At 53.6% G+C, this 68,908-nt stretch overlaps 2 protein-coding genes across 5 annotated transcripts; both read left to right on the top strand.

Annotated features, from left to right (window-relative positions):
• Positions 1 to 6,504: 6,504 nt before the first annotated feature.
• PNPLA3 (patatin like domain 3, 1-acylglycerol-3-phosphate O-acyltransferase) lies at positions 6,505 to 22,063 on the top strand. 2 transcript variants are annotated; one of them, XM_080809918.1, is made up of 9 exons: positions 6,505 to 6,815; positions 9,409 to 9,641; positions 10,576 to 10,641; positions 13,273 to 13,482; positions 14,315 to 14,375; positions 17,614 to 17,829; positions 18,915 to 19,047; positions 20,137 to 20,241; positions 21,177 to 22,063. In XM_080809918.1, the coding sequence occupies exons 1-9, from the start codon at positions 6,629 to 6,631 to the stop codon at positions 21,265 to 21,267; spliced, it is 1,302 nt and encodes a 433-aa protein (XP_080666044.1). In that variant the 5' UTR covers positions 6,505 to 6,628; the 3' UTR covers positions 21,268 to 22,063. The 2 variants fall into 2 exon arrangements, with proteins under 2 accessions (XP_080666044.1, XP_080666043.1); XM_080809917.1 differs by having other exon boundaries at positions 17,614 to 17,928.
• A 3,928-nt stretch (positions 22,064 to 25,991) lies between these two features.
• Positions 25,992 to 62,613, top strand: SAMM50 (SAMM50 sorting and assembly machinery component). 3 transcript variants are annotated; one of them, XM_080812288.1, is made up of 16 exons: positions 26,069 to 26,172; positions 30,837 to 30,947; positions 34,798 to 34,843; positions 35,646 to 35,747; positions 38,006 to 38,093; positions 40,054 to 40,160; positions 40,866 to 40,996; positions 41,434 to 41,521; positions 43,666 to 43,794; positions 44,263 to 44,334; positions 45,221 to 45,307; positions 47,921 to 47,991; positions 50,890 to 50,957; positions 55,239 to 55,385; positions 56,085 to 56,226; positions 62,459 to 62,613. In XM_080812288.1, exons 5-16 carry the CDS (start codon positions 38,009 to 38,011, stop codon positions 62,502 to 62,504), a joined length of 1,173 nt encoding a protein of 390 aa, XP_080668414.1. In that variant the 5' UTR covers positions 26,069 to 26,172; positions 30,837 to 30,947; positions 34,798 to 34,843; positions 35,646 to 35,747; positions 38,006 to 38,008; the 3' UTR covers positions 62,505 to 62,613. The 3 variants fall into 3 exon arrangements, with proteins under 3 accessions (XP_080668412.1, XP_080668414.1, XP_080668413.1); XM_080812286.1 differs by lacking the exon at positions 34,798 to 34,843 and having other exon boundaries at positions 25,992 to 26,172; XM_080812287.1 differs by lacking the exon at positions 34,798 to 34,843 and having other exon boundaries at positions 26,133 to 26,260.
• Positions 62,614 to 68,908: the final 6,295 nt, after the last annotated feature.

Raw genomic sequence — 68,908 nt, 5'->3', positions numbered from 1 at the left:
CATGCCAGCACTCGCTCCTCCCTGTCCCCCTGCTCCGGCCAGAGAAGGTGGGAGGTGGGGCTCACCCATCATCTCATCTGTGGGGTGGTCGCCAGTGCTGCGTGGAATCCCGCGGCACGGTTGGCCTTTGACGGCTCCCAGGGCTCCTGAACGGCAGCCCCCTTGGAGGAGGGTTACCTGTCTGAACTCATCACCGATTTGGGCAAACACCGACACACCCGTCTCGGGCCTCGCCCCTTAGCAGGTGACTTGGGCTCCTTCATGAGAAACCAAGCTCTGAGTCCGGGACTCCCTCTGCTTGGCTCTCTCTGGCGCCCAGGACACTGCAGCCCAGCCCTGCCCGCCCCCCCCCCCACACACTCTCTGCCCTGCTGAGCTCCCTTCCTACTCCGAGCTCATTAGCAGCCCCTCCCATTCTCAGCCATCCTCCTGCTGGCCCCCCCAGGAAGCCGGGTTCTCTCTCGGATGGCAACCTCCTTGCTCCTCGCCTCTGCTTCCAGACCATCCGTCCTCCTGGTCCTTCAAACCCCCGGTGCTTTGAGCCCCATGGCCACTTCAGCGACCATATCCGAGCCTGAGCTGCCTGCGCCCGTGGATGGCCTCGTGCCCTGGCTCACTGCTTTCTCTCCACCCCGTGAGCTCCCTAGATGGCCTTGTCTTCCACCCCACACTCCCATCCACCCACAGTCATGCCCTCATGTCATCGCCTCCACCAGCTGCTCCGCACCCGGGACCCCATTCTCCTCCTCCCAAGCCAGGACCCCTGCCTGCTCCCCTGCAGGGTGCTTTCCCCACTCAGTGGTGCTTCTGCCCCACCGAGAGCCCCAGACCACTGACCCTGCAGCTCTGCCCATGCCCACAGCCCTGTTCAGACTCTCACGTCCCTCCTTCCGTGAGGGACGTGAGAGTCTGCTTACATTCCGTGGTTCACCTCCTGAAAGATACACTGAGGCGGATTTAAAATTGTAAGAGTGTATTAGAGCTAAATTGATTTGAATGAGGCAGTGCCAAACATGGAGTGGTTAGGAGTGCTTCCCAGCTGGAGGTAGGGACAAGACTTTCTAGAGAGGACGGAAGCAAAGCAAGGGCTTTACTCAAATTGATGGCAGCACGGGTGGTTGGCTTATTCCGGAAAGCTCTGTGGGTCGTCCTTAAGGTTTGATTTCTTAACCTTGAGGCATCACAGGTGTGACTGCTGACTTTGGTGCCACCTCAGTCTGATGGCCTCTGCATTTGATTAACTGAACACACCATTGTACCCTTTTTCTTGCAAATACCTTCAATCCCCGCCCTTTCTCCCTCCATCACGCCACCGTAAAAATCCTAGCCCTCTCCAGGTGTTCTGTACTTTCACAAGAGTGGGTGGCAGCGGTTCGCTAAACGGATCCAATCCCATGGCTCACTCCATTTATGACCCCGGGACTCACGCGCTCGTACCCACGCAGCCCTACCCCCTTTGGAGGAAACTTTCTGTTCCAACCCATATGCGCCTTCCTCACAACCCACTGTCACCCAGTGACCTCATCTTTGCAGAGAACACATGCAATCCCATGTCCCGTTGACCAACCCACTGGGCCACAGTCATGCCCAATGGTTGACTGCTTCCCAGCCCCGTCCAGAGTCAATTGCCCCTGGGAACCTCCCTCCTCCCACTAGGTCCTCTTCCCCAAGAGCTGTCCAGCAGCTCTACCCATCCCCAGCCAGTTTTTGTCCTGTGTGCACAGCCCAAGCTGCCCTTCCCTGTTCTTCCCTGGGCGTCCGTGACACCTGCTTTCTAGGCTCTGCCCTTCCCCCCACTTCAGCCCCTCCCCCAGTGTGGATCTTCCCTGTTTCTCTGTTTACTCCTCCCGTGTGGTCTTCTTTTGTGCCTTGGCTTTAACTACCACTTCTACCCCCACCACCCAGAAATCGTGTGTTCTGGTTTCTCCCTGAGCTCCAGGTCTATGAGTCTCACTGTTGACCTGCCCTTGGTTGTCTAGCCTGCCGGTCCAGTTCAGCGTGGCCGAGGCAGGATCCCCATCCGCCTATCTGAATTCGCTTCAATGCACCAGTCAAGTCCACTTTCTCTGCCTCCCAAGTAGTCCCCCAGTCCACCCACCCCTCCGTGGCCAGCTGCTGGCCCTGGCTCCTGCAAGTGCCCCCAAGCGGCTGCCTGCTTCCTGTTCCTGTTCCCCCTGCTCTGGGGCTCCTGTCCTGCCTGGGGCCAGCCACCTGTTTCCACGAGCAACAGTGAAGCCCAAGACCCCTTCTCCGAGGAAGGTTTTTCAACACATGAAATGAAATTTAAAGAATTACAGAGGAAACTGCTTATTTTCAAGAGCAGTTATCAGAACGTCTTAATTGTGATATACGAACGGATGTACTTCTTTGTACATTTAATAAGATCGCACACAGGGGTTGGTGCTTTTCAGATACCGTGATTTCAAAGGAATAAGCAGAAATATTATCTGGAGCTCTGCAACTGTAAGTTGGTATAAAAAGATCTGTGATTTTGGGCGCCTGGGTGGCTCAGTGGGTTGAGCCTCTGCCTTCGGCTCAGGTCATGATCTCAGGGTCCTGGGATCGAGTCCCACATCGGGTTCTCTGCTCGGCAGGGAGCCTGCTTCCCCCTCTCTCTCTGCTTGCCTCTCTGCCTACTTGTGATCTCTGTCTGTCAAATAAATAAATAAAATCTTTAAAAAAAAAAAAGATCTGTGATTTCTATTAGGAACAGAGTCACAGGGGATTCTAATAATGCTACCGTGGTTTCTGTCTACCCGTGGGGTTTTAGACTCCGGGCGGGTCTTCCTGATTGTGAATAGGACAATCACCACCCTGCCTAAACTCGCAGTTTCCCATTACTGCAAGAATAGAATGGAGACTCCTTAGTGGGCTGTCCCAAGCCCTTCGCCCAGTGCCCCCCTTCCGCCTCCCCTTCTCTCGCAACCTGTCAGCCTTGGAGACCTTTTGCTTGGTCTCAAACTTACTAGCAGCTGGTTAGCACTAGTGAGGTGATCTGCCCATTCTCCGCCTTCCACTCTCCTTAGAAGGGTGACCTTGCCCAAAACAATGCATTCTTTGCAAATTATTTCTTTTCCCTACTCCCTTCTGCCTTTGAAGTTCTCCCACCTCTCCCCAAGACATGCTGTTTCTGTAGGAGTGAGCCCACCGTAGTGTTCTGACTCTAAGACTCCTCCCTTGCATCTTTGCAGTGTCTCCTGGGATCACTCTGGACTGGAATCCTGGTTTCTGGGTCAGCTTCGGGAGGAACCCATCTAGCGACGATGCTGGTCAGTAGAAACGTAACCCGGGGTGTGTGGCAGGGAGTGTCCATCTGACTTCTCCAAGGCTCGGTGACGGGACCCTCAATGTTACCCACATCCTATTAGTTCTTTAAAGTTCTGGATGGGGACGGTTTGTGAGAGAAGCCTAGAAATGCATTAATATAAGTTTGCGACACAGGAGCCTTCATAAAGAAATGAAGACCCAAAGAAAGAGTTCAACTTGAATGTTTTTATGCTCAGTTTAACGAAGAGTGGAAAGTTGGGGGAAATATGGGAGAACAAAAGATAGGTGGTAAGTGTAGTGAACTCGGGTGGAAACTTAGGAAAGCCCATTGGTTCAGATTCCTCTGTCCCTGAATCTTTGGCGAGAAGCATGCTCCTCTCCTCTGGGCACAGGGAAGGCACCTCTCATGTGAGGGTCTCTGACCCACCTCAGGGGAGGGACAGAGTCCTTCCTGTACCTGCCATTCCTCAAATTCCTTCAGCTTAATATGCTCAATATGCCAAGATACCATATTTTGGGGTAGTGTGTCTTAAACCCCGTCCATACATAAATTGGGGAACTATTCAGCCTTAAAAGGAAAGGGATTCTGGGACTTGCTCCAACATGGTTGGACCTTGAGGGCATGGGACTGGTGAAACAAACCAGTCACAAATGGACAAATACTGCACGATCACTTCTCTGAGGTCCCCAGAGTAGTCAAACCCATAGAGATGGAAAACAAAATGGCGAGTGCCGGGGCCGCGGGGGAGTGGAAGAGGGAATGTTTCATGGGGAGGGAGTCTGTGTTCTATGAGATGAAGAAGTTCTAAATGGATAGTGGCGATGGCTACACACACTGTGAATGCACTCAGTGCCACCGAACTGTACATTTAAAAATTAATGAAATGGTGAATTTTATGTTCCATGTATTTTACTACGGAGAAGACGGAGGAGGAAAAGGAGAAGGAGGAGGAGGAGGGGGTAGGGGGAGGAGGAGGAGGAGGAGGAGGAGGAGGAGGAGGAGGGAGAGGGGGAGGAGGATGGGGAGGAGGGAGAGGAGGGGGGAGGAGGAGGGGAAGAGGAGGAAGCGGGGGCAGAAAAAGAGTGACTTATAGCCAGAGCTGGGAGACTGAGCCCAGGGTGGGGGCTGAGTGGGGACAGGAGGCTGACACAGGACTGGTCAGAGTAGCCTAGCTTGGCCTCCAGTGGTTAGAAAATGTCAAGCGTGAGTATGGAGGCAGGAGGTTCAGAAGCAAGCCAGGGGCATCGAGGGGAGGATGATGAAAGGATCAGGACTCTGGGGTTGGTGGAGGAGCCAAAGCCTCCCTCAGGCTAAGTCTCCAGATTGGTAATGGGGTGAAGGAGGCCTGCCCTCATGTTACCCAGCTTTGCAGGGAGGCGTCGGGTGGACTGAGCAAACACAGCCCAGAACAGGCAACTCTGAGCTTCGGGTTCTATGAGGGAAAGAAACTCTGGAGCCCACGGAACGTACCTGCTCCCCTTCGTGGAAGTCAGGTGACATACAGACGGCCCTCGTTATTCATGTGGTTATATCACTGAGAGTTATGCTTATCACGCTCAAAGAGTGACCTCTGCATCGTTGTTCCTATAGGAAACACGGGGTGAGGCTCCTGTGTGCTTCCCGTCATAGCACTTTTGTCAACAGATCAATACATAACCTTGAGTTACATGTGATTTCTGTTTAGAAACATTTACTCAGTATATCCCGGGGACTCGTTGACATTGAACTCACAGCCACCAGTTCTATAACTTGGGCCTGGGTAATGAGTATCTAAGACTGATATTTTCTCTGTAAGGCAGGACATAGCCCTCTTGCCCTTGGGAACACCAGAGAGTTCTTCGGGACTATGTGTGGGGCCATTTTATTTTATTTCTTTTTTTAAAAAGATTTTATTTATTTCTTTGACAGAGAGAGCACAAGCAGGCAGAGTGGCAGACAAAGGGAGCGGGAGACGCAGGCTCGCCGCAGAGCAGGGAGCCAGATGAGGAACTGGATCCCAGGACCCTGGGACCATGACCTGGGCCAAAGGCAGATGCCTAACAGATTGAGCCACCGACGCCCCATCAGGCGATTGTAAATAGCCATGTCACCAACAAACAGCACAATACTGTGGGATCAATCAGCAGATCACAGAAAGACACTTGTTGACAGCAGGGGCACTGAAACAAGAAGACGGGGCATCCATCACCTCTTCTGACCCCGGCTGGATTTGAGCCTATCGGGCAGTTCTCCAGCCCCTTCCCAGTTCCCCATTCGTCCCTGTCCCTGTGGGTACAGGCTCAACAGCAGCAGGGGATACCTTGGACTTGGGAAAGCTTTGTGGGAGGAGAGGTCAGGCCCAGGTGACATTTTGACTCCTGACTGCAACTGTTTTCAGATGAGGACCCTGAGGCCCAGAAAGGGGGAGGCGTGATTCCAAAGTCTACACTCCCTGCACTCCCCGCGGGCCTTTGTGGAGGAGGGAGGGGGTTTCTCTGTGCCCATCAACAGGAAGTAGGATGGCCCAAGAGACCCAGATTTCTGGCTCTGTAACTCTGGGCAGACACCCAACCTCCTTGCTCAGGCTGCTGTGGAAATGCTCTGTGCCATTCACGTGGGCCAAGGGACAACTTAGGCACCTCACCTTCCTAAGAGCACCAGCAATGATTTAAGCCCCAGCCTGCCGGATTCCCGCGTTCCTGCACCCAACGGGGGGAATACCCCCCCCCCCCGTTATTCCCAATTTTTACTTGTGAGTGAAACTTTGAAATGGAAACTTCATGTCACTCTCTTTACCACTTGCCACAGATTGAAACCATCTTAGTAAAAACTGCAGGAAAATCAGCCAAAGCCATTCAATTCTATTTAGATGCTGGTGCCTGCTTAAGGTTTGCTGTCCCGAATGAAAAGGGAAAGGATAGTGTCCAAGGATGTTAAGGACCTAAGAGGGCCACCTTCACTTTCTCCCTGATTCAAGGGATGACAAGAAACGGAAAAGGAGCCCTCGGTCTCCAGAACATCCATTGCCACTGGGGGACGCACAACTGCTCTCCGACCCCCATCTGGGGTTGAGGCCCTCTTCTCCCCTCTGCCACGGCCCCAGACCCCTCCCAGCACCCCAGCGGCGACAGAGGTGGGGTGAGTGAGCGCCCTGCCACCCCTCTCCGCCCCCACTGGCGCCCGGAGGCTCGGCGGCAGGCCCGAGGGGGCGGGGCTGGCGGGTGACGTCACGCAAGGACTGTCTGAGCTGCGGCGCCGAGGCCGGGCGGAGAGCGCGCTCCGAAACGGAGCAGTGCGGGGCGGTCCCCAGACCCGTGAGCGCGGGAGCGCGTCCGACTCCCACCGCAGGCTCCGAACCGAGACCCCCGCCGCGCCGCCGCTATGTACGACCCCGAGCGCGGATGGAGCCTGTCCTTCTCGGGATGCGGCTTCCTGGGCTTCTACCACATCGGGGCGACCCGCTGCCTGAGCGAGCGCGCTCCGCACCTCGTCCGGGACGCGCGCATGCTGTTCGGCGCCTCGGCCGGGGCGCTGCACGGAGTCGCTTTGCTCTCCGGGATCTCGCTGGGTACGTACGTCCGGGGGCCGCCGCCGGGGCTCTGCCGGGTGGAGCTGGGATGGGACACGGACGCCGCGGGGCACGCCCTGGGGTGGGGGAGCGCCCATCCCCAGACGGATGCTACCTCCGCCGGGTCCTCCTGCTCGGCGCGGGGGGGGGGGGGGGTTCTCTGTCGCCAGCCCGGGAAGCGGGTGCGCCTGGCCTTGGCTCTTCCGGGCGTGGGAACCCTAAGCGCATCTGCCCTACCGTGGCGCTGGGGCTTACAGGAAGCCCCTCGCCCCTCGCCCCGGAACTGAGAGTGAGCTCAAACGGAGCATCGCGGAGGAGGGGGCAGGATGGGGGCGGGTGGGGAGGAGGTAAGGTTGGACCTGGTCCCTGCGGTCCCTGCCATCGGGTCACAAGGCGCTGGACGTTTTGCTCTGGGTTGGACCCGGAGGGGGGCATTTGGCTGTGTCCCCGGGCAGGCGCCGTCTTCCCCCTGGAGACTACAGGGATTGGAGACAAGCCTGGCCCCTCCTGGGGGTAGGGCGGGGTGTGCTGGGTAGCGTTTCAGGAGGGGGAAACACTTCGGAGTCCTCCTGGGTAGGTTTACTGGTTTGGAGTGGAAGGGTCATGGGGGAGGTGGGGGGATGCTGTGTGGGGAGGGGGGGCTTGGAGGCAGTACTAGACCTTTCCTACGTGCTAGGGTGGATCCCTGAACATCCCCCATACCATCCTTCCCCCGCAGGTCAGTGCCCTCGAAATGAGGTCCTGTGCATTTGAATCTCGTGCTAATTAAACATCTATGTGTATAGGTGGTGGTGGGAGGACAAGATGTGGGCTTGTGCCCAGCTGGGCCAAACTAGGGTGGGGCCTGGGGTTCTGAGCCCCGCGACGGGGCCTGGGGTTCTGAGCCCCGCGACAGGACCTGGGACAAGTGGCAGCTGGAGCTGTTGCACCCAAAGACCCCCAGACGGGAACAGGGTGCCCCTCCTCTGTCGCCCTCCAGCTTCCTCGGCCATCTACTCTTCTCTCTTCCCTGGGGACAGTGGCGTTGGACTTGGCCAACAGGGAGTGACTTTGTTCCTGCGTGGCCAGGAGTCCCTGCCAGTAGGTGCAGCCCTGCCATTGGATAGGCTCCGTGAGCAGACCCTGGGCTGACCAGGAGGTGGGGATTAGGAGAGAGGCCCTGGCTGGCTTTGACAGGAGGGGAGCAAAGGGCAGGAGTGTGGCCTCAGGGAGGGTTAGACCGGCCACATGGCCAGTCCGCACACTCTGGGCTTTGGCAGTGATAAAAGACAGCCCTTGTATGTCAAGGTAATCTGTACTGACTGCAGGACAGAGGGGGTTCCTAACTGGCAGAGGACAGGTGCAGCCTGGGTCTGTACCCTGTGGACAGGGGGAGGCTTGGGGACCACCAGGTCTTCGGAAAGTGGGGTCTAGAGGTTTTGGCAGGAGCCGCTCCTCCAATTCCAGGAGCCCTGCTTTAAATTCCTGCCTCATTTGGGGACCACTGAGGAGCATTTCCTAGGGCCACAACTTGGAAAGAATTCCTGCAAGTCCTTCCAAGCCAAGTACTTGGTGGGAGAGCCTGGCAGAACGTGTCAGCTGTGTGCAACTTTGCCCCTTCTGCCTGGGCTCAGTGGGGCCACATGTGTAGGGAGAGGCGAGCTGAGGTCAGAGGTCGGCCAGGACAGGCAGGCTTATGTGTGTCCTTCCGCATCTCTTGATCTGCGGCGGGCTTGGTCTTGGGCTGAGACTGGTGGCCTTGTATGTCAGGGCAGTGCAGATCAGCCGGAGGGGGTCCAGACCCAGGGGGTGAGGCTTGACGGGGCATGAATGTGACCAATGCCCGTGAGACGGTGGTAATTCTGGTGTCAGAGGCTTAAGGGTAAGTCTAGTTCTTCATGAGGAGCCTTCTCTGGCTTGAGGGTATTACAGATGGTAGCTTATCTAATCCCTTGTGTCCCCAAAGTTAAAAATGCACAGTCTGAGATGGTGAGGGTCAGTGAAGTGACTTTCCAGGGTCGCGTGGCCAGGAAGAGATGCACTTGCCCTTGGGCCCCAGCCTGCACTGATTCTCTGCTTCCTGCAGAGTTAGGTCCTTTGTGTTAAAGCTCTGAGGCTGGGGTATTTCCGCTTCTGGCTTTGGGGGACGGAGCAGAGGAGAGAGTGCCTCTGGGCCTCGGGAGGCTCGTTCCTGGGGCGGGACCTAGGGCAGCGCTGTTCAGGAGAGATACAGGGTGGCCGTGTGTGTCGTCTAACATTTCCCAGCAGCCACACTGAAAAAAAGGGAAAGACAGAAGGGGAATTCATTTCATTGATCCAAATGCAGCCGGAATATTATCATTTGCACACCTGATCAACGTAAAACACGATTAAAGAAATATTTTATTTGTTTATTTTTTTGTATGAAGCCTTTGAATTCTGACATGCCGTTTACACACCTCACATGGGAATGGCCTCCTTGAAAGGGGCCCATGGCCGCACGTGGCTGCTTTATCAGCGTGGGACGGGAAGCAGGCTGGCCGCTTCCTTGCCACCTGGGGTTCGGGTCTTGCCGCAAAGCACTGCCATCGTCGGGGTGGCACAGTCCTTTGTGTGTTTGTCTCCTGCCCCCCAGACATCATCATGGAGATCCTCATGGACATGGCCCAAAGTGCCAGGAGCCGGAAGATTGGCATCCTCCACCCCGCCTTCAACTTGGGCAGGCGCCTCCGAAATGATCTTCAGACGCACCTCCCAGACGACATCCACAGGCTCATCTCTGGCAAAATGTACATTTCGCTCACCAGGGTGTCCGATGGGGAAAATGTGCTGGTGTCTGATTTTCAGTCCAAAGCGGAAGTTGTGGATGTAAGCAGTTTGCTTATTTGGGCCTTGCCAAGTAAGAAAAGCTATTTCCCTCTGGAAGCAACACAGAGAAGGCTGCCAGAGGCCACCTGCCCCGTTTCTTAAGAGGCAAAAGGCCCTGGCTGCCCAGGGTGCTGGTTGGTTTCCCGCACCACTCTGCGTGCCTCCGGCTGTCGGTGGTCCCTAGCGCGCATACATCCCGGAACGCTCCTAGTTGGTTTCAGATTCAAACACTACCTCCCCGTTCTTCAAGACTTGGCTCGAGATCCCCTCTTCCAGAGACCCAGTCCCGCAGGTGTCCCTCCTCCCACGATGTACATTCCTGGCACAGATAGCATCTGTAGCATCCCAGCAGCCACGGTCAACCTCCATTTAACCTTGTTTCTAAAAGCTTTTTCTGGATAGGCAGCCCTGGTCCATTCCCATAGGAGCAGGTTTTCTCGAAGCAGGCGGGTCTTGCTTCCTGCCCCCCTGCCGCCCGCTGGGATCCGCAACATTAGCAGTTATCTGGAAGCTTCTGAAGCTTCATCGGCTTCCAGGTTCTCAGGCCCCTTCAGCCTGCTGCATCAGCATCCTGGGTGAGCCGTGGACTGTGCGGTTGACCAGCTCTCCGGGCGATGATCTGCGTTTGCGAAGCCCTGGTCTGCTGTCTTCCCCGTCAGTCTGGGATTCTGCGAGGGCCCAGCGCAGCTCTCATGGGGAGAGGGACAGGGAGCTGATATCCCAGCGTCATTAGGCGCGTCCACTTAGGCCTGAAATACAAGCGTGTAGGTTAGTTTGTTGTTCGTTCCGCTCATTTATTAAAGCCCCCCCTTTGCCAAGAGCATCTCTGGCCTGTTGCTCTGTTCATCTGAAGAAGGCTGATGCGGGCCCCCAGGGGATCAGAAGGCAGGCTCTTCGGGCCTGCCTGGGGTTTCACTTCTTTTTGTCTTCGCAGGCCTTGCTCTGTTCCAGCTTCATCCCTTTCTTCAGTGGCATAATCCCTCCTTCCTTCAGAGGCGTGGTGAGTCTGCTTTTAAATTGTCCGCCCAGCTCCTGCCTGCAGGGCCCCAGCCACAGGCGCCCTGGGGCCTGTCCCCAAATGCAGAGCCTTTGCCTCTTGGCCTCTCAGACCGAGGCTCCCCAGCTGGCCCCCTTCTGGGCTGCCTGGGCAGCACGTCCACTTTCAGGTAGAATTAATCGTCTCGCTATCTGGAAGGTAAGCGGTTTCTCTTATCTTCAGCTGAGCGCCCCAGATAGGTCCCTGCTGGTCCGGTTAAACTCTAGAGTGCTTCCGCGTCTGTTCCTTGCTTGCGGGAGAGCTTTATTCTTAGCACTCCAGAGTCTGCGGCCCGCTCTGGCTCTGCCTTTGCCCTTTTTGGGCAAAGGGCTTTGGGCAGAAGCCGCTGACAGGGCTTGGATTTGGTTCCATCCCACAAATATGTGTTGTGACCGATTGCTGAGCCCTGGCAGGGATGGAGAGACACAGGGTGTGCTGTGTTTTCTGAAGGTGCTAGACCAGATGCCCGGCGATGCCAGGCCACTGGCAGCCTCCTTCTAGGGCCATGGTGATCACCCTGGGTGATTCTGCTCCCTCCCCACGCACCGCCTGACCCCAGGACAATGTCTGGAGACAGTCTGGATTGCCATAGTGAGGGAGTGCTCGAGGCCGGGGGTGCACTGACATCCTGCAGTGCGTGGGCTGGCCCACTCCCCAAAGAATGACCCGTTCCTAAACATCCGTGGTGCCAAGCTAAGACATCCTGTCTTGCGAGAGAAGACACGACATCTCAATGTCCCAGGGCAGTGGCGTCCTCACACTGGAGAACAAAGGCAGAGGCTTGTCACACGGAGCTTCCCTTGCGCCTTCCCAAGCTTCCCAGCCCCATAACAGACACATGGTCCCTGCTTCTGGATGTGAAAACAGGCCTGGAGCTGCACAGGGGTCCGCCCGGATGCCCACGGCCTCTGCCTGGCAGACACATCCGGACTGAATCCCCCCTCCGGCACACGTTAGCTGGACCACTTGGGATGCGTTTCTTTCTTTCTTTCTTTTTTTAAAGATTGTATTTATTTATTTGACAGACAGAAATCACAAGTAGGCAGGGAGGCAGGCAGAGAGAGAGGAGGAAGCAGGCTCTCCGCGGAGCAGAGAGCTGGATGTGGGGCTCCATCCCAGGACCCTGGGATCGTGACCTGAGCCAAAGGCAGAGGCTTTAACCCACTGAGCCATCCAGGTGCCCCTGGGATGCGTCTCGTAAGCCTTCTGAGATGAGTTTGCGAAACAAGGGTTCCTCATAGTGCAGTGTGGTCGAGGTGTCGTGAGGCTCGCACGAGCGAGGGCCCTGAGCTGCCCGGCACAGAGCCTGGCACAGGGGAGCTTGCAGGAAGTGGGGGCTGTTTCACCACCAGCAGAGATGTCCCCGCCTTGCCCACCTGGCCCAGGCTGCCTCAGTCCCCCTAGAAGTGGGGGGGGGTCACACATTCAGTACCCTCAGTGAAACCCACAGAGAATCAGAACACCTCCTTCTTGTGATTCCACCCAGCAAACTCAGAGGGTTACAATAGGAAAATCTGGAACGAAAAGGAAAAGTCGACGTGACAAGGCGCATTGGACTTGAGACTACTCTTTGCGTGAGAAACAGTCAGCCTGCTTCCTCTCTTAGTGTTCCCTAAGGTTCCGGACGTTCCGGTCCATGCCCCCTTCTGCCAGTGAGGTTTCTGAGGCTTCCCTACATCTTCCATGGGAATTGTGTGGCTACGATTTTGAAAATACTGCGTATACACGCGTGATCATCTTTTGGTCTCAAGGCAAGACTCTCGGGATTGGCTAAGGCATGGCTGAGCACGGGTGGTTCTTCTCTGGACTGCTTGTAGGTCTCGGGGAGGACGGGCTGTGATATTTGCAGGCCTTTCTCTGTGGGTATCGACAGCTGGGCTGGGACAGCCTCAGATTTGGGAATCATTCCGGACACTGCTTTGAGTGGTGCAAACTTTGTCCATATTGTACCCAAACCTGCCTGTGCCGGCCAAAGGTTGTCAAAGGGGATGGATGCAGGAAAGCTGTTGCTCACAGCTTTGGGATCGGTGGCCGATCCCAAATGCCACTAGGTTGTGGGTTCAGAGGGGGTTTCTGAAGGCTGCCCTGGACCCAGGTTCACTGCCATTTGAGTCTCCAAATCTCTTCAAGACGCTGGTTCTGATTTTCCAAGCAGCAAAGGAGGGGTCTGGAATTGAACACAGAAGAGACCTTCTGTCTCTTGGAAGGCAGGGTCTCTATCGTACCCTGACCGCAGGGCACACAGAATGCCTTTCCTGCAGATTACACGGGCACATCTATAGGTATCTGCCTGGGCTTTAGACTTGGCCAGCACAATATAGGCTGGGCTCCAGCTTCTGTCTGCCTTTTTGCCCAGTACTTTTTGTGCAGTGTACAAACTACACAACAGTACAGAGCACACTTGAGTGGCAGCCCAGAGCCTGGCCTTGCACAGAAATGCTCAGCAAGGCTTTGTTGAAAGTGTAGTTCCGGAACCTTGTCTTCCCACAACATCAGCCTGTGGCTCTGAGAAGCCTCTACCCATAATCTGAAAAAACCAAGAAGACATCAGCCCAGAGCTTCTGACAGTATGTCCTCTTTTCCTCCCCATTAAAGCGATACATGGATGGAGGAGCAAGCGACAATGTCCCCTTCTTTGATGCCAAAACGACCATCACTGTGTCCCCCTTCTATGGGGAGTATGACATCTGCCCTAAAGTCAAGTCCACGAACTTTCTTCACGTGAACATGACCAAGCTCAGTCTGAGGCTCTGCTCCGAGAATGTCTACCTCCTGATTCGAGCCCTGTTCCCTCCGGACCTCAAGGTGAGTTGGGGGCTGTGTGTTCTAGGGGTACAGCTCCTTTTTCCTCCCTGCTTGCCAGGAGACCTCCCATTTGTTCTTTCCGCAAACGGAAACAGATCTCCCTCATCAAATAGAAACTCAGGGAAGGGTTTCCGGCAGCTCAGGGCTGCCCCACTCCGCCCATTGGAGTCTCCTGGGAAGACTTAAACAGCCCTGCAGCACAGATCCCACGTCCAGGGGCTTTGATTTTTGAAATCAAAATGCACCCCCTGGGTGAACCCAGGGGGCAGTGATATTTTCTTTTTTTTTTTTTTTTTTTCCTCGGTTATCCTGATGATTCGTCTTTGCAAGCGTGGTCAAGAACCACACTGCATTTGGTGGTTTAATCTTTCTTGCTTGTTACCATCGGGGGTCTTATCCCCCTAACATAAAGAAAATGTGTGAACCATGTACACTGATGGTTCTCAGGGGAGAAAGAAGGCAGCATGGACGCTGTACCCCAACAGCGTGTGCCCCAGGAGAGAGGGGACACTGTGCATTGCTTTGCATGTGGGGTTTGTATCCAGATGAGTGGAGAAGGCCGCTGTTAATTGTCCCGTGACAGCTCGAACAGGCCCCCCATATTTGGGAGGGTGGAGGCTCATCCAGGGACCAAGGGAGCCCAGAGAAACCAGTGCCTGTCATTCTGGGCTGCCAGCAAAGGCTCCGCGGACGGGGCATCGTTTGAGCCTGGTCCGGTGTGGAAGCGAACTTCTGTCTCCTAGGAGTGTGGAGCCCGTGGGAGCAGCTCCGGGTGGGGAGGGCTCTGCCCTTGGTCTCTGCACTGCATTTACCTTACTTGATTCGTTGCCAGGTGCTTGGTGAGATATGCCTTCGCGGCTACTTAGACGCCTTCAGGTTCTTGGAGGAGAACGGTATGTAAGGTGCGGGCGAGGTGAGGGCAGACAGGGCCTTCCCCCCCCCCAATTTATTTGTTTATTTATTTATTTTTAAATTTATTTATTTATTTTAATAAACATATAATGTATTTTTATCCCCAGGGGTACAGGTCTGTGAATCGCCAGGTTTACACATTTCACAGCACTCATCATAGCACATACTCTCCCCAATGTCCATATCCCCACCACCCTCTCCTGTCCCCCCTCCCCCCAGCAACCCTCAGTCTGTTTTTTGAGATTGAGTCTTTTATGGTTTGTCTCCCTCCCAATCCCATCTTCTTTCATTTTTTCTTTTCCCACCTCCCCCCAACCCCCCCACATTGCATCTCCACTTCCTCATATCAAAGAGATCATATGATAGTTCAGACAAGGCCTTTGAACCAGCTCTGCGCGGGCAGTCAGTCACCGGTGGCTGGGGTTCTGTAGAAAGCCAGTGCTTGGTGTCCTCGCTCAACACCCTCATTTGCCCCGGGAGCTGGGAGATCTTGGCCCCGTTAGACAAATGGGGAGACGGAGGTGAGCCAGGGACCTCCCTCCGTGACCCTGCCCTCTCCCCCCCCGCAGTAACCCCATCTGCACAGTGAAGGCAGTCCTGTTGGTTTTTCTTTTCCCCATAAACTATTTTGAACCTTTAGATACACAAAGGAGGGAGTTAAGCTGGGTTTCTGGCCCTGAGCCCCAGGTGGAGAAATCAGAATCCTTGTCTCCTGCCAGGTGTGAGTCACGTGGGTCTCTGGCCACGCCCCCTGAGCCCCGCTGTCCTTTCCGGAGGGAGCTGGGCTCTTGCCAATCTGAGATATGTTGGGGGCTGTTTGTCTTCAAGGCTAAGAGTTGGGTTCCCTGTTGCTTCTCTGAACTAGTCTTTGGCCAAGACCAAGGAGTGGCCGTTAAAAGGACATGCACGTATTTCTCAACACGGACAGTGTGGATTGGCCTCTTCGGTGTGCCAAGCCATTGGCTGGGTGCTAGGGTACCACGGGGAAGGGGCAGGTGTAGCTTCTGTCCCTCCTGGAGCTTAGCCTGTGGGCCAGGCGGGCCAGGAAGCAAGTGGAAGGACGGTGTGCGCCAGTGCGCTGGCGGGAAGCCACTGGACACTGTGGGATCACAGGGGAGGGGTCTGCATGGCCCCCCCGGGGGAGGGGAGGGCTCCAGGAGGATGTGAATCCGTGTTGCAACTTGGGATGAACAGGAGTGTTCTGGGCGTGGGGGACGGGAGTGAGGGGCGGGCAGGCCACAGAGCGTGCATAAGGTTGGAGGAGGGAAAGAAGGCGCATGTTACTGGAGTGGTGGGGGTAGGGGCCACTGAGAGATGGGTGGCGGGGGGCGGGGGCCAGGCCTGAACCTGGTGGACACAATAGGGGTTCACATCCTGCAGCTATAGGGAGCCACCGAGGGGCACTGAAGCAGGAGTGAGGGGGGTCAGTAGAGGCCTTGGGCTGCAGGCAGAGAGGGTGAGATGCTGGTCTCCAGGGGACCCTTGAGGCAGCTAAAGGGTCAGCGAGGGCCAGGGCAGTGAGGGTGGTGCAAGGGGCCTGAGGGAACAGGCCTCAAGGATGACCAACCAGAGATTCTGGAAGGGCTAGACTCAGGAATGAAGTCTTGGCTTCTGGCTCTCGCAGCTGGGGTAAGGGTGCCCTGCTCCCTGGCTCAGGGCTCTCGGGAAGGGGAGGGAAAGCATTCTTGGGGAAGCCTGGCGTGCTGTGCACGGGTCGAGTGGGTGTGCAGAGTCCCAGGGCCGGCTGGGGGCAGCTGTGCGGGAGGCAGCTAACGGCAGGGCCTCCAGTTCTGGAGAGCAGTCTGGGCTGGGAATGCAATGGAATTTGGAAGGAATCTAGGAATCAGTGAGAGCCGCAGAGCCCTTAGGGGCGCATTCAGGTGACACAGTGACTTTCCTAACTAGAAGCCTTTGGGCAAACCACCTCCCTCCCTGGGCCTCTGTGTCCAGCCTGTAGCAAGGGGAGCGTGGATTAAATGCCCAGGGGATTCCTGGTAGTTTGGAAGATGGGCCTTGGCGGCCTCTGGGTTGGGTTGGAGTCTAAAGATACGGGTGAGTAGATTCTGGGAACAGATTCTTTGAAACATTCCTGAGCGAGGGTACAGTCCTGGCAGATGAGGAGAGTACCCGATGGAAACGGGAAAGATCTACAGGAGCAGAGGCTTTGAAGGCCCCGGGCACGGTGTGGATGCTGGTCCCTCCAGGGGCCCAGGGAGGCAGCCGGAGGCTTGGCCAGGGGCCAGGTCATGAGGGTGGTGTGGAGATCAACCCGAGGAACAAGGCGCAGGCATCGGGGAGCAGCTCCTGGTCTTCCTAACCAGAGGTCGGGAGCAGGAGGGGAGCCAGGGGCAGCGTGGACACCTGGAACAGCCTGTTCCCTTGGCCAGCCCAGTGAGCCAGTTCTCAGAGAGCGGGAACCACTCACTGCTGTCAGCCAGTGAGCCCCAGCACCGAGGGTGGGACCTGCCCAAACTCCCTTACCCAGTGCTGCTTTCAAAGCCACACGGTAGAGGAGCAGCATCTTTAATGTCAGACCTGGGTTCGAATGCTGCGCTTTCACTCACAGGCTGTGTGGCTTTGGGTGAGTCTCTTAACCTCTCTGTGCTTCTGATTTCTCAGCTGAAGTGGAGGAGCAGAGACCAGGGGTGACGGTCCTAATTGTTACCAAGTTCCTAACCAGGGGCCTGAAACACAGGCCTCACCTGTGATTCAGTGATTAGAAATTAGTTGTAATTCTTATCTTTCACCTTCGTAGGTCTGTTTTTTTTTTTTTTTAATTTTATTTATTTGACAGAGAGAAATCAGAGCTAGGCAGAGAGGCAGACAGAGAGAGAGGGAAGCAGGCTCCTGCTGAGCAGAGAGCCCGATGCGGGGCTCGATCCCAGGATCCTGAGACCATGACCTGAGCCGAAGGCAGAGGCCTAAACCACTGAGCCACCCAGGCGCCCCTATCTTTCACCTTCGTAAACGCACCTGCGGCTGTGGCACTCGCACAGCTAGTGAGGGATGGCGCCTCAGCCAAACTCTTGTCTCTCCGGCTTCAAAGCCCCACACTTGTTCCTCTCAGTTACAAAAACCTACACGCCCTCCCTCATTTCTCCCCATGGCCTGCTTAGCCCGTAGCAGGCCTGCATCCCTGTCATTCTGTGGGTGCGTGTGTGAGTAGGGTCCCCTGCTGCCCCTGGTCACCTGCTGGCTGGTTTCCTGTGCCCCCTGTAGGCATCTGCAACAAGCCCCATCTGGGCCTGGATTTACCGTCGGAGGAAGCGAAGGCCCTTACCTTCCCCTGGGGACACGGGAGCCCGGAATCTGGCCCAAGGGTGTCTGCGGAGGGAACGGAGCCCGAGGGAGATGAGCTACTGGACCACCTGCGTCTCAGCATCCTGCCCTGGGACGAGCGCATCCTGGACACCCTATCGCCCAACCTCACTGCAGGTGCCGACCGCGCGGGGGCGGGGGATGATGAGGATGTGGTTTCCTGTGACACAGAGAGACTGAAGGGGCTTCCCCCCCCTCCCCGTGTTGTGGAAGAAGGTAATCCTGTATGTGGGAGCTCAGGCAGGCCTGTTGGGGCCCCCACTCCCGGCACAGGCCCGTGCTCAGTCTCTCTTGCCATGGGGTCATGACCAGAGGAGAGCAGGCTTCCGCTGAGCCTGTTTTGAGTGGACCAGGCACACCAGATGGTGGGGATGGGGGCTGGGGGGCACAGGGGTGGGCCCTTCTTCCAGAACCCCTCTCTTCCTGCTTACCCATCGCAAAGCCTTCTTTCTCGAGGAGCCCCCTTTCCCTGATTTCTCCCTGCCTCCAGACCTGCAGTTTTGAATCTCCACTGAGCGGCGATAGATTTTATCACGTGATCAGTTATTACGTGGACAGGCGTGCACACACCAGCTTCCGAATAGGGCACTTGGAGAGATTCAGAGCCCCGGGGGACCTCACCCCTGGCCCCAGGGCCCTAGCACGTCTGTTGTGGTAATTCACTAGCCAGCACTTGGCGGAGGGTTCTGGGTAGAAGGAGACAAAGTCCAGCGGAAGGTTCAGGGGAAAAAAACTCAAAAATCGATGGGGTGGGGTGCCTGGGTGGCTCAGTGGGTTAAGCCTCTGCCTTCAGCTCAGGTCATGATCTCAGGGTCCTGGGATCGAGCCCCGCATCGGGCTCTCTGCTCGGCAGGGAGCCTGCTTCCCCCTCTCTCTGCCTGCCTCTCCGCCTACTTGTGACCTCTCTCTGCCAAATAAATAAAATCCTTAAAAAAAAAAAATCGATGGGGTATTCGAGAAGTTTGTGTGGCCCTCCAAAAACAGTTGTTATTTAAAAGAGAGCGGTTCATTGAGCACCCCGTGTCCTGTGGGCTAGCCAAGGGCTGTTCTGGGAAAACAACTCATTTGATCTCATTGGTGAGTGCTTCTGAGTCTTCGGATGCCCGGATTGGTGTAGTTCGTGGAAATTTCAAGCAGCCCCTGGGGAAGGTGGTTTGGTTTTTACTCTGGTGGGAGATACACCTCCACATTATATTTTTCAGCACTGAGTAATGCGATTAAAATCCAACGTGGACAAGTGAGCAAGATTTACAATTTCTTACCGGTTAAGGTCATGTCGTATGTGATGCTGCCTTGTACGCTGCCCGTGGAGTCTGCCATCGCCGTGGCCCAGAGGTGCGCCTTTTGTGTGGCTTTGTGCTTTCCTCCCAGGGTTGGGTGGAGGTGGAGAGAATCCACGTAAGGGCCCTTGACCTGTGGCCTGGCTCCGTGTAGAGTACCACAGAGCCCACGGTCCACAAGGAGCATCCTGCGACGTGCCTCACGGTGACCCCTCTCAGGCCGCCTCTTTTCTCCAAGCTCTTGTTTGCCCGTTCTTAGTAGGTGTACACGTTCATTTCGGGATTTTATTCATGGAACATTGGGAGGCACACACTTGAATCCTGGGTATTTGTTTAACCTCTGCTTTCTTTCTTTCTTTTTTTTTTTTTTAAGATTTTATTTATTTATTTGAGAGTGAGAGCATGAGAAGGGGGAGGGTCAGAGGGAGACGCAGACTCCCTGCCGAGCAGGGAACCTGATGCAGTACTCGATCCCGGTACTCCAGGATCATGACCTGAGCTGAAGGCAGTCTCTTAACCAGCTGAGCCACCCAGGCGTCCCCAACCTCTGCTTTCTTTAAATTTATGTTGGTGTTTACGGTCTTTTTAGTGAGTCAGTGGACATGGCCTTTGGTCCATCTTGTAGAGGCCAGACCATCCTTTGGAACGCAGCTCGATTCTCCTGTCCAGACCCCCTCCCCACCCTACTGAATTAGCGGCCTGTTCCCCGACACACCCCTGCCCTGGGGGGAGGCCCCATTAAAACTCAACACATGGATCCATGGGCGCAGGGCCCAGTGCCGCAGGGCTGTGGGGGCTGGGGAGGTGCCACCTTGACTATGAGCTTCTCTGCGTCAGCTTCAGCGGGTACCGTGCCACAGAGAAGCCTGGAAATTTCTCCCCTTTTATTTCCACGCCTATCCCCTGAGGTTCCTGGAGCCCCACGTGACCTAACTTCGCTTTCAGGCTTTTAGGGAGGTTTGCCTTTCATGTCCTGTGCCTAAGCCACTTTCTGGGACTGATCAGATTGGGGTTAGATGTGAGTCTGGCTGTTTAGCTGGATGAAGGGCGTTGTTCTAAGGTACCTGCCTTTGGTTTTTGGTTGTGCATGTGCGTTTCGGCTTGTTCTCATGCACGTCCGTGTATGTGTGTGTCCCTCCTGCAGACTGGTGATGTGGCTTCCAGATATGCCCGAGGACATCCGGTGGCTGCAGTGGCTCACCTGGCGTGTGTGCTCTCGGGTGATGACGCAGCTCTTCCCCCACTCCAGGTCCGTGGCTTTCGGGGGGGTGCCGATTTATGCAAATTCTCATCTGACCTCAGCTTGCTGAATCATGGTGTTGGGGGGCCCTGGGGGTGGAACCCCGCATTCTTCATTGCTAACACGCCCCTGGGATGCTGCTGCTTCTGAATTCAGAAAACGGATTCAGAGTGAAGAAGGGCTTTGTTGCAGCCATAAGGGTTGTTGGGTCTAATCTTGAAAATCATGGCCCTTGGCGGTCTCATCTGTTCCCGTGCGGGTGATCTTCATCTCCTTGCTGGGCTTCTGTGTGGCTTTTGGGATGGCACAGTGCCGGTCACATGGTGGGCACTCAGGAGTTGGGGGCTCAGTGCTATTGGCAGACACAGAAGGGTTCAAACTGGGGCAGTGGAAGGGTCTGGTCTGCAGTGGGCAATGACTCTTGTGGCCATGGGAAGGGGCCCTCATCGCCGGGCCATCGGGAGGCAGGTTCACGAGCTAGAGGGCCACTGCACTGGCTCAGGCAAGGATGAGGAGGGCCCGGTCTCATTAGAACCTGCGGGACGGAGCCGTTCGCAGGCTCTAGGGCCAGAAGGAGGTGCCAGTTGCAAGCCCTGGGGTATGCCTGCATACTGAGGATGTGGGGCAGCTGGTCAGAAGGAGGCGGCCTCGGGATGGTGCTGCAGGCTGGTGAGTGAGTTGGTCTACGTGGGGCCGGTTGATGGGCTCCATTGTGTCTGCAGACATCCAGTGGGAGCAGTCCAGTGGCTGGAGGGCCACCAGCTTAGAATCCCAGGATGGTGACATCAGCCCAGCATGGGAGCGCATTGTGGTTTTGGACACCACCCCCCTGCAGTGACCCACGCGTGCATGGAGGGGCTGGTGGTGACCATCTGTCCTTGCTGAGACTGAAGACCTCGGAGCAGCAGGACAGTGGCTGAGTTAGTATCCTTCACCTGTTTCAGATCGCGGACACCAGCACACGGCCAACAGCCTTCCCTGAGGGACGTGAAGGCGCTGCTCCTCTCCCTGCTGCCCAGCAGGGGCCGGAGCTGAGGCCGCTGAGCAAACTGGTCCCCCTGTCCGGCCTGGCTTTTGGGGGCTGAAGCTGCGAGGGACTCCTCCTTTCCCGCTCACTCTCCTCGTGCAGACGCGTTCCTGAATCAACCGAGGAGACAAATCTAGGACGCTCTTTCGCAGGTGCTTCCCGATTTTCTGCAGCTACACCCACACTGGCATGGATGCGCCCGGGTTTGACACACGGGGTCCTGCCTCGGTGCCGAAATTACGGTTTATTGAAACCAAAGGCAAACTACTGTTTTTAGGAAAAGCTAGGAAGCTACTTTTGGTGTACGTGTTGGTCTAGAGCTTAAGGAAGCCTGATGTTTAAGCATCTGGGTCTGTTAGCTCACTTGGCTGGGAAATGACACCAGGGAGCCCATGGCGGAGGGGGCACCGCCAACCGGCTTGCAGCCTTCCCAGTGCAACGTTCCGGGAGCATCCTGTGTTGTGATGGGCTGGGGGGGTGTGGGGCTGGGGGCTGGAGGGGGGGGAGTACTTATGGCTGGGGGTTGGGCTGCCCTTTGTGCAGTCTTGGGGTTTAGAAGGAAGAGTAACGTGACCCCATTTCCCCAGACAGGAAGTGGTCGGTGTGGCAGGAGGGGGAGGCAGGGTTCCCCAGGGAGGGCACTGACCGTGGTGGGCCAGTAAAAGATGCTCACTTATTTACATTTTGGAACACTTCTTTGACCTAGCCTAAATATTTGATAGAGTTTTCTATAAACTATAGAGAGTCTTATTATCTGTTGCATTGTACATTATGTGAATCAGGGAGGTGTTACTAAGACTTACCAAAAAAAAAAAAAAAAATGCAGTGCACAGCACAGATAGGCATCCTGGGCTCCCAGGCCATTACCAGCACAACAGAAGGGCTTGTGGCCTGTGTCCCTTTTTTCTCAATAGCCCCTGCCCATAGTCCCAGAGCCTTCATGGAGACAAGCAAGAGACAGGCACCTACGTTCTTCCCAGGTGGGATGCTCTGGCAAGCACAGAGTAACGTCACTGCAGGGGAAATGTGCTGTTTTTCTGACTTATGCATTTGAGTGTAACCAAAAGACGACAGTGATAAGCTCGAAATCCTCAACATTGGCAAAACAGGCTACACCTCTCACCTGTACTGAATCAGTACGCTGCGAGTCGAAGAACCAGAAGGTTCCAACGCAGCACTTTCTTACAAAGACAAGACCTTGAAAAGAGGAATGTGGTTCTCGGGGCAGCCTTCACGCGAGCCTGTCCCTTGAGCTGCCATGAGACTGTGGACACCTTGAGGCAGGCTCCTTGTGAGCATACGGAGCCACGGCCCAGCACTCAGATTCCCCCCCTTGCGGCTCCTTGCTGCGTCCTTGTGTCTTGGGGACGTGCGTACAGAGGCTCCCGTTCTGACGGCGCCCCCCTCCGAAGGGAGGCGAGAGGGGCGAGAGGCAGGCTCTCCCAGCTGCTTGAAGCCCCCAGAACAGAGCACTGCCCCTTGCTTGCTGCGCTGGTCGGGGTGGGGGGGAGGCCAGGCCTGACACCCACCAGGCCCCTCAGAGCACTCTGTCACACGTCCCCCTGAGCCCCTGGTTCTCAGGTTCCCCGATGAGCTGTCTTCCTTCAGGAGCGCTGCAGGGCCCCGCGGCAGACAGGAGCACACTTGAGCTGTATTTTCAGTAACCGCTGTATTTCTGTATTTCTATATAGGCTAGTTCCTCTGATTGTTCTAAGGAAGGAATTATGTTAACAGCTGATAGGATTACATGCAGCCTCTTTTCTTGCTATGATTTGAACTGTTCCAGCTTCTCACAGTGAGCATGTTTTATGATTGTTTTAAAAACGTGTGCTAACACAAAGAGGTCTCCACTCCCCACCTGTGCCTTACTGCCACCCTAGCCCCACACCTCTCCTGCTCGGCTGAGGTTTCTGATCAGCACGGAACAACATTCTTTGAGGTCCTACCACCTCACCAAACAAAACTCCTCCTTCTTTATATGGCACACTTACGCTCTGGTGTTACACTCCACGGGAAGAGTCAGGGATGATGATTGTGTGGTCTAGCGAATGCCAGGGAGCAACGGTCTTTATTTGGTGAACAGGTAACAAAACTTGGTGCAGAGCGTGAGCCTCGTTTTGTTTTTAAAAAAAACAACAAAACAAATTGTGGGTGTGTATGTGTATACAGAGGAAAGGTAGAGAACGTATCCCCCAGGACTGATAGTGGTTGTCATTACGCCATTATCTGTAACTACAGTCCATTCGTTGTGCTTGTATGTGGTTTTCAAATTTCTGTGGTCAACCTTTCTTTCCTTGGAAAGTAACTCACAATAAATGTGACTTTGAAATCACTTTCCGTCGTCTCTACATCCTCTCGGGAGCCCTGCTTTGGTTCTCCTTTCCTCACAGACAAGTTCCTTCAAATGTTGCCCTCCTCCCCCAGATTTAGGACCCCACCAGCCAGGTGATCTCCTCGACATGCTCTGTCCTGGACGCTGGACCAAGAGCCCCTCTCCCTAGAGTCCCTCTCCTTCCTCTGGGACACCAGGCTGTCTTGAGTGCTGGGCTCGTCCCCCAGGCTCAGCCTTGCCTCCTGTACTCGGAGTTCACAGCTGCTCCTGGGGTGGGGGGAGGTTTCACTCTGAGGACCCCCAGTCTCTGGCTCAGGTGAGGGGCGAGCCCATCCAGCCACCTCCACCAGGTTACTCCTTGGCATAACCCAGCACCTCAACATAATCCTTCCTGTGTCCAGCTGCCCTGTATCTGTCAACTTCCAAGTCACCTGAGCCAGGACTCAGAGACTCACTGAGCCCCTTCTTCCCACCTGACCCTGCCCCCTCCAGCTGGTCCCCTCCTGCTGTGTCCACTTCCACTAAAGGCCTTTGGAATCTAACCTCTTGTCCCCCAGCCCATTCCCTGGAGCCCACACCCCACGGTGTCCCAAACTAAGAGGTGAGTGACCTCTATGGGCATCTGTGGGAAGTCCCAGGGTCCCTTCCTTATGACCTCTGAGCGTGAGGTTTCATGTCATTAAGGGAGCCAGTGTGGTCACTGAACTGTGTTTCTACTACTCATGGGGCCAGGTCAGCACGGTGTAAGCCAAGTTTTCTCAAAAAGCTGGCGTCCTTGCAGGTCTACTGGGTGATTTGACCAGTTAGGATAGGTTGGGTTATGCTGCATTTAACAAAGACTCCCCCAGAAGATTTATTTCTCATGCTATTTGCCCATCAGTCTTGGCTGGCCCAGCCTGAAACTGTCCCCCCATTTGGAGGGTCACTGATGGGGAGAAGGAGGGTCACAGCGATGGGGAGAAAGGAATACTGTGCTCTAAGGTTGTCATCCAGATACACCTATTTCTTCTGTCTACAACCTGTGGACCAAAGCAAGTCACATGGATGGGGGCAGGGAAATACAACCCTACCTTTTGCCCAGAAGAAGAGCCCCAGAATTACTGGTGAACACCACTGAGGGCCAAAGAGCCTCAAAAGCCAAAACCCAAAGTCTCTTATGACCCAATCAGTTTAGGAAATACGGGGTTCAAGAAAGTGAGCAAGCATAGGTGCTGCAGGACTTCTCAGAGCCTTTATTTTTTTAAAAAAGATTTTATTTATTTATTTGGCAGAGAGAGAGAGAGAGAGAGATATCACAAGTAGGCAGAGAGGCAGGCAGAGGGAGAGGGGGAAGCAGGCTCCCTGCTGAGCAGAGAGCCCGATGTGGGCTCAATCCCAGGACCCTGAGATCATGACCTCACCCGAAGGCAGAGGCTTAACGCGCTGAGCCACCCAGGCGCGCCTTCTCAGAGCCTTTAATATGTTATTGTGCATTTTGACTGTCAGAGATGGTGTTTGAGGATGAAGCTGTGACTGTGTTTCTGATGTCTTCTGTCACCTTGTCACCAGTGCCTTGTACCCAACAGACTCTCAATTATTTGGCACAGGGGCCTTGTTACCATCTGCAGGTCAACCTCACGGCTTATCTTTGAGAAGAGGCTTACCCAAGAGAATACTGAAGGAGAAAATAAGGAAGATCTAGTTTATTCAGCGTTTACGGTGAGCCAGGCACCTTTCCCCATCGCGCCAAATCCTCAGTATCCCACCATGCCTTAGCAACTGCTGTGTTCGCCACCAAAACGAAGCCCCGTGGCCTCTCGTTCTCCGCCCCCAGCCCATCCCTCGGACCACCCTCGCTAGTCCTCACTGGCCGCAGCTCAGTGGAGATGCCACTGATTTACCCACGGCTCACCGAGGGTCCTGCGATGTGTCGGGCGTTGTCACGCTCCCTCTTATTCCAATCCCGTGACGTAGTATGACCCTCGCCTTCCCTTTACCAAGGAGGGGACCACCCTCGGGGCCTTCCGCAACTATGAGGACCGGGCGCTCAGCAGGAGGGTAGCAGGTGCCATCCCGGATCAGTGCTGCCCCTGTCGCTGGGGTAGGCGAGCCTGGGCGCTTCGCGGGGGCGTGGGGCCCGCACAGCACCCGCCCGGCCGGGGCGCCAGGAAGGCTAAGGGAGGGCCCTGAGTGAGGCCTTGGCGAACCCACCAACCCTCGGCTCTCTCCCGGGGGCGACACCGGACGCCGGCTCCCAGCGGGTCCTCAAACTGACTCGCGCGCACCGCGCCAGCAGCTGTGCGGGCGTCACTGGACGCTCTGCGCTTGAGCGGCCTCCAGGCAACGGGGCTTCCCGGCGTCCGTGTGAACATCCGGGTCACGGGTCCTTGAGGACCAATGAGAGGAAGCATCGTGAGCTAAGGGGCGGGGCATCATGGCTGCCCCCAGTGCGCCGCGTCCGGGGTCTGGTGGATGTTACGCTGATTGACAGCTCCGTCACCGCGGGCCCGCCCTCTGCCCTCAGCAGCGGAGCGGTGGTCACCCCGGGAAGCTCTACGAGGCGGCGGCCGGAGAGGGAGCCATGGGGACAGTGCACGCCCGGGTAAGAGGCCCAGCGACCCGGGGGCCGCGTGACCTCTGGACGGACGCCGCGGGGAGACGCTCTCGCGGCTGCGCCCGGGGTTCCCTCGGTAAGGGGGCGCCGAGGGCGGCGAGGCCTGGACGCCTCGTGGTGGGGGCCGCAGAGACTCTGCCAGCGGGTCCCGCAGACCTCCGAGCAGGAGACCGGTACCCAGAGGAGGGGCGTGACTTGCCCAAGGTCACTTGGCGAGGCGGTGGCCCAGAAAGGACTAGCGAACTTTGCGTGGTGACCCGGGGCGGAGTAACAAGTTTTCCTCTTGGAGAGTTGACTTCTCTGGCGTCCGTCGTTTCGGGCGTCTTCTCTCCTTACGGGTCACCTTCTGCAGTCTCCCGCTCAGCCCCTGCTGGGGTCCTGGTGGACCCCTAGAGCACCCAGTATCCTTTGAAGACCCAGACCCATCTAGGAGCCCTCATTTCTCCTGCTTATGGTGCAGAGACAGAAGCTGTCCCTGCTGTAGTTACCCCTTTTAAAGTGGAGGCAGGAAAAACCCTTAACCAGTTTGTTGCGAGAGTTAAGACACAGTAGGTGAAAGTACTTGGGTGCTCGGCGCGTCCCCACTGCTTGCCAAACTGCTCGCCAAATAGCTCGCCTTTATCCTAATCTTAACTGAGAGCCAGAGAATATGTGTGAATATTTGTCCAAGGCCCCATTTGTTAGAGCCTCAGAATGTTCCAAAACTCAGACCTCCTGAGTCCCAGGCCTCCGCATTACTTTTCTACTGCAAAATGGACTGTTTTCACTTGTCCTGCTCAAGAGTTTTCCATACTTTCCGGTGGCTTCCCAAAGAATTTAGCACAGACCCCTCAGCTTGGTGTGGGCGGTTGGACTTCACTCCCCTTCACAGATCGTTCATTCAGATGAAACACAGCAGCTCTTCTGACGCGGTCCTTGGGCTTGTCCGGCAGCTCCTCACTCACCCACCCCCAGGCCCATCGTCAGCCATGGCGATAGTCCCATCTCTTAGAGCTCAGTTCAGGTCACTTCCTACATCAGCCTCCTCCTTATCTGCCCTCGTTTGGATGTGCTGATAACTTCTTGATGTGTTTTCCTCTGGCGCCTGTCTTAGCTCCTTTTAGATTTTTCTCTTGCTGTCTTCCGGTGTTAAGTCTCTAGATGTTAGAGTAGGAGCTGGATCTTACTTGGTTTGCATCCCTTGTAACATCTTCAGCAAAGTAAGCATTTATTCATTTATTTCCGTAACATTTACCAGTGGTCTGCTAGGCGCCCGGCACGGCTGCTAGGGTTACAGAAAAAAAACAAGAACAAAAGTCGTTGTTATTGAGCTCTTTTGGTGCTAAAATCACTGCTTTGATTAATATGTTGGCAAAAAATATTCTTTAATTTGGGGGCCTGGGTGGCTCAGTCATTAAGTGGCTGCCTTCAGCCCAGGTCATGATCCCAGGGCCCTGGGATCGAGCCCCGCCTCAGGCTCCCTGCTTAGCGGGAAGCCTGCTTCTCCTTCTCCCACTCCCCCTGCTTGTATGCCCTTTCTCGCTGTGTCTCTCTGTGTCAAATAAAAAATAAAATTGTTTAAAACAATATTCTTTAATTTGAACTTTACAGCCCACTGGCCAGCATCACTTGAATGCTTTGGCTGGGATTCACAGTAAGAAAACATTTTATGTTTGCCATCTAGTACCCTAACGCATATGGGGAACAAAAATTTTGTGAAACAGGGGCGCCTGGGTGGCTCAGTGGGTTGGGCCTCTGCCTTCGGCTCAGGTCATGATCCCAGGGTTCTGGGATCGAACCCCGCGTCGGACTCTCTGCTCGCCGGGGAGCCTGCTTCCTCCTCTCTCTCTGCCTGCCTCTCTGCCTACTTGTGATCTTTCTCTGTCTCTGCCAAATAAATAAATAAAGTCTTTAAAAATTTTTTTTTTTGTGAAACAGCATTTACCATGAATATCTGTTATGCTTTCTTAAATTTCCTATTTGATTTGAGCCTGTATCACTTTAAAGATGCTGTTCATAACTCGCTAAATTGATTGCATGTTCTATCCCTTCAGTTAGCACTGCCTTGCACAGTACCTGGCATATGGCATTCAAGAAAACTTGCTGGGGGCGCCTGGGTGGCTCAGTCAGTGAAGCGTCTGCCGTCAGCTCAGATCACCATCCCAGGGTCCTGGGATCGAGCCCTAGTCAGGCTCCCTGCTCAGTGGGGAGTCTGCTACTCCCTCTCCCTCTTCTGCCCCTTCCCCCCTTGTGCACCCACGCACGCACTCACTCTCTCACATCTCAAATAAATAAAATCTTTTAAAAAAAAAGAAAAGAAAAGAAAACTTGCCAGCTGGTAAGCTGAGCTGCTGAAAGGATAGAGCTAGATCCAAATATTTATTTTAATTCATTTCATCAAATACTTACCCATGCCTGCTCTGTCTGTTACATTCCAGACACTGGAATGTAAGTTTGTGAGAGTGAGGAGCTTATACGTGCTTGCCACTTGATAGATTCTTAATATTTGGTGAATGAATGCATCTCTATTAGTAAGGCCATTATTTTAGGGCATTAAGCTTCGATGGAACTGTGGAATCATAAAGACATCATCTCTTAAAGTTCGAATTTCTGACTAAAATATACAGGTGGGCATGGCAGATCTTTCCTGAGCCTTATTTCCTGCTGTGAAATTTTAGGAACTGTAATGGAAGTTTTTTTTTGTGTCATGGAATGTAAACCTTGCGCCCAGACAAAGCATATTTACTAAACATTCAGATCAAGTAGAATGAATATGGGCCTATGTTCCTAACCGTAGTATATACTCTGCATACAGAATTAACACAAATTTAATATCCTTTTTTACACTATGTAAACTTAAACACAGGAAGCATATTTGTGAAATGGTGCAGATAAAAAGTTACTTTTTTTGTTAGTATTTTGAGAGAGTATAGTAACGGTTCCGTTTTATAATATTACGCCACAGAAATGAAAAGATGATATGAAACAAATGATAAATTCTTTGCCCAGCATTATTTTCCCCATTTACTTACGTAAATATTTCACGTAGGCCACCGTGAGGCCTTGGTCTGTCTCGAGCACTGCCGTCAGCCCAGGGCTCAGCATGCGGCAGGGTGGACCGCCAGCGTCGGGAGATGTGCCGCTGCGGCAGGGACTGCTTCTGCCTGAAGAAGCCAGGGGTGGCTCCCAGAGACGACACTTCAGGCAGATCATTTCAGGGAGGAGAGGAAGGGGTCTGCACCAACATGCACAGGAGGGTTGGGGGAGTGGTGGAGGTTGAACTTGGAGTCGCAGATGTGGGCCCTAGGGTGAGGTTCCTCGTGTGCCCTGCTAAGGAGTCTGGTTGCATTCTATACCTCTGGGCACACTCGAGGGCCGTCGCAGTCTTTTAGAGCAGGAGTGGGAAAGAGGACACGTCAGATCCAGACAGCCAGCGACATGGAGGAAATATGACGAGTCTGTCGAGTGTATCTGGGGAAAGGGGTAGTGTCCCAGGGTCTCCACTGCCACACATACGGCAGGTGCCAAACATGGCTGCACTTGAATGCACTTATTTGCCGAAAATTGGTGGAGTAAGGAAGCAGCCAGAGGCTGGTTAGGACAGTTTTCCCCAAACTTGCATAACTGTACCTTTGCCTGGTGCCACACTAGGCACTTCTGAATCCATTTCCAGGAATGTCTGCGAATCCCTGTATTTAAGCAGGCATGTACATAACATGTAATATCATACATGTGAGTCATTGTAAGTCCTATCACGTTATCATGTCTTCCGGAAGTACTAGACCACTCACAGCTTGTGGAATCCTTATTCAGAAGTTGCCTTAATGCTTTTGAGATGAGAGGTCAGTTCAGGTTGTAGAAAGTGACTGCTCTCTGGTACATTTTATGAACATAGGCAGTTCCTTTTAATGTGTGACTGAGACTTTCAGGGTACAGAGAAATATGGTTTAGAAATTTGACTTGTCAGTGTCATTATTCTAAAATGTATCCAACTTTGATCAAAAAAATTAGGATACTTTCTAAAACAATAAAGCAATTTTTTTCCTTTCTTTGATGTCTTTTTTTAAAAAAGATTTATGTATTTATGGGGGGGGGGATAAAGAGAGAGTGTGTCTCCATGTGTGGGCCCTCCTGAGCAGGGGGAGGGATAGAGGGAGAGGGAGAGAGAATGTCAAGCAGACCCCCCCTCCCCCCGCTGAGAGCAGAGCCTAACACCCGGCTCACTCTCATGACCTGAGATCATGACCTGAGCCAAAATCAAGAGTCAGATGCTTCATCAGCTGAGCCACCCAGTTGACCCCTTTGATAAATGTCTTTTCGGCACCTTATTTTGTAACTATTTTTTTTCTTCAGATGGGCCTTAGGTGTGCAGGCCCAGAGAGCCATAGCCCCAGAGGCCGCCATTCGTGACAGTCATCATAGGTTCGTGCCTGTCCCTTTCAGTTATGTTTCATCCTTATTTTATTTATTAATAATACACTGGACACCAGGGAGCTCACACCAGTCCAGGACTTGTGTATCAACAATGCTTAGGTCTGTCCTTTGCTTTCCAGCCTCCACTCCACAGAGGGAAACACGGTACTGAGCTTTCTGGATCACCATCTGAAGACAAAATGCAAAGATTTTTGTTTTTTTATAAGTTTTTTCATCTCTGTTTTCTCCCTCCCTTTCAGAGTTTGGAGCCTCTTCCACCTAATGGACCCGATTTTGGCGCATTAGGAGAAGAAGCTGAGTTTGTTGAAGTTGAACCTGAAGCCAAACAGGAGATTCTTGAAAACAAAGATGTGAGTTTCTGCCCAAGGGATTGATGCGGTTCCTGCTGGAGCCATTCAATTTCCCAGAACCCCAGGGAGACGGAAGTATTAACCTGTCCCATTGCCTTCATTTAAAAAGACCTGGTAGCCAGCTACATTTTAGAAAGGCTGGTAACTTTAAAAAAGTAACTTCTGGTTTTAGAGTAATCGTTTATTTTATTTTTTTTTAAGATTTTATTTATTTGACAGAGAGAGAGATCGCAAGTAGGCAGAGAGGCAGACAGAGTGAGGGGGGGGGGGAAGCAGGCCCCCCGCTGAGCAGGGAGCCCGATGCGATGCGGGGCTTGATCCCAGGACCGTGAGATCATGACCCAAGCCGAAGGCAGAGGCTTAACCTACTGAGCCACCCAGGCGCCCCAGAAATCATCTATTTATGTGGGAAGTTTAAACAAATGTATTTTTGTATTTATGTTATAAAAAAAGAAGTATTTCAAGGACATACTCAAGTTGTAATTAAGTTTATACTGTGTCCAGAAGAAAGAGTGAAACTTTTCCTGAACTTTGTTGCCTTTGAAATGTAAATCCAGCAGAAAGAAGTGTAAGTACCTTTTCAGGGACGGTGTAGTTAAGGTCTTCCGCAGTCTTCTGATTACTTTCAGATGCGTTTCCCTAATAGTCCCTGTTATCCCTGCTTTATTTTTCTCTGTTACTCATTACTATCTACTAAGCTCCATTGAGTCAGGAATTTATGTCCTGTTCACTGCTGTGTCCTCAGTGTTTAGAATGATGCCTGGGTGTTAGGTGATCTGTACGTTGTTGAATGAATGAATTAAGTAAGTAAGGTTTTATGACAGTGAGGTAAGAGGCTCTGAGCCTGCATTTATCGTGTTTACTGATACGTGCACAAGCTCCCTAGCAAGATGCACAGTTATTAAATTGGGGGTCACAGCATCGGCCCGGGACCAGTGCTCTGGGCACATGCTGGGAAGGCTACCCGGGGACCTCTGTGGCCTGCTTGGAATTAGGACTGTTGTGATCCTTGGTCATCCAGCTACAGAACCCTTGTAAGTCTCAGGCACAGGAAATACAGACCTGGCAAAGGATAAGTTCAGGTAACCAGAACTTTAAAAAGGCAGGAAAATAAATAAAGTCTGGAATTAAGAAGTGTGGATCATTAAACTTAAAAAAAAATCCTTGAATTAACTTTCAGATGTTTGTCTTCAGCCTTGATGCCTGCTCTCTTGTCCTGTATCATACTTAATAATCCGTGTCCCTGCAAAAGAGTGAACCTGGAGACTTTCCTACACCATACACAAAACATTAACTCAGAATGCATTAAGGACCTAAATGAGTCCCGAAGCTGTTAAAGTCCTAGAGTAGAGCACAGGCAGTAATGTCTCTGAAGTCGGCCGTAACAGCTGTTTTCTAGATAGGTCCCCTGAAGCAGGAGAAACAAACGCAAACTAAACTCTTGGGACTGCATCAAGATAAAAAGCTTCTGCGCAGCAAAGGCAACGGTCAACAAACCTAAAAGGCAGCGTATGGAACGGGAGAGGATATTTGCAAATGACGTATCCAATAACACGTTAGTGTCCAAAATACGTAAAGAAATTACATGACTTAACACAAGAAAACAAAGAATCCAATTAGAAAATGGGCAGAAGACAGGTATAGACAGTTCTCCGAAGAAGACATACAGATGGCCGATGGACGTAAGAAAAGATGCTCCACATCACTGGTCATTAGGGAACTGCAAATCAGAGCCACAGAGCCACAGTGAGCTGTCACCTCACACCTGTCAGAACAGCTAAAATCAAGAACACAAGAAACCATGACCATGGGAGTGCTGATATCTCTTTGACATAGTGTTTTTGTTTCCTTCAGATATGTTCCCAGAAATGAAATTGTGGGTTATATGGTGGTTCTACTTTTAATTTTTTGAGGATCCTCCATAATGTTTTCTATAGTGGCTGCACCAGTTTACATTCCCACCAGTAGTGCACGAGGTCCTCTTTTCTCCATGTCCTTGCCAACACTTGTTGTTTCTTGCTTTTTTGATAATAGACATTCAGACAGGTGTGAAGTGATATGACTTGCATTTTCTTGATGATGAGTGATGATGAGCATCTTTTCATGTGTCTCTTGGCCATTTATATAACTTTGGAAAAATGTCTATCTGGGTCATTTCCCCATTTTAAACATTGGATATTTTTTTTTCTTGCTGTTGAGTTGTATGAGTTCTTGTGCTTTTTTTTTTTTTAATTTTTTATTTCTTTTCAGCATAACAGTATTCATTGTTTTTGCACCACACCCAGTGCTCCATGCAATCCATGCCCTCCCTAATACCCACCACCTGGTTCCTCTGGCCCCCCACCCCTTCAAAACCCTCAGGTTGCTTTTCAGAGTCCATAGTCTCTCATGGTTCACCTCCCCTTCCAATTTCCCTCAACTCCCTTCTCCTCTCCATCTCCCCATGTCCTCCATGTTATTCCTTATGCTCCACAAATAAGTGAAACCATATGATACTTGACTCTCTCTGTTCGACTTATTTCACTCAGCATAATCTCCTCCAGTCCCGTCCATGTTGCTACAAAAGTTGGGTATTCATCCTTTCTGAGAGAGGCATCATACTCCATAGTGTATATGGACCACATCTTCCTTATCCGTTCGTCCGTTGAAGGGCATCTTGGTTCTTTCCACAGTTTGGTGACCGTGGCCATGGCTGCTATGAACATTGGGGTACAGATGGCCCTTCTTTTCACTACATCTGTATCTTTGGAGTAAATACCCAGTAGTGCAATTGCAGGGTCATAGGGAAGCTCTATTTTTAATTTCTTGAGGAATCTCCACACTGTTCTCCAAAGTGGCTGCACCAACTTGCATTCCCACCAACAGTGTAAGAGGGTTCCCCTTTCTCCACATCCTCTCCAATACATGTTGTTTCCTGTCTTGCTAATCTTGGCCATTCGAACTGGTATAAGGTGATATCTCAATGTGGTTTTAATTTGAATCTCCCTGATGGCTAATGATGATGAACATTTTTTCATGTGTCTGATAGCCATTTGTGTGTCTTCATTGGAGAAGTGTCTGTTCATATCTGCCCATTTTTTTATATGATTGTCTGTTTTGTGAGTGTTGAGTTTGAGGAGTTCTTTATAGATCCTGGATATCAACCTTTTGTCTGTACTGTCATTTGCAAATATCTTCTCCCATTCCGTGGGTTGCCTCTTTGTTTTGTTGACTATTTCCTTTGCTGTGCAGAAGCTTTTGATCTTGATGAAGTCCCAAAAGTTCATTTTCGCTTCTGTTTCCTTTGCCTTTGGAGACATATCTTGAAAGAAGTTGCTGTGGCTGATATCGAAGAGGTTACTGCCTGTGTTCTCCTCTAGGATTCTGATGCATTATTTATAATAACCAAGATATGGAAACAGCCTTAAGTGTCCATTGACAAGGGATAAAGAAGTTGTAGTGTAGATAAATACAATGTAATATTATTTGGCCTCAGAAAGAGGGAAATCCTGTCATTTGCAATAGCATGGATAGACCTCAAGAGCCTGCTAAGTGAAATAAGTCAGACAGAGAAAGACGAACACTGTATGATCTCACTTATATTGTGGAATCTAAAAACAACAAACAAACAACTCATAAAAAAAAGATCAGACAGGGATGGTGGGGGTGAGAATTGGATTAAAGTGTTCAAAATGTACAAACTTCCAATTATAAGATAAGTAAGTACGAGGGATGAAACATACAATATGACAACTACAACCTACATGGCTGTATGATATATTTGAAAGTTGTTTAAAAGAGTAGATACTAGGAGTTGTCATCACAAGAAAAAAAAACTTTTTTCTTTTTTTCTTTTTGGTATCTATATGAGATGATGGACGATAACTAAACAATGTGGTGATCATTTCACAATATATGTAAGTCAATCATTATGTTGTATACCTTAAATGTATATAGTGTTATATGTCATTTTATGTCAATAAAACTGGAGGAGGGCAAAAAAAAAAAGAACACAAGAAACAACAGGTGTTGGCGAGGATGTGGAGAAAGGGGAGCCCTCGTGCACTGTGGGCGGGAGTGCAGGCTGGTGCAGCCACTGTGGGACGCAGTGTGGAGGGTCGTCAAAGTTAGAATTGCCCTGTGATCTGGTAGTTCCACTGCTGGTGTTTCTCCAAAGAATATGAAAACCGTAATTGGAAAAGATTGCACCGGGATGTCGCAGCATTATCTGCAGTGGCCAAACTGTGGGAGCCCCCAAGTGTCTGTAGAAAGATGTGGTGTAGATGTGTAATGGAGCGCTCCTCAGTCTTAAAAAAGAACGAAATTGTGCCGTTGGCAGTGACATGGACGGAGCTGAGAGTGGGATGCTGAGTGGAATCAGTCGGAGAAAGACAAACACCATATGATTTCACTCATATGCTGAACTTAAGAAACAAAACACGTGGACAAAGGAAAAAAGACAAAGCGAGAACAGAGAACAAACTGGTGGTCACCACCGGAGAGGCCTTTGTGGGTGGAGGGAGCAGGTGACGGGGCGGAAGGGTACACTTGTCCTGATGAGCGCGGGATAAGGTGCAGAACCGTGGGTTCACTGTGTTGTACACCTGAAACTGAGAACACTGTGTTATCTACCCTGGAATTAAACAAAAAATAAAAACAGAAAGACCAGCACTTAAAACCTAAAAAAAATAGTAATCCATGTCCCTTCGTCACACTTAGGTGGTTGTGCAACACGTTCATTTTGATGGACTTGGAAGAACGAAAGATGATATCATCATATGTGAAATTGGAGATGTTTTTAAGGCAAAAAACCTGATCGAGGCAAGTAGTCTCCCTGCTTGGCATTGTTTGTCGTTCCCTTCCGAAGAACCTACAGATCTCCTGTCCCAGAGCCCTGAGCTCCCACCCCGAGCCTCTCTGCACATGACCTTGCCTCCTACCCCGAAGGGAGCCTCAGTGCCCCCGAGCCGAGCCCCCCACCCCTGCGCCCTGGTGCCTCCGGCAGACCTAACCTGTGTTTGCTTCCGCCCTTCCCTCCAGCCTCTCCTGCCTCGGAGGCTGGTCCCGCCGTGTGTTCTTCACAAACGCCCAAGCACGGACCCAAGTTGGTTGCTTGCTGACTCCCTCCCTGCATGCTCTCTCGTGGGGTGGGTGCTCTGCGGTCACCCATTCCTGCTTCCTGCTCTCTCCTTGGAGCCCTTGCTCCGTTTACCCACCATCTGCATCGTCTCCTTGGTGGGTGCCTTCCGGCCCTCCACACGTGGAGCACGTGGGAGGCAGAGTCCCCGCCAGCCTCCTGGAGGCCGGGTTCAGGTAGCCTCTGTCACTACCCACGTTCCTTGATCTTACACAGTGTTGGGCCATTCTCACTTGAAAGAGAATTGCTAGTTTTTAAAAAAAAGATTAAAGTAATATATAAGCGCAATCTTAGAAAAGCATCTAGCCATCCGGTGTTAGGGCACTGTACTGCAAGGTAGGCTTGTCCCTCCCCCGCCAGCCTCAGTCTCCCTCCCTGGCGGTCCTCGGGCTGGGGCTTCTGCACAGGGTGAGTAGCGCACGTGTAGACACGATAACCCCATTCCCCACATTTTCCTGCATCTTTCGTTTTTTGATGCTATATGGAGATCTGTTCACATTAACACGTTTAAAGTTCTCTCCCACCTGTCCGGTGAAATACTCCGTGTCCTTGTTTTCAGTAGGGCTTTTTCCCCATGAATGAGATCGAGCGCCTTTCCCAGGCTTACTAGCCGTGCGCGTATCTTGTGAATTACCTGTTGGTGTCTCCCATTTCCCACTGGATTGTTAGGCTTTTATTAATTTGTAAGAGCTCCTGGCATAGGACAGAAGTGATCTCCATCACCGACACGGAATACATTTCTCTTGTTCTGTTATCTTTCGAGGTTGTTTACATCTCTCTTTCTCAGCATTTTCTCTCCCCCTGATTTCCACTGACCCCAAGCTCTCCTGGGCTGCCTGCCCTTCTCCCCATGTTCACATTACGCTGCACCGTCAGCTTCTCTCCCGTGACCGTCCTTACATGTTGCTTTTCCATGAGGATCGTCTCCCAGGGGCTCTCACCCACAGCCTTGGTCTCACTACAGCCCGTGCAGTAGGGCCCCTCCGTTTCTACTTCTCGCCAGGCCTCCGGGTTGAGATTTGGCCCCGAATGTGCCCCTGCCTCGTGGGATCTCCTCAGACATCTCCAGCCATGTGTGGCTAGAGACAAACTCATCGTCCCTGGCTTCTCTAATGCTACCCAGAGGTGCTCAGCCCAGAGCGGAACGTTGACTCAGCCTCCTCTCTCTCCTGCCCTCCATCCAGTCAGTGACCGTCCTCGGGCTGCACGTGTGACGTGTGTAGTCTGTCCTGCCCCGACACCATGACCCATGCTCGACAGCTTCCCCCTCAGCTCCCGGGGCTGCTGTCAGCAGCTTCTCCTGCCTCCCTCCGCCGCTTTTGCTTTCTCCATGTTCATGCACACCATCATTGTCTCTGCGGAGGAAATTCTACCCTGGCTGTCCCATGCTAGAAACTCAGAGTGACTCCCCCTTTCCTGCAGGACAAGCTGTAAAACCATGCATATTAGGAGTCCTGCCCCGCTCTGCTCCCTAGCGCCTTTCCTGCCCTGTTCTTCTGCCTGTCCATCCGGCAGGAAAGGACCCCTGGCATCAGAAGGCACGGCTGTCAACGCTGGAGAGAGTAAAAACAGCACAGCCTGGGTTAGGAAATGGGAGCGACACAAAAAGGCACAAACGACACGGTGCCTCCTGCACCAAACACAACCACCGGAACGATGGGTCGTCCCCTCTGTGAGGGCTCCCGCCGGGCGGGGAGCATCTTGACTAGCGTTTTGTTTGTTTCTGTGAAAGATCGTTTTAATGCACCTGCTTCCTGCCCTTGTCCACGGTTTGTGCTTCTGAAGGGGGCTTCGTTGCTTCCTGAGTGCTCGCCCATCCCTCCACGTTTCCGGGCTCTGTGGGGCTTCTCAGCAGCAGCGCTGACCCCCTGGCCCGATCACCCGGCCACCAGCTGCGTTTCTGTCCTAGACGAGGACCTTCTCTTGGCGTGCTCTCTCACAGGTGATGCGGAAATCTCACGAAGCCCGTGAAAAACTGCTTCGCCTGGGAATATTCAGACAAGTGGATGTTTTGATCGATACGTGTCAAGGTACCTGCCATCGTGTGTGGTGTCTCTCTTTACCCCTCCCGTCTGTGCTGCAGGTCACAAAAGCTGAACGTGTGGCCAGACGTGGCGCCTGGAGGGTTACGAAGCAAGGAGGTGTCGATAGTTCGCCAACCCTGGGATGGGGGGCTGGTGACTGGATTTTTTCTTTTTCCAGTGTCAGGCTGAGGGGGGGACAGGTGAACTGTGCAGATGCTATGATCCAAACCAGTGGATGGTGCAGGCACTCTAGGAGGGCTCCGAGGGAGGGAGCCCGGCTTCATCGGGATAGCCCCGCCCCGCCCGGGTCCCCTTGGGCTCTTGGCAGATGGGCTCCAACTGCACGTGTGCTTTCAGCCAGAGGGCGCTCGGCATCAGAATTCTCTTTTCAGTGTTTGCTCGTTTGCTTGTTTGTTGTTCAGCTTTGCATAAGTCATCCGGCTTAGTCGACGTGTGCTTGGACTGATGGCACCTGCTGCGGGCGGGCCCTGTGCTGGGTACCAGGGAAGGACCAGCATCGAGCAAGGCATAGGCTGCTTCCCAAGGGGCTTCTGGTCCAGCAGAGCCGGGTCAGGGATGGTGGTGGGGAGACCGCTAGCCCTTCCTGCCCACTCCGAGAGGGCAGCGATGCAGCCGTGCCGGGCGGAGTTCTGGTAAGCGTGTGGGTGTGCAGGATCCCGCTGAAGCTTTGCCAGAACCTGGGGAAGTGACGGGCGTTATTTTAGAACAGGTGTTTGCCAGCTGGGGAAACCGAGGCTCGGTGGTTTAACTTGCGCCAGGTCAGACAGGTGAGTGACGGAAGTGGCCTGTCCACGACTCAGGAGCGCTTTTCTTGGAGGCATGTCTTGTTGGCAGCGTTTCCTCTTGGCGCTCTCTTGCCTGCCGTCCCCTGGGGGGGCTTCCGTGGGGTGCCTCATTCCGGCGGCAGCTGGAATTACCCAGAAACTGGGGAGAAGGAATGGTTGGGAACTAGAAGTAAAGCTTTGCACGATTCTGTGATGCGGGTGCCCGCTGTCATCCATCTGTCAGATCCTCTAGAGTGGACGGCAGTGAGGACGAACCGAGCAGATCCCACCATGGTCCCTCCCAAGGCCTCGCTGGGGTTTGTGACTTGGGACAAACATTACCACGTTAACGCAAGATGATCGCAGATGGAAATGTGTGTGTCTGTGGGGAGGCTCTGTGGGAACGCTCTATACTTTGTGCTCGATTTTTCTATAAACCTAAAGCTGTTATAAACAGTAAAGTCTTAAATAAATTTAAAAAAATGGTGCCGGGGCTCTGGCCTGGGCTGAGCCTGAGCATCGAGGAGCCGGGGTTGAGACCGCTTCCCACGTGTGGCCACTGCCCCACCAGGGCTGTGGGGTCAGCCCTGCCTTTCTGGGAGAGGGCCCCCTCCCCCGCCCCCATGCTTTGCAGAGCTCCGCCCTGCCCTCCAGCACGCTGGGGCCCCTGGGGGCACCGAAGCTGCTGCCACAGACTCAGGCCCTGGTCATCCCGCAGCTCCCGCTCCCCCGGCTTGCGGAAAGACGGGGCAGTCACCTCTTAGCGGGTGTTGGCGTTTCTTGCTTCTCTTTCAGGGCTCCTAGGGTCCCTCTTGTTCCAGGGATTCTGTGTTTTAGTGGCAGTCGAGTTGCGGCCCCAGGTATTCTCAAGGACTCCCTAGGAGGAGAACAAATGCCCTTGCAGACAGCGGGCGCTTAAAGCACCCCTCTGGCGGCCGCTCCCTGGAGCAGAGGCCGGCTGGTTTGCCCTCCCCCACCGCGGGAGCCAGAAGCCGGTGTTCACGTGCAGAGGTGTATTGTGATCTTGTGGGAGAATGTTCTTGGACTTCAGAGTAGAGGGTGTATTTGTCAGATGAAATGAACCTCCAAGTGGCTTTTTGTGTTTTTTTTTAGCAGTGGGACCTAAAATGAAACCGCACTTTCCAGCCGTCTTAACTGGTTGTTATTTTTTGTGCGCGTAGGTGATGGTGCACTTCCAAACGGCTTAGACGTCACCTTCGAAGTAACCGAACTGAGGAGACTAACAGGCAGCTATAACACCATGGTTGGGAACAACGAAGGCAGTATGGTATGATCTGCTTCCTCCTGGCAGAGCTCGCGATAACGAGCTCTTATAACGTGACTGTTCTCAAAACCGATGGTCGTTTCGAGACTCTCCCACACCGTCATCTGTGTAGGCTAGCACGTGGTTGCTCACCGACCTCCCCAGAACTGATGAGAGCGTGTTTTACTTTTCATTTAATTTAAATTCCCACGGCCACTGGAATTTAACTCCTCGAGTGTTAGAGGAGTTTCGGGTACACAGCAGAGCGAGTCCCCACTTCCACACGTCACCCAGGGCTCATCACAACGAGCCCCCCCCCCCCCACCAACCGCCTCTCCAGTTTCACCCCATCCCGACTGTGGTATGTTTCAGATTGTTCGAAAACAGTGATACCATCGGTGGTTGATTAGGAGTGGTTTGGAGAATGTTTGTATTAAGTTTCTTGTTCAGATGCCCTTGAATTCCAAATCTGTTGATTTTCCTGGCTTTGTAATCAGCAAGCGAGCCTGCCCCGCGCCTTGAGGCGTGTGTGTGTGTGGGGTGGGGGGGGGCAGGATGTCCACTCAGCAAAGGCACGTTTTAGAGAGTAGAAGCAGTTATGGAGGGAAGGCCAGACCTGTAGTCTGTGGTTCTGTCCTGGGTTTATGAGACTCCCTTTGCCAGCAGAGTCTTTCTTAACACTTACCCTTCCTACCGTGTAAACCGCCGTTGTTTTTCTGTTCCTCCTAGGTGCTTGGCCTCAAACTCCCTAATCTTCTAGGCCGTGCAGAAAAGGTGACTTTTCAGTTTTCGTATGGAACCAAAGAGACTTCGTATGGCCTGTCCTTCTTCAAACCACGGCCCGGAAACTTCGAGAGAAAGTAGGAAGCCAAACAGACCGTTGAGTACAGTGGCCTGGTTCTAAGTTATAGTAGACGCGTTGGTTGTGAAAAGACAGTTGGCTGGACCAGCTGGCCGTCGTGTGTCGACACAGCGCACTGTAGCTTTCCTTGTGATGATGAGCCCCAGAAGTGTATTTTTATTTTGTTTTATTTTATTTATTTATTTGTTAGAGAGACAGATGGCAGAGTGGCAGGCAGAGGCAGAGAGAGAAGCAGGCTCCCCACTGAGCAAGGAGCCCGATGCGGGACTCGATCCCAGGACCCTAGGATCACGACCCGAGCGAGCCCAAGGCAGCGGCTCAACCCACTGAGCTACTCAGGCGTCCCAGAAGTGTATTTTTAGATCTGTTAATTTAAATGTGTATGAGTTACAATCACTGTTCCAATGTCTAAAGCTCTGTCCTGTTCTCTCCTAGTTTCTCTGTAAACTTATATAAAGTTACTGGCCAGTTCCCTTGGAGCTCGCTTCGGGAGACAGACAGAGGAGTGTCCGCCGAGTATAGCGTGAGTGGCCTTTCGTCCTTCCCTTTGTGCCCTTGAGTGCGAACAAGGCATCTCTTTCGCCGATCGCCTGACAGCAAGCAGGGGCGGACCCTGGCGGGCAGGCCTGTCCTCAGTCTGGAGCCTGGAGCGCGGGCCTTACGGCCGGGGTCACCCTCTGCCCTTCGCCCCGCCGTGGGTTCCTTCCCGGCCAGGCACCTCTCCACAGGCCGCGTGCAGACTGCCAGGGCCAGAGGGTTGCTCTGCTCCACGGTGGCCGCTCTGCTCCCGGCGATGCCGTGTGTTTGTCCTTCGTCATGTGTGCTGAGGTCCATAGTTCTGGTAGCCAGCAAGGTCACTCTGCAGTGACCGGAAGCTTTCCTCATCGGTTGGCACTTCTGTACGCCCAGCAGGATCCGATGTGGTGCAGCAGATGGAATTCCTGCCATTTGACCACCGTTTGGCTTTATGGTGACCGCTGCCCCCCTCCCTTCCTCTCTACACCGTGCGGCCTGCTCCCCTCCTGTTCTGGCCCGTGGTTCATGAGGGGCAGCCTGGACACGCCACGTAACAGTAGTTCCCCAGGCACGGCCTGCAGGCCAGCAGCATGGCCTCACCCAGGAGCTAGTTAGAAATGCAAGTTCCTGGGCCCCGCCTGCCTGCTGAACCAGCATCTTGGGGAGCATACCTGGCACGTTCTCTGCATCCACGCCCTGGCACCAGGGGCGTGGAGCCCCCAGCACGGGGTGGGGATGGCTCGGGGATGGCTTGGGATGCGACGTGGGCACCTGCCATTCCGTGTTTGGTTCTCCGTGGGTCCCCTTCTCCTCATCTGCCGGGAGTAGCCCTCAGCGCCTTCCGGCCCCAAGCGGGATAGGGCCCACCCGGCTTCACTACCCTTCCAGCCCCTCTGCCAGCAGCTTTCCAAAGGCCATCGGCAGTGAGCCCTGGTGTGCAGGCTGCTCCGCATCTTTCTCCCATATGCCCCTCTTATTACTGTTTTCTAAGCCCTTTATAAAGAGCAGATCTTCGGAGATCTCCAGCTAGCTGGTTTAGCCCCAGGGCGTCGCAGAGGTGCAAGCCATCTCTGCTGGAAGAGAGGGGGTGGGGGAGGGTCAGGAGGAAGGGGAAAGGGGGATGGGAGGGACAGAGGACTGGGAGCTGGTGGCCCTGGGCTTGAGAGATGAGCCCCTGGAGGAAAATGGCACCATCTGGCCTCTGTCCCATCCTTGTGACCATGAACACTGAGACAGGTGTCTCCTCTGGGCGGTCAGTTTCTCCGTAAGGGCCGCCTGTGGGGAAAGAAGCAATGGTTTAGGCCAGTCGCGCACGTCTCTCAGGAATTTGGGGGAGTAGCTGGGTCCCGAGTGGCCCTCTGCGCAGAAGAGGCAGGCGGGCAAGGCTGCCCTGAGTCGTATCTGCTTCCCTAGCACCTGCCGCCGTGCCAGTGGTTGCTCGGTGAGACCTGGAGTTGGGGCCGGTGGCCCCAAGTTCTCACCCTGGGAGCCAGGCCAGAGGGCTACGGGGAATGCCCAGCAAAAGACTGCTCCGGTCCAGTGACCTGGCTTCCATGTAGGACTCACATCGTCATTGTACTTCCTGAGGCCACCAGCCAGTGCTCCCTGTTCCGAAGCAGCCCGGGTGTGCCACTGTGATAGGGACCTGAGATGGGCGGCTGACTGCGGGGCCAGAGGGTCGGGGCTAGAGGCAGGTGCCGCTTGCCCTGGGGGTCACGTGACTCGGGCTTCTGGCCGCCGGAAGGATGCCCTTCACTCGTGAGCACCGTCATCTCCTCCCTCTTCCCCGGGGCCTGATGTGGGTCTCTACTGTCACCCATCCTGAGTTTGGACCGGGGACTGGGTGGGGTGGAGCAAACATCAGGTCATAGAGCCGGGAAAGTGGCCTGTGGGTTCCAGAGCTCTGCACTGGTCACCTGTCTCCTCGCCCTGAGACTGTCGCTTTGAGCAGGATCGTAGCTTTCTCCCGTTCTCCCTCCCTCCCTCCGTCCCCCACCTTCCCTTTCTCTCCTTCCCACCCACCATAAAAAAAAATGTATCTTGGGCGTTTAATTGGAACGAGATTTCTGTGCCTCGTTCTGAAGCCTGATTGGGGATGAGTCCCCTTGGGTACAGCCCAGAAAGGCTTATCGTCCCCTTGTGTCCTTGCAGTTTCCCATATGGAAGACCAGCCACACCGTCAAGTGGGAGGGCGTGTGGCGGGAGCTGGGCTGCCTCTCCAGGACGGCGTCCTTCGCTGTGCGGAAGGAAAGTGGGCACTCGCTGAAGTCATCTCTTTCGGTAAGCGTTTGACTACGTAGTTCCATGTGTTGGGAGAACAGCCTGCGCCAGCAATGGGACCGACCCAGCAGGGTCACGGGTTGGGTGGCTGCCGGTGGCTTTGTGAGTTTCTGGGCACCCCCCCCCCCGTATTACTCTGTGGAAGCATCGTCAGTGGAGACGGGAAGATGTGCTTGAAGCTGGCAGGGTTCACTTAGGTCAGGATCAAGCTCTTTGAGAGGACAGGCCCAGTGACAGGTTGTCATCTCCCAGCCGGTGACCGTGAATTGTCTACCCCACCTTCTTCGTTCCCTCACCTGTGAATTAGGGACCAAGAGCAACCTTCCCAGAGGGCTTTTCGGAAGGGGAAGTGCTGTGTTGGGGAGGGGCTGGTCACGGCCTGTGGTCAGCGCCCAGGCAGTGCGGTGCGTCGTCGTCTTACCTGACGCACCGGCCCGGAGTGAAGCCCCAGACGCACGTTTCTTTCAGCACGCGATGGTCATCGACTCGCGGAACTCCTCCATCTTGCCCAGGAGAGGGGCTCTGCTGAAAGTTAACCAGGTAGGACTCCTTCACCTGCCTGCGACCTGCTGGCTCCGTGACCCCAGGGGGGAGAGAGTCCCACACGGCAGGCACATTTTCTGTCTTGAATGCTTTCCTTTATCCTTCTATCTTTCCTATTATTCCTTCTATCTTTCTATCTTGAATGCTTTCCTTTAATTATTCCAGATTATTCTAATTATTCTGAGATTGTTCTAGAATGGTTTGCAGGGGTGTCGGTCCTGTGTGAGGGTCCGGGCTCTGGAACGGCTCCATGTAGTGCAGTGGTCTGCCCCCACAGAGCGGAGGAGGGAGAAAGTTCTGGCCTCTGGGATGGGGTCTCTCACTAGGCGGGGAGGAAAGTTGAGAGTAGGCTGAACGAACCCCTTGGTCACCGGTAAGACAGCACCTCCAGGCAGAGAGGGTCACTCATATGCCTTAGGGTCCCCGGGGGGGAGGCCAGCTGGGGGCGGGGCACAGTGTTGCTCTGTCGGCCCCATCTTCAGAATCGCAGGACCAGTTAGAAATCAGATTTTTATATCGAATGTGCCCGATTGTGCAAGATTGGCTAATTCTTTTTTTCCCACACTGAGTAGGCCACACAAGCCCATATCACGCGGCAGAATGTTCCCATGGCCAGTGTCTCTCACCCACAACAGGAAGTAACGTGACATATTCTGCACAGTCTGTGTGTTTGAGGACGCTGTGTATATGTCAGTCCCCCGGGACCATCTAGAACGACTAGGATAAACCAGAATGGAGCTTCCAGGGGACAGACAGGAGCCATCTCCTGCCTTTCTAAAAACACAAAACAGCAAAATTAAGTAGTACTTGGAGTGATGTGGCTTTGGAGCCGGTGTGGGGAGTCTCTCTGCTCTGTTTCGACACGTGGATCGCTTGCCAACAGGAGCTGGCCGGCTACACAGGAGGGGACGTGAGTTTCATAAAGGAAGATTTCGAGCTTCAGTTGAATAAACAACTTATATTCGATTCGGTGAGTATCTGGCCAGCACACTCACCTGTATTTTTATCCCTTGTTTTTGGAAACTCAGTTCCTGGGGAGAGAAAGCACCCTCCAGAGGGGAAGCCCGGAACATTAGTGCCTGAAACTGAAGTGCTCGATCTTTCAGTTTAGCCGGAATGGAGGATAACTCTGGGGAGAAGTGATCGCTTTTCTCTTCAAGAGGAACCTGTCAGTCGTTTTACGTGGGACCCCAGGAGAGCGCTTTCCCCGTTTGTCAGCTCGGGGCCGTTGTGGAAACGTGTCTGGAGGCCAGAGGAATGCACCTCCTTTTCCCATGTGGTCCCTTCCAAATTCCGAGTCTTCACCTTATTTTGCTGAGTCTGCAGGGCCCTGGGCGCTTCTGGAAATTTCTTTTTAAATCTTTAATCCAGTTTGGTTTGGTTTCTCCTAATGTGCTCAGGAATGAGGAGTAAGTGACCTGATTCTCACAGAGGCATAGGAGCCCCTGGCTTGTTCTCCAGGCCTCCCAGAGCTGGGGTGACTGGGGACAACTCTCTTGCCCCACCCCCATGACACACACACCGCCTATGCTCTTCTCTACCACAAAACCCAGGGCGAGGAGTGAGCTTTAATGAAATGTACGCTTGTCGACTTCTAACATCACTTGTCACTGGTGTCAGTCACTCCTGGTGTCATCACTCCTTGAATCTGGTTCCTGCCTTTCCCCCACCACTGCTGGCCCAGAGGGCCCCACGTTGTCCAGTCGTCAAGCTCCTCCCAGTCCCCTCCCCAGCCCTCACCACCATGCTCGATGCTGTCCTCTGGACTCCATCATGACTGTATCCTCCCTCCACGTGTCCACTTCCCCTGCGCGGGGTCCTTTCGGGGCTTGCCACACTCCCACCATGCGAGCGTCTCCCCTCAGTTCTCGTGGAGGTGGCCTGCGCTGCCTCTCTCCCTGGAGGATCTCGCCCCGCCCGTGGCTGCAGCTTCCGTCCGTGTGCCATGCTCCCAGAGCTCGGCGCAGCTCTCCTCGGTGCCAGAGTCCTGTGCTGCCAGGCCTTTCCGCTCTGTTCCTCGGGGACATGTCAAATTCAGTGTGTCTGAAACCAATTATTACTTCCCTCGTGAATCCATACCCTGCACCCGGGCTCCCAGTTCCTCTGGCTTGCACGGCTGTTCCGCCCGCTGCCCTTGACCTCCGGAACTGCTCGGAGGAGTCCTCACCCTGAAGGCCGCCGAGCACCCGGCCTTGCGTCTTCTGCCCGCTCAGTGTCACTCAGACCCCATGCTGTGTTTTCTCACCTTGGTGGTGATGTCCCTTTCTGGTGCATGTCTGCTCCCCCTTCTCCGCGCCGCAGACCTGCTGGTCTGTCCGAGGTGCAGGCCTTCTCAGTACCGCTCTCCCGCGTGCAGCTGGGGCTGCTGGCGTCGCACACGGTCTTGGGTCTTGTCTCTCTCCCCCTCTCCCTGTGCTTTGGCTCTGCTAAACTCCTTCTTATTTCCCAAAAGGATGAGCGTCTCCTACTTCCAGGCACTTGTGCTTTGTACTTGTACTTTGTACTTTGGCTCTAGGTCCCTTCTTTCAGCTGTTCGCCGGCCCCGAGTTCCCTGCCTTTTTAAGACTTCGGCATTGGTGCGCCTCCCGTAGAACTCCTCTGACCTCCCAGACCAAGATCGGGGTTCCTGCATGTCCTTCTAGTCCCTGTGCTCTTTGGGATCCGCTCATCATGCACCCACTCACCTCCCCGTCGGGCCCCCACATCTCCGTCCACTGTCCAGCCCTGTCTGGGCATGAGCCCTCCCTCAGTCGGTAAAACACGGTTCCCGTTCCCTCACGATCTGGTGAAGGGAGACCCACGAGCAAGCACGTGTATGCACAGTTGAGCAGGTGGCAAGTGGTGGGAAGATGCTAAAACAGGGTAAAGAAGAAGTGGCCCAAAGCCACTACAGTGCGGGTCTACTGCAGACAGTCGGGGAAGGCGTCTTGATGGGGCAGCGCAGCCCGGAACCCGATCAGGGAGCAGCTACAGCTCGTTCCCGGATGAGCCTGGGGGCTGCCCTGACCGGACAGAGTGAGGAGAGGGACAGCGCGGGAGGACCGAGGTGGGACCAGATGGCAGAGGGCTTGGGGCCCCGGTGGAAACCAGTCTCTGTTTGGAGGGAGGCCCAGTGTGGTGTCACCATCAGGGCCAGTGGGGGCACCTGGAGGGAAGCAGGAAGGGCTGCAGGCCGCTCTCCGGGCCTGCTGAGGATCCGGGGCTACGGGACAGCATTGCTGCGCCCCCCGCCGGATCGCACGCATCTCCCCACCGTGCTCAGCCTCGGCCTGTGTGGAGGCTGGGGGCTGCCCTGCGTTGGAATGGAAGCCGCGGAAGCCCTGCCTCGCCTGGGCACGGGGCTGGGTGTGTGCTCGTGTTTGCTGTGTCTTCGTGGGAAGTTTGAAGTCTCGGGTTTTAGAAATATCCACAAAACACCATCCCCCGCGGCTCCTCAGCCACACAGTCCCCTGGTCCCGGCCTGTAGCCCCCGCGCTCTGACCCAGGGCTCTGCGCCAGAGGGCCCACATCCAGGCCTCGGTGCGCTGGCTGGCCGCGGGGCAGGAGCGCCCAAGAACACGGCTGCCTGCTTGTGTCTCCGCAGGTTTTCTCAGCGTCTCTCTGGGGCGGGATGTTGGTGCCCATCGGCGAGAAGCCGTCCAGTATCGCGGACAGGTGAGGAGGGGCGGGTGGGTGGGTGACTTGCCGATGCTCGCCTTTGGCTCTTTTGGGTTGTTTCCTTATAACTTATTGTAGAGAAGCTTCACTGATTAGGAGAGCAGATATTTCAAATTTTATTTCAGTTTTTTTGTTGCAGATAACTTCAAAATATCCAATAAACTTCATACTTAATGTGTTTGGCTTTTTTGAGGGAGAGGGAATTAACTTCATAATGTGGAAAATCTTACATTCCCTTTTGAGCATGAAAGAATACAGTTCACATGCATCGCAGAAATATGGAGAAGCATTTAAGGAAGTAAAAAAAAAATCCTGCTCAATGAGAAGCAGAGCTAACATTTGGACGATTTCCTTTGAGTCTGTTATTTGTGGCTGTGGGCACGTGCATACGTGTACGTTTATACACATGCCTGTATCAAGTTGTTGGTATACTGTAATCTGCATACACTTTTGTGAACACAAAAACTCTCTGCTTTTGATTTTTTTTAATTTTTAAAATTTTGTTTTAAAGATTTTATTTTATTTATAGATTTTATTTATTTATTGGACAGAGAGAGATCACAAGTAGGCAGAGAGGCAGGCAGAGAAAGAGGAGGAAGCAGGCTCCCTGCTGAGCAGAGAGCCCAATGCGGGGCTCGATCCCAGGACCCTAGGATCATGACCCGAGCCGAAGGCAGAGGCTTTAACCCACTGAGCCACCCATGCGCCCCTAAAGATTTTATTTTTAAAGTGATCTCTGCTCCTAGTGTGGGGCTCGAACCTACAACCCTGAGATCAAGAGTCACATGCTCTGCCTGCTGAGCCAGCCAGGTGCCCCTTTGTTCTCCCTGCCTTTTAAAAAGCTGTGAAGAAATAAAGAGTAAACCCATTCAGCAAGTCATGAGAAATTGTTCAAAAGCTGCATTTTAATTTTTCATTATTTACATATAAGTAACCCTGTAAGCTTAACTCTGTCACGTTTTACTTACTTTTTTTTTTTTTTTAAGATTTTTATTTATTTATTTGACGGGGTGGGGAGCAGGCTCCCCGCCAAGCAGAGAGCCCGATGTGGGATTCGATCCCAGGACCCTGAGATCATGACCTGAGCCGAAGGCAGAGGCTTAACCCAATGAGCAGCCAGATGCCCCTCACTTTATTTTCTGAGAAGAGATTCCTAAATGTGGAAGTGCTGTCTGAATGTTTTTTTAAAGCTTATCAAGATGTTGTGGGAGACTACTTTTTAGAAAACTTAGAGCATTTTATACTCTTGTCAGCAGAGGATGAAATCGTGTTTGTTGGCTTTGAAATACTAATAATTGTTCTTGAGGGCAAGAAACTTTTTTTCTTTTAACCTTGCATTAGTTAAAATGTTTTAGTTTAAACTAGTTCAGCCTCGTTCGTGGGAGACGGTTTGGAAGTGTAAAAATGTTTAGTTTGTAAGCTCTAGGATCCAGCACTTTCACCTCGAAGAATTTAATCTGCAGAAATACATTTATAAACACGCAGAGGTTCACGTACAAGGATGTCCATCGTAGCATCGTCGAGAAGAGCAGGAATTTGAAAACTGCCAAGATAGGGATTATTAAATTCAAATACAGGCATTCTAACGAGACTGTAACGATGAGCGAGAACGAGGTAGACGTCTACGAGTTAAAACTGTCACGTGCTCACGTTGAGCGGATTGCCTCTGAACCTGGCAGGAGCTCCCCTGCGTGTGTCTGTGTTTGAGTGGATGGCACCGAGGGGTCTAGAAGGTCAGCCACCAACCCAGGGATAGCCGTCCACTCTGGAGATGAGATGGGCAGGCGGTGGGCAGATGAGGGAAGGGGGCGAGGACTTCTTTTTGTGCTTCCTGGATCATTTTAATCATTTCCAAAGAATATTGTGTGATTTATCATTTTTTTTAAAAAGTAAATGGAGCTTGGTGTTTGTTTCCATAATGTTAATGGGGCATTCAGAAAGGCATTGCTTAGAAATTCCAAATGTTAAAAACACATTTATAGACTTTTAAACTCGGGTTCAGACGAATACATTCATCGAGGCTTTATGTGGTTAGATAATGGGAGAAATAGTGCCCTATCCCCCCCCCCCCACACACTGTTGCGGGAGTGTGGACTGCTCCCTGCAGCCAGCTGTGGCATCAGCCAGGGGGCACCGCTGGGGGCAGCCCCACTGGAAAGAGTACACACCACTTCCCTCATCATTTGACTTCATTATTCAGTACTCAGCATGGCCTAGGGTCGACTTCCAGTAAGGTGTTAGGTTTCACAGAAAGCAGGTGGGCTTTCTAAGTAATTGTTAATTTATGCCTTTAATTTTGTTCACATACCCTTCTTGAGAGTGTGATAACCCAGTCCATTAGGAATACACGAGGAATTCATTTTTTAATTGTAATAATTTTTTTCTAATTATATGCTCACTATAGAAAATACAAAAAAAAATTTAGAGTAACAGTAATTCTATTTTGGTCTGTTTTCTTCTAGTATTATTTTCCTCTTTTTGTAAAATCAGGATCATACTGTTAAATAATTTTTATCTTGCTTTTTTTAACTTTGCGTGTGAACACATCGGAGGCCGTTTTATAACAGACCTGTTACGTAATGAATTTTCACGAGCGGCGGATAATTCCTTTGTAGTAGACAGTCCGCATGTCCCTCTTTCTAAAGAAGGGTTTTTAGTTGTGTCTTTTCTGTCACTTACATCCCCAGAAGCTTGAAGTATTTAGATTTTGGTTTAGATTTTTATGAAAGTCCCCTTACTCCAATGCCTCCTCGCAGTCCTTAAAAGTTCTGCCGTGGGACAGTGTTGGCGACAACCCAGTACCAAACATGAACCTCACTTGTGTGTTTTCTGCACTTTCACCATATTTTGTAGCCACCTGGTGGCTTTCTTCTGACCTCTGCCATTCCATCGTAGGTTTTACCTCGGAGGACCGACCAGTGTGCGCGGGTTTAGCATGCACAGCGTGGGGCCGCAGAGCGAAGGTGAGTCTTTCCCCGCAAGCCCGCCACGCTGAGATGAGGGTCACATCTCATTTGTGAAAGCGTGGACCCTAGATGCTTGGACAGCGGAGTGGGGAGGAGGTCAGGGGCGCCCACCAGAAGCCTCAGCAAGAACATAAACGGTAAACACGGATTTTGTAGGTTGTGTGCATCGTACTGTGTGTTCTCATGATGAGGGGGGCTGGTGAAAAGAAAGTGTGGTTAAAAAAACCAGAAGGAGAAAACGCATTTGCAGAACCGTGCTGATGGAAAGCTCGTGTGTAAGTGGGCTTGCCCGGTTCCCAGCGTCCTGGTCCAGGGTAGCTATGCGTGTTTCAGTTACCAACAGTGACAGATGGCGTGTTTCACCCCCACGGAATTGGCACCTAAGGCGGCACTTACCATGCAGCAGGCGTGGACAGATACCTGTTGAGGGAACTGTAGAGAAATGAAAAAATTAGATCCGAGCAAAGAGTGCCCGGCTCTGACCTGTGACCTCTCTGCCTGGCGACAGCAGTGCGGGAGCGTTTGCTGTTTAAGCAGGCTCGCCTCTGCGCTCGAGTTTGGTACTTTCCCGGCTGCATCCTGACCTGCTTCTCCCACCGCCTTCAGTAACGCACACGACAGAGATTTTTACAGGAGTGAGTGCTCCATCATCTTTAGTGACCGTTTATTTCGTCTTCTTGAGCTCCTGTAACTTTGCTGGATTAATAGATGGGTGGTGAGAGCAGCTGTAGGTGTACAGAAAAGCTGGGCCGAAAGCACCCGAGTTTCCGTGGACGCCGCCCAAGTGTCCTCCGTGATTGGCGTCTTGCGTTAGGCAGGCCCGCTCGTTGTCGCTGTGAGCCGGTATCGGCGTGTGACTACTGAGCGCGCCCACGGTTCCTGCTCGGGCCCTCTGTGCTCTGCGGTTCCGTGTGGCCCGGACCGACCCACCATGCCGGTGCCTTCCCGATTCTCCGGCTGCCCCCCGCCCCACCGTGCTCCACGGACTCCTCCCTCCCGCCCCCACCCTCTGCCCGACAACCCCGAGCTGCTTCCTCTGCCCTCGGTCCTGCCTTTTCCAGAGTATCACATAGCTGGAACCCTACAGTACGTGCCCCTTCCAGATGGCCTCCCTGAGCAGCGGGCGTGTAAGGTTCGTCCTCATGTAAGCAGGAGCGCTCCTGTTTCTAGATCGCTGAACGACACTCCGTCGCGTGACTGTGCTGCTCTCTGCTTACCCATTCGCCTCCCGGGGAAGGCCGTCTCGGTTGTGGACATCCAGTTTTTGGCAGTCACGAGTAAGGCTGATACAAACATTCACGTGCAGGTTTTTGTTTGGACATAAAGTTTCAGCTCATTTGGAGAACCGGAAGTTCGAGTCGTTGCTGGATCGCATGATAAAGTTGTATGATCTTTGTAGGAAATTGCCAGGCCGTCTTCCAAAATGGCCATACCGTTGTGTGTTCCCGCCAGCAGCGAATCGGAGGGAGAAAAACTCTGTCATTTTCCATGGCTGCGTGTTTCATCTTGTTGCCAAAGTGGCATCTTTTTAAACCAAATCCCAAGTGTCTGACATTTAGGCCTTCTCTTTCCTTATGACTATAAAACAGTGTATCTGAATAGCCTGGTGAGTCTTTGTGCTCGTCTCTAAGTTTGACTTTATAACGTGACGTTCTAGATGCGGAATCCCTAGATCAAAGGGTTTGCAAGGTTTTGAAGCTTTATGTTGTTCTCTGGAAAGCCTGTTTCAATCATTCCTGTTTCCTGATCCCTCTCTGACACTTCGCATTCTATCTGAGGCATTTCCACATGTTCTTAAAATCTTCCAGAACATCATTTAAATGTTTGCATGCCATTCCATTATAAAATACCCTACCCTGATTTTCCGAACTATTTTTTGAACATCTCTGTTGGCTCCATTTTATAATGACTGCCCAGTGCGTAAATTTTTGTACGTAACACACATTTCTTGTCACTTGTTTTTAGGGTGCTTTTTTAGTACGCCATTTATTTTTTAAGAGAAGTAACGTCTTAGGGATAGTTTTGTTCTTTTTTCCTTGTAAGGAAATAGTATATAGTGACTATGTGGAAGTGTAGGAGTCTGCCACGTGCCTGAAAATTAAAACACGACGATGTTCTACTTAGTACCGTGTTAGGCCATCGGTAAGACACTCTGGGCAGGAGCGTAAATTACATCCCTTCTGGTGAAAACAGTTTGACAGTGTGTATCAGGAGCCTGAAATACGTGAGCACAATAATAATAGCTCCAAGCTGAACACTAGAAACCCAAAGGCCCATCAACCCTAGAATGGGCAAATAAATAGTGGTATCTTTACACCGTGGACTGTTCTGTAGTGAGGCAGGTGAGCGAGGTTAGAGCCTCGGCACGAACGAGCGTCAGAAACGTGCAGGACCAGCAACGGCAAGGCCGGCCCCAGAGGAGGCGTCAGGTACAACTGGGCCCACGTGGAGTTTCGAGATGGGCGAGAAGGATCCGTGCTGCTGGCCAGCAGGGGAGGGGTTAGCAAGGATAGCAGAGTCTTTGGGGCTGCGTGTGCCCAAGTCTCAGTCTGGGTGCTCGCTGTGCAGATGTGTGGTCCCTGTAGGGGAATGTACCGAGCTGTGTACTTAGGACATGCTTTTCCGTACATAGATTATACTGCAGGAGGAGGTTTTAAATGTGTGTGTGCAAGGAGACTCATGACAGACTGACGAACGCTCGCAAGAAATTAGACACCAGTGTGACAGTGGACAGGATTAGGGAAGTGTGGTACCCGTGGGATGATTCAGGCATCTCAGGCACACTTCCAGGGACACCCGGGTGGCCTCAGTTGGTTCTAGCATCTGCCTTCGCCTCGGGTCATGATCCTGGGGTCCTGGGATGGAGTTTTACATCGGGCTCCCTGCTCAGCAGGGAGCCTGCTTCCCCCTCTGCCTGCTGCTCCCCCGCTTGTACTTGGTCTCTCTCTCTGACAAATAAATGAATAAAATCTTAAAAAAAAAATTCAAATCACATTTCCAAACAATAGAACATATTAGATGACAGTGTTTATGATATATGAAGCTATTAAACCAGCTTCTTTAAAGCAGGACTAGAGTATATATCTACGTATGTACATATGCAATGACTCACACTTTTTTATTCTCAGTTATCATAACACTTCACTGGATGAAAGGCACCAGGATGTTAGCTGACGATCTCCGAATAGGAGAAATTAAAGGATACTTTCCTTTTTTTCTACTTCCTTTCACTTACCAGATTTTTTACAATGAGTTCATTACTTTCATGACCAGAGTAAAGTAATTATTTTATTTAATAAGATTATTTAAGAGGTCTGTGGTTCCTGGGAAATGAAAAGCAAACGCAGTTGACCTCCTATTACTTGTCCATTATTATTCCCTCTAGAACTTTGGTACTAAAACAGGGACTGAGGAGACAGCTGATCTTGAGGTGAACAAGCAGGTTATTCCTTGAGGTCAGTCTTGGAGAAAACTCACTTTTCTTCGTTATGAGCCATCATTTTGTATTAGCGAATACGAAGACACTTTGTAAATAGTATTTTGCAACAAAGTACAAACATTTAGGGCTATTTTGTTTTCATGTCGCTTCAACATCATCGCTATATTCGTAGTTCAAATGGACCACATAGGAGCATTTTTTAAAGAAATGATTTATTTATATACTCTCAGCAGATAGTCTCATTGAATTTTGGCAAAAAGTAACCTTTTGCAAAAAACAGATAAACCCTAAGTGGTCATGAACTTTCAAAAACGAGCCTTTTCCCTGGACACATTGAGGGCAGATGCTGCTTCCTTACCCGGCGGGCAGTAGACATTCTGTGCCTTTTGATGAGTAGCGTGTACAGCGCTTTCCAGAAACTACAGAGGCCCATTCTGCATGCTGTCTCCTGTCTCGTGGCCCTGAAGTGGTTGCCGAGGATGCCATCTGATCGGCCAGGCGGCCGTGATCTGGTCTTCCGCAGTCGTGGACAGGGGGACGTCCAGGAGCTCACTTGTTTCATCCCAGCCATTTTACAGTCCTGATAAATTTCTGACGTCCTTCTTTTACAAGCTACACTAGCATTTTTCTTTCCAGTGAAAGTTTATAAAATAAGCCAGGTGAAAAAGAAAGACTTCAAAGCGAGGCTGACCCCGGGAGTTAGACGGGTACCCCCTCGCGGAGCCCGGGTGCGCTGTGATCCGCTCGCGGCCCGCGTCTCGCCGGTGGAGCGTGTGTGACTCACGTGTGGTTCCGAATCCACGAGCCTCTGTCTTGTTCTGCACCTGTTCCCCAACTAGGCGACTACCTGGGCGGGGAGGCGTACTGGGCCGGCGGCCTGCACGTGTACACACCCCTGCCCTTCCGGCCGGGCCAGGGCGGCTTCGGGGAGCTGTTCAGAACGCACTTCTTCCTCAACGCCGGCAACCTGTGCAACCTCAACTACGGTAAGGCCCGGGCTGCCCTGACACCGTCCGGCGCTCCTGCCCTCGTGTTCCCAGCGCGGCGGCTGAGTAGCTGCCTGCTGGCCAGATGACGGCGTCGTTACGATCGGAGAACGGGCCTCCCTTTCTCCTACAGCGCCTGATAAGGGGAGCAAAGTTGTTGAATGAAACACACATGAGAAAGCGCCATCAGAGGCGGTCTTGCAAAATCTGCTTACTCGCTCACACAGCAGAGTGTCTGTCTGGGCCGCCTGCTCTCTGGTGGCCGTTATGACCCCCGAGCTGAGTTGGGTTTGCCTCTTCCTCAAGGGACTCGGGGCCGGAGGAGACTCACGGCCGACGCCTCCAGCCAGGGGGACGTGAAGAGGTATCTGGAGCGCTGTGCAGAAGACGAGGCCCCCAGCCTGTGGCTTGGAGCCGGGCTTCCCGGGGGGCCGGACGCGGGGGAAATGCCATTCTAGGCAAAGGGGACAGAATAGGCCAGGCCCAGAGATGGCTTCTGGCGCACTGAGTGGGAAGTCAGCTCCCCAGCCCTCCCTTGATTTCGGTCCTAGTCCCCCTTCATGCATTCTCCTTGAATGTCCAGGCCCGGCTTTAAATGCCCCCGAAGGCCACACAGCAAGGCGGAGAGCCAGGGCTTGTGTGAGGACAGCTCTGCGAGGGGCTCTGCACTCTTGGTCACATCCTCTTCTCTCTCTCCAGGGGAGGGCCCCAAGGCTCACATCCGGAAGCTGGCTGAGTGCATCCGCTGGTCTTACGGTGCCGGGATCGTCCTCAGGCTCGGCAACATCGCCCGGCTGGAGCTGAATTACTGTGTCCCCATGGGCGTGCAGAAGGGGGACAGGTAGGTGCTAGGGGTTCTTCTCCCAGGTGCGTTGCACCGTCTAGCAATTTTGTTTTGTTGCAGACATGGTTAATCGTTTTATCGGTGGCTTTAAGAATCCAGGTTGGAGGAGAAACTGAATAATCTGCAAACAATGAAAGCAAGTTTTTCTCCATTGGGTTTTTCTCCATCCAGTTTGGAGGAAAAATGTGACGTGTTCCCCACCTCATTCTTGTTGCACTCACTGTCGCCAGGTCATGGGGGCCCCTCCCCAGGTCCGGCCAGAGGAATTGAGGAGGCATTATGGATCCTGCTTGTTAAAAATGGAATGAGGTATTTCTGGTGGGTGGCTTTACAGGGCAGGAACTCGGAGTTGGAGGGGACAACAGTTGAATGAGGACTCATTCCCCCGAGCCTTCTCTTGGGAGCAGAGGAACCTGCCAGCCTGGCCTTTCTCCCCCAGTCCTCTTACTGAGCAAGATTTGCGAAATATGGCCTGAGGTCATTTACAGTTACAGAAATTCCATTTCTTGGTTTATCTGGCATCCATTGTATACATTTTGAGAAATGCAGAAGCAGTGTCTCGGTCCGTAGTAGGCGGGGCTGCCCTAACAGAACACTGCACACTGGGGGCCCGACCTGCAGACGTGTGTGTCTCACGGGTCTGGGACCAGGGTCCTGGCCGGTTCGGTTCCTGGTGAGGGCTCTCTTCCTGGCTTCTTTCCATGTCCTCACGTGGCGAAGAGAGAGCGAGCTAGCCTCCTGATGTCTCTTCTGATAAGGACAGGGACCCCACCATGGGGACCCCACCTTCATAACGTCATCTAAATCTAATGAACCCCTAGAGGCCTCACCTCTGAATACTGTCTCATGGTCGGGGCTTTTGCGTGCGAGTTCTGGGGGGACGTCAGCATTCCGCCCGTTCGCAGTGTCTGTGTTCTCCCTCGTTATTTTCACGCTAATGCATTCAGGGCTCTGGGCTGTATTTCTTTCCTTTTGGGTTCTGTCTACACTTACGTGGCCACCAAGAGGTGGTGCTGGCTGAGTCACAGCCCGAGTCTCAAGCGTGACGTTGGAGTTTGTCCTCATTGAAGGAAGAACGGTGCTGCTTCTCCTCCCGCCGTCTCCTGCTTCGGTGTGGTAGATGGTGGTGCCTTTCACGGGGTGGCTGCTTCAGCGGGCTTTTAAAAAAGCACCAGCTCTTAGGTGTGGCTCGGGAATCTGTCGTCCAGATCCCTTACGGTTATGCAGTCCCTGGCACGTGCCCCTCAGTCTCTACCCGGGATCTCTATACCGGCTGATTCTGGCCGCCGGGCTGCCCTGGCTCCCAGTGACGTCCGTGCCACCGCCCCCAGCCGCTACTCTGATCGCTGTTGACTCCCCTTCACCCTGTGCCTGTTCTCTATACAGAGCCAGAGCTAGAAAGGGTCTGGGTGCACAGACTGTCTATGCAGGAGCCCAGCTGTCCACACGGGGTCTCAGCTCAGCTGCTCTGTGGCTGTGTGACCCAGGGCGAGTGACTCAACCCCTCTGGGTCTCAGTTTTCTTGCCCAGAGAATGGGCACTCATGACCACGCCTGAATGAACCCACACGCGGGAAGCCCTTAGAACGGTGCACAGCGTTTTGTTGGTAAATGTTGGTGCCTGCTCGTGTTGTGGCTCGTGGCAGACTCACTGGGGCCCTTTTCACTTAGGAAGCCAAGCGCGTTCCTTTCAGAGACATTGTCCCTCCGCTTCTGCATTGGCTGCCCCTGGCTGTGCTTGAGATGCACTACAGGTGGGATGTCGTTTCCCCGATTTCAGAGATAATGAAATGTGAAAATGGGCGTTTTTCTCCTAGAGCAAGGTTTTCGCTTTAGGTAACTTTGTAGCAGATGCCCCGCGCGTTTACATTCCCCGGTAAGTGAGTGGAGTTTGGCAGGCTGTGCGCTGCGAAGCTGTGTTCCCACTGCAGGAGAGAATGTGGGTCTCCCTGGCTCACCCCCCCTCCCCCTGGGTGCTAAGTGGGAGCACCGGAGGGGCGGGTGTCCCCCGGGTGAAGTCAGATGGGGGTGCCGAAGCCCCCGGAGCAGGCGCTTTTCAAATCATAACGTGCCCCTGGCTCCCTGGAGGGATCTGGAAAAGGCAGGTCCTCCCAGGTGCTGGGTGACCTGCAGACGCCGCATTTCTGACGCGGATGCTCTGGACCAGCCACCCTTGGAAGGAGACCGACCCGTGTCCTTTCTGAGAGCAGTTACAACGTTCTGTGGAGGGACGGCGATCATTCGCATTGACTGAACGCGTTCCTTGTGTGAGGCGGCCAGCTAAGCCCTTGACACCATTCTGGAAGCCTCCCAGCTGCTCTGTGCAGGGGAGGGTGTTCCCCTCTCGCGGACGAGGACGGCAGCCTCGGCGGGGTCCGAGGTCAGCTCAGCAGCGGGACCAGGCCTGCTTGAGGCCGGACCTTGTGCCTTTGCCTCTGCACCAAAACCACGAGAGCACCGAGCACCAGCACCTGCACCTCCCTCTTCTGAGAGCCCGGACGTGGGAATGCGGTGCCCCTGGCAGCCCCACGCTGCTTTCTCTGCGCCTCGGGCGTTAACTGTGGAAAGAGAAAAGTTATCTCCTCCTTGTTCATCTTCTTGGCAGATCTTTTCCTCAGACTCGAATTCCGTACGCACTTTCCTGTCTCAGAGATCGTACAGGCTGTTTCCACGACGGTCGATCCGTTTGGGTTAACTGTGTCAGTATTAGTGCAAGTTATGTAAGTAAATGCATTCTAAATATTTTTTATTACAAAGAAAACTTCAGCGCGTGTGGCTCTATAGCCGTGGCTGTCGTGTCTGTGTCACGGAATGATCGTCGACCACGGAGAGCTGACTGCTCCCCTCTCAGCCGATTTCCAGAGAGCAGCAGACGTGGGGCTGCAGGCCCCGCCCTGCCCTGTCCCTGTGTGTCCCCCCGCCCATGTGACTTGGGGCACGTCCCTGGGGCTGTGGGCCTCCTGTCCTTCAGCTCAGCCCGCGGCTGCCGTCCCCATGGCTGCAGCGTTGTTCCAGGCCACTGGATGTCGCTGTGCTCCGAGGATCCCTGCCCCACTCCGGAGCCCCCGTCTTTCCCGTATTCACAGAGTCCTCGCGGAGAACGCTTGCTTCGCTCACCTGTCAGCTTTGCTCTCTCTAAACGGGAAGAATCTGTTTCAGAGACGAATTTCAGATGCGGCTTGCTCTGGAAGGAGGAAGCGTGCCGTGCACGCGGTATTTAAAGGCCAGAACACAAGGAAGCCCCTCTGCCCCTCCAGCCGGGCTCCGCTCTGTGACCCCCGACCGTGCTGCCCGCCGCAGATGCGTTTTGTGTCCAGCGTCCCCTGCGCAGGGTCCGCCCGGTTACCCTTGAATGTGGGACTTGCTTTGATTCCGTGCGTGGCTGTGTTTGAAGCTTCATCATCGGACTCGGAATTGTGTGAAGTTCGGGTGACATTGCGAGGATTTGATCTTCATTTCGGAAATCAGGCAGTGGCAGGACAGGGTTATGTGTGTGAGACTCGCCACTCTTAACGCAGATGCGCTCTGATTAGGATTTCAGATCTTTCCGCGAGCGGAAAGAGCTCTGAAATGCGGGCTGCGTTTCGTGCTGGGGGGGATCGACGGCAGGCGCCGGTGTCTGAGACCTGACTGTGTTCTCTCGTCCAGGCTCACTGACGGTGGCCCTGGAGGCGCAGGGGTGAGCAAGGCGGGTCCTAGAGCCACTCACCTCTAGGAAGGGGGAGATGAGAAAGAGACTCTTCTCGCCTGGGGAGGATGTATGAGGGCTTCCCGGGGGAGGTGGCTTCTGGGCTGGGGACTTGCAGGGGCGGGCGCTTGAGGCCACAGAGCAGCCCAGCCCTGGCGCATGAGCCCGGAATGCCAGCGGCTGTCATTCTGCAGGAGCAGAAGGGAGTTCGGGGAGGAAGCCACTTGGTCCCGGCCGCTGCTCTCTTCCATCCTCTCTGGCCTTTTCGCTTCGGGCACACGCCCAAGGCCAGTGAGTTCTGGCCCTCGTCTGCCTTGTCTGCTGCCGTGGTCCCTGGCCGGCACCTGGTGTCCCCGTGTGACTGCCGAGGGGCCGTGCTCAGGTCTGAGGGCTCAGCAGCGGGAGGGTGCCGGTGGGACCCTCACAGAGACCCCTATGGTGGCCGTCGCGGTGTGGAGCGGGAGCCAGGGGGCTGCTGGCAAGGACTCTAGGGTGCACATGGCCAGGCCTGTTGGGGACCCTGCTGGAGGGAGGGGACCCCGGGGAGACCCAGACAAGCTGACTCTGAGGTGGACCCACGACAGGAGGACACATGTTTCGGCGACGCTGCCTCAGTGGCACCAGCCTCGTGTAACTGTGACACGCTGTTGTGTTCTCGGTGGGCACCTGCTCTTCATGCAGGCGTTGGACCCCTGTTACGGACCCGGTGACGTAAAATAGAGAAATCATTTAGATTCGAGCAGAACCTGTACAAACACAGCCGTGGCTTTGGCTGTAGGTCTTTGCCTGTCGGAGGACATTGGTGTGCTTTGCCGCCGGTCACCGAGGGCCTGCCACTGTCCTGGCTGGGGCACTCCTCATGCTGTTGGCCAGGGAACACCTCGGTCCCGCAGGGGTCCTAACGATGGGGACAATGGTCCGCCTCAAATCTCTTCATAGATCAGGGATTCTATTCACTCACTCACAGGGCAATAAAGGAAAACTTCTTGCAGGTTTTCATACTCTGTAAACCCCGAGACTGGGCAAGGGCACAGGGGTTATGCCAACAAAATTATCAACTTTCCTTTCAATGTAGGAACAATTCTTTTTTTTTTTTTTTTTTTAATTTTTAAGTAATCTCTACCCGAGTGTGGGGCTTGAACTCACCACCCCGAGATCAAGACCGCGTGCTCCACTGACTGAGCCAGCCAGGCGCCCCTGAAGGAGCCAGTCTGGCTGTCCAGTTTTTCTGGAAATTGTCCCCAGTTTGCACAAACACTGTTGTGCAGATGCACGGTCAGCTGCTGTTGGGATTCAGAATAGCGGTTTCCATGAAGCTTAGGCTTCCTGGCGCTGATGGCCTTGGGCCAAGCCCCCCTGTCGCGTGTCTGGCCGCCGTGCAGGCCCTGGGCACAGCCTCCAGGCGGGCAGAGGGGCGCGGCCAGGCAGGAGTCCGCCCTCCACCCCGCGACGTGCTTCTCTGCCCGCCGCACACCTGCATTGCTGTGGTGTCAGCAGGACGGGTGTCGCCTGCGGCCCGGGGATGCCTCTTCTGGGGGCGGCCAGGCTATGGCCTAGGCCTTCCTGGGGACAGGAGCCTACAGGTGCCCTGGTGTCCGGGCACAGGGGCCCGCTGTCCTCCTCCTGTGGCACAGGAGCCTTGCCCCTCCTCCTGCTTTGCTGTCTGAATGCAGGCTCGGTGGTTCGTCAGCAGCACGTCGGGGAAAACCCCCAGAATAAAACCTGTAGAGCGTCAGCTTGTCACGGGATCGTGAGCAGCGTGACTCCTCTGCACCCTTCCTTTTCCCGGGTCAGGAGCAGGTTCTGAGAAGTGGCAGGGGCACCCCTGCTGGGCTGCGGATGCTGCTGTGGTCTGTAGCCCCGGGACCCTCCTAGGGCCTGGGCTGGCCCGAGCTCTGCTCCCTCCCTGCGCCGTTTCCTTCCCCCTCATTTCTCCTGCTCCGTCTTCCTCCTCCTGCACCCTCCTCCTCCGTCCTCCCATCCCTACCCCCCGTCCCCCTGCTCTCTCTGCCTCCCCGTCCTCCCCGACCCCACTGTGTGCTGTACTTTGCCAGGTGCCTTCCACAGCCGCCTGTGTTCCTTCCAGCCAGGACACCTCTCTCGTCGCCGCTCCGCTCTGCACAGACAGCCTCCCACAACTTGCTCCTTGCCTGGCAGCCTTAGAAACCCACACGAGGCTATTCCCCCCCTCAGGGGTTTTATGGTTCCTCACGTTTCTGCCTTGGCTCCTTCGTTTCCTTTTGCCACTTGGGTCAGAACTGGGGGACCGGAAAGGAGGTGGGAGGGAGCCGTGAAGGGGGATCTGAGTCCCCACGTGTTACTGTGTTTTTAGCCTCCGGAAGCTGGTTCTTAGGGCAGCAGGGGAGGAGGCTGCAGGGCTTGCGGGCCCGATGGGGCAGCAGGAGAGGAGGCCCGGAGGCGGGGCGCGGCCTAGAGTGGCCGAGTGCACGATGGCTTGTGCTGGAGGCAGGAAGAGAGGTGCCCGGGGATGGCGTTGTGATGACGGGGGTGAGCCTTGATTGTCTGCCCTTTGCTTTTTTAGGATATGCGACGGTGTCCAGTTTGGAGCCGGGATCAGGTTCCTGTAGCTGCCGCGCACGCTCGGGGCCACGCACCTTCGCGCCGAGGAACCGCGTCCGCGCCGTTCTTTGCAGCCCTCGTGGGAAACCACGCCAATAAATTTTAAAGACAAACTCAGAGATGCCGTGGATATGATTTGCTTTCCGCTGTTCTGTGTCCCACGCTGGCTTTTCCGGAGGACCGCGTGGAGGGGGCGGGACGTTCGCAGTTGCCCCGCAGTCTTCCGTGTGGACAGGCCAGCCGGGAGGTCCCATCGCACGGCGCCCCGCTTGCTTCCCGTCCCAGGCTCCTGGAGCCTCCGCGTCTGGTTCCCGCGTACGGGCAGCCCCCAGCCAAGCCCCAGGGGAAGCCCGGGCACTGGTGGAGGGCAGGGGCTCTGCTGATGCCGAAGGGGGAGCACCTTGGTGGGTGCCGCAGCCACGGTTCCGGGGGCCGGAGCCCTTTAATCGCACGTGGGTGGTGTGGAAGAATCACGTGGCGCATTGGGGACACTGAGGCAGAGACGAAATATGTGTTCTTTAGCGGTAATAGCATTAATGAGATAGGTAGACCAGCCTCCCGGCGCTGCTCAAATTACCCCAAACCTAGAGCTTAGAACAACACGAACCAACCAGCTTGTGGCCTGGAGGCCCGAGGTTTTGCCTGAGCCTCACAGGAATCTGTGTCCGCACTACCATGTTCCTTTGGAGGCTCCAGGGGAGAATCCGTTCCCTTCGTGAGTGCGTTGGGCGCTCCTGGCCAGCCCAGCGACTCTATTTTAAGATCAGCAACCTCGGGTCTGTCTGTGACCTCAATTCCCCCTTGTCGTGTTACGTGATGGCCACAGGTTCCAGGAATTAGAACACAGACATCTTGGGGGGGGGGGGGCTGTTACTCCCGTGCACATACCTCGTATCTCTCAAAGCGATATGCTCAGGATATACTTAATTAGTCACATAAAAAACATTTTTTTGAAAGTTAAACCTCCTTTGCTTTCTTCTGGAGAAACGTCCAGGGCTGCAGACGGTGCCCAGGAGTGTTTTACTAGTGGATTTTTCCCTCTCTGAGCTGGGGCTGAGCTCCCGTCCCTTGCAGTCCTCCCTGTAACTGGTTTCTGTCTCTGCCAAGTGAGCTTGGGTTTCAGGAGCAGTTTGAGACCAAGGCCCCCTGTCGTCCCTGGGCCAAGCTCTCAGGCCCCCCAGGGACTGTCTTGCCCCATTTCCTGCGGGAACTATGGGGATTTTGCGAGAACGTATAAGAAGCAGCAGTTTTGCCTTTTCTGGTAAGTTGGGAACGTGGGGAAATACGCTTTTCCCCCTGAGTTATTCTATTGTTTATAGTCTCCCATTCATGCCTCGGGCAAAATGAGAGGCCCGTGTCCTAACACTGTCATGTTCGGACTGTCAATTAAGTAAAACCCGAAGAATTCTCTCAGACACTGTGACCCCGTGAGACTCCGTCTCCCGAGCCAGTGGAGAGCCCGAGAAGTGAGTTTTGAAAGCCTGCGGGTCCCACCCAGCCCTGCCCGGGTCGCCGGCCCGGCTCCTCCATTAGATCGCGCCAGGCCCGGTGGTGTCGGCCGCACACCCTCGGCAAGGGGGGGTGGACGTGGGTGACAGTGGGAAATCTGCCCGTTCCCAGGAGGGATTCGGTGGGCAGGCGGGAGCATGGGCAAGCGCTTCACAGGGTGCTTCCCCGGAAGGGCCAGAAACCGGGCGAGTTCCGTTGCGGGAAGCAGTTTTTCAGGCCGTCCGCGACGGTGGGAAAAAAAACGTGAACAGCTAACGAACCCCTCCAGAGCACTGCCCTGCCTCGAGGAAACTTCGCATCCTCGTGCCGCTCCGTTTTTCTGTGACTCCCTGCGTGTCCGGGACCAGAACCGAGCGGGGTAAGTTTCATGCGGGCCACGAAGCCCACTTCTCTGTCCGGACCGAGACCGCAGCTGCTTTCCCCAGAGGGCCGCCTGCTGCTGTTTGTAAGGAGGAGACCTCAGGGAGCCCGATTTTCACGGGAGACAAAGCCACGTCCTCCATTACCATGAACTTGTGTCTGCGCACACAGCGAATGACCTCTACCGGCAGCATCCTGGGCGGCCTGCTCACGGGGCAGGGCCAGCGGCTCCGCGGGGCTGACAGTCCAGCCAGGGAGCAGACTGTCCTGCCAAGTGCCAGTGTTCCTGGGCCAGGGGACAGCCAGCAGCCCGCACCGGGGAGGCTCTGCCCCCGGCACCTCGGGTCACATGTCCCTTCGCCGTTTCCAGCAGAGGCCCTGCCTTCCTCACACACGCGTCTTCTCCAGCTAAGAATTCTCTTTAGTTTGTGGGTTTGCGTTCTTGTTTTAAAGATCATATAAACTCACCTTTGGGACAGTCAGATGTGTTCAGCTACAGCCTACGTTCAGAGGTCCCCAGAGAGGAGAGGATTCCTGAGCCCAGAAAACGGGAGCCAGACAGCTACGCTTTATTGTTTTATTTTGATATTTATTTTGTCTAAAGTAGGCTCCATATGCATCGTGGGGCTTGAACCCGTGACCCCAAGATCGAGAGTCACGTGCTCTATCCACTGGGCCAGCCAGGCGCCCCAGGAGAGCTGGGTTTTAAATGAAGTGTTTAAGATCAGGCGGCTGTCCCCAAAATTCACATCTCTAGCATCTCTTAAAAAACTGGGTTGGGGCGCCTGGGTGGCTCAGTGGGTTAAAGTCTCTGCCTTTGGCTCAGGTCATGATCTCAGGGTCCTGGGATCGAGCCCTGCATCGGGCTCTCTGCTCAGCGGGGAGCCTGCTTCCCTTCCTCTCTCTCTCTCTCTGCCTGCCTCTCTGCCTACTTGTGATCTCTGTCTGTCAAGTAAATAAATACAATCTTTAAAAAAAAAAAACTGGGTCTAACAACTCGCCCAGGGCGGCAGAGGGCTGGAGCAGGGCGGGGCCTTCAGCCGGGTCTGGGTGCCCCCACCCGCCTCCCCCATGCAGGCCTTTCTCTCTCCTCTGTGCTTCCTGCCTTTGGCCCATCAGGAGGGGATGCAGGCGGGGGCAGGGGGGGGCAAGTCTTCTGGGGGCAACTGGCAGGGTGGACAGACGGTGAGCCCCAGGTCAGGGCCAGGCTCTAGCTGTGCAGGCTGTTCCCCAAATCCCGTTCTGTCCTCCGGGCCTCTGGTTGGGCTCTGTCAAGGAGGGGGTTTAGGTGGTTCACCCGTCTGTGACGGAGAGCACAGCCCTAGCCGGCTGCCTGCCGCCGGTGGGTTTTCTCCGGTCCTTCCTCTGCCCCCGGCTACGTGCCAGCCCATGGGTCGCACCACAGACAGTGTCGTCGGTTCTCGAGCAGTCGGTCCAAGGAGGGGACAGTAGGCACTTGCTTGCCGTTCAGCTCTGCGGCTAGCCAGATCCAGCTTCTTCAGTGCTAGGCATGACACTCCCAGACATCTCTAAAGCCATCAGTTCCCACTCGTAGGATGGGGACACAGCCGACGAGCTCGATTGTGTAACCCCTGAAAGCTCGTTCACAGCATCCAAAATGGGAGCCCCGGGAATGGCACATAAATTCCTTTGTGTCCTTTTGTTTTCTCTTTTGCACTGATCTTTCTGGATGATTGTTAAGTCTAACAGCAGTTCTCAGACTGGTTGGTCTCAGGACCCCTTCGTACTGTCAAAAATTGTGGAGGAGCCCCAGAGAGATTTTGTTCATGTGGTGGATACTAATACTTAACACACGGGGTATGGAAACTCAGAATTTTATTTTATTTTTTTAAAGGTTTTTGTATCTATTTTAGAGAGAGAGAGGGAGGACTCTTTTAAGCAGGGGGACAGAGAGAGAGACTCTCAGTCAGACTCCTCCCTGAGCTTTGTGCCTGACACAGGGCTCGATCCCAGGACCCCAAGATCATGATCAGAGCCGAAATCAAGAGTCAGGTGCTCAACCAATGGGGCCACCCAGGCGACCCTGGAAATTGAGAATTTTAAAAACATATTATTTCCTTTAACAATAACATACCAGGAGTACCTGGGAGGGTCATGAGTTCAAACCCACACTCAGCATGGAGCCCACTTAAAAAATAAACAAATACATAAAAATAAAATAGAACTAAATAACAAACGTATTCCTCGCTACCATAAATAACACTATGAAAAATGTATTTCCAGAAGAGATTTGGTGAGGCGAGCGGCATCATTTGGCAATGCTGCAAATCCCTTGAGTATCTGTCTTCAAAACACGGATTGTCACGCCGGCCTCTGCATTCAGTGTCTTGTGGGTGAGGTCGTTAAAAGGCCGTGAGGGGAATCCGTCCTTCTGCGGGTAGGTGTCTGGAAAATCGGTCAGTGTTCTAATAGCCTTTTCAGGGTACTGTCACTGTTCTTTGCTATTGCACCAAAACTCAGCAGGTGACAGTTTTTTACAGATGAGTAGCAGTTTGGAAGCAAACACCTCAGTGACTTAACGTAACTTCCCACAGATACACTAAATCCACGAGTTTACCCGGCGCCGTGACTGGATCTTTTCTCCCCAGGTGTGATTTTACGACAACGCCATGCTCTGGTGCTCTGGTAAATCCTGGTTCACCAAGTTAAGCAAATCATCCAAATACTGGCCCATGTCATGATCGCATGAAATAAAAAGATCACGTGTAATTTTTTAAAGATTTTATGTATTTATTTGACAGACAGAGATCACAAGTAGGCAGAGAGGCAGGCAGAGAGAGAGAGGAGGAAGCAGGCTCCCCGCTGAGCAGAGAGCCCAATGTGGGGCTCGATCCCAGGACCCTGGGATCATGACCTGAGCCAAAGGCAGAGGCTTAACCCACTGAGCCACCCAGGTGCCCCAGGATCACATGTATTAATGTCACTCCTGCTTTCCTCAGAAAAACCTTCACGTGTCGTGAAGCTGCAAGTTCCCCCAAGTGGCCAGTTCTCCCGTGGAAGCTCTCGTGTCATCATTGACAGCAAACAGCTGTCAGCTGCTTTCCCGGAGGAAACCCCCTTCATTCATTTTTGAGGAAATGTCCACCAGATACCCAAGCCCGGATCACCGGTCCGTCAGTCGCTCCTTCAAGTCACGGTGCGGCTGGTCCTGCCCGAGCCCCAGCCCCGTAGTACGTTCCACGAGCGGATGTGTCTCCGCGTGCAAGCTCTCGGCGTGCTCCTGTGTCCTCACGCGGCAGGACGGGGCTGAGCTCTGGGGGAACCGGCCTTCTCTGCTTTGCCGAGGCCGAGGTCCAGTGAGCCTAACATCCGCGCTCTGCGCTCACTGGCGGGAGCACAGTGACCGCTAGGAGGCGCCCTCCTCGGGCACCGGCACTAACACCCACTACAACACGGGCACCAGGAGAGCCAATGTCCCCGTGAGCCAAGTCACTCAGTAATATCTTGGTCGTATAAAAATCCGTTTGACCTCACAGACCCTGGAAGTCTCAGGGACCGCCAGGGGCCCGTAGACCACGCACCGAGAACCACCCATCTCTCGCCGTCCAAAGCCCGTGATTTCAGGCTCCCGGGTCCTCCCCAGACAGCATGGTGGTGTCAGCTGTAGCCTAACGCTGGGGACGCCAGGAATGTGAGAAGCTCCAGACGGACCTGAAGAGGAGGGACAGCTGGGAATGACAAACCCTCTTACCATCAGATAGAAATCATGTCACCTCCCCGCCCTCAGACTGCTTTTGTGGTGGAAACTGTGTAGCAGGAAATGGATGTAAGGGGCTTGGTGCGCCGTTGGAGCTGACGGCGGTAGCCTCGGTTGGGTTGGGGGTAGAGTTGGTGTGGGAGGGGGCCGGGGGTGGGGAAGGGGAGGGGAGGCCGGTGGGCTCTGCCTTGGGCTGTAGATGTGATCCAGAGGACAGCAGGGAGAAAATGGGAGTCTTTTCTGTATTGGTATTTCGTAGAAGTGCCGGAAAGAGAAAACGTAACAGTATGAAATTGGAGTGAAATGTACACGTCTTAAGGTCCACACTTAGATGCTCCAGTTTGAGACATGAGCTGTGGGAAGCTGTCCCAGCCCTGCTCTCCCGGGGTCAAGCCAGCTGTCCCGGCTTGGCAAATGAACCACGCTTTGCTGGAGTGGGGCTAACGGTCATCTGGACATCTTGTCCCCACGCCTGAGTTGTGACTTTCTACGTGGCGTCTTTGTGACAAATGAATTACTAGATTCCTCTGCCAAATCATTAGATAACTTTAAGAACAAAGAACGTTCGTGCAGAAGATTCAGCGTTATCTGGCTGGGAAAATAAATAGTAATCAGTTTTGGAAAAGAAAACACATTCTGTGACTCTGGACAAGCTGAAAATTACAGCCTCTCTGCCCGGTTTTTATTTCTATTTTTTTCTTCCCCTTTTCAATCAATTAGTTTCTAATGGAGGAAGCGTTTCCTCCATTCATCACTAGATAGATGCGCCGGTCAATTAGAATCACTGACTTGGGATGGTCGCGATAATAGCAAGCCCGCAGCCAT

This window comes from Martes martes (genome assembly GCF_963455335.1).
Source record: "Martes martes genome assembly, chromosome: 8".
Taxonomy (NCBI): domain Eukaryota; kingdom Metazoa; phylum Chordata; class Mammalia; order Carnivora; family Mustelidae; genus Martes; species Martes martes.
Note: the sequence above shows the minus strand (reverse complement) of the source record. Positions and strands in the feature narration are given on the sequence as shown.

Excerpts from the sequence above, each read along its gene's own strand:
- PNPLA3 (XM_080809917.1), top strand. The coding sequence starts at position 6,629 with ATGTACGACCCCGAGCGCGGATGGAGCCTGTCCTTCTCGGGATGCGGC. Across the intron at positions 13,483-14,314 it reads TGTTCCCTCCGGACCTCAAG|GTGCTTGGTGAGATATGCCT; the intron begins GTGAGTTGGGGG and ends ATTCGTTGCCAG. Across the intron at positions 14,376-17,613 it reads CAGGTTCTTGGAGGAGAACG|GCATCTGCAACAAGCCCCAT; the intron begins GTATGTAAGGTG and ends TGCCCCCTGTAG.
- SAMM50 (XM_080812286.1), top strand. The coding sequence starts at position 26,152 with ATGGGGACAGTGCACGCCCGG. Across the intron at positions 30,948-35,645 it reads AGATTCTTGAAAACAAAGAT|GTGGTTGTGCAACACGTTCA; the intron begins GTGAGTTTCTGC and ends CGTCACACTTAG. Across the intron at positions 45,308-47,920 it reads AACAACTTATATTCGATTCG|GTTTTCTCAGCGTCTCTCTG; the intron begins GTGAGTATCTGG and ends GTGTCTCCGCAG.